Raw genomic sequence first — 69655 nt, 5'->3', positions numbered from 1 at the left:
TTTGCAATAAACTGGGTACTATGCTACCAACATAAGCTTAGCTATAAGCTAAGCTAAGCTAAGCTATACAGTTAGCATTAGCATCATCTAATATCGATAATAACATTCTAAATATCCCCTTACCTTTGATTATCTCCATCAGAAGGCGCTGCCAGCGATCCCAGGCCCAGAACAAATGTGGTTTCTTTTGACAAAGTTCATAATTTATGTCCAAATAGTTAGCGTTCAGTAGGCTCCCACAAAATGAGGTGGGCAGTGTAAAGTCACGCCGAAAAGCTAAAGAAAACCTAGTAAATAATCTATTTACGTTTGTTTAAACATGTCAAACGTTGTTTAGCATTAATCTTTTGGTCCATTTTTAACGTGAAACATCAGTAAACATCAGTAATATTTTCACACAACCTATCAAGTGTCTAGAATAAACGATTATGACAAAGACACTCTTCTCAGATTTATGCACAGGCGCAAAAAATGAAGTGATGACGTGTCAACTTGTAAGCATTCTAATTCGGTCTGTATTCATCACAGATGCGTCAAACAACTTTATAAAGATCGTTGACATCTAGTGGAAGCCTTAGGAGTTGCGAACTGAATCCTTTCTCACTATGGTATCTATAAAACAATGACACTAAATAGTACAGTCACAAAATTCAATTTTTTTTAAATCTATTTTTCACAGGTTTTTGCCTGCAATATGAGTTTTGTTATACTTACAGACACCATTCAAACTGTTTTAGAAAATTCAGAGTGTTTTCTATCCAAACCTGAACAATAATATGCATATTCTAGCTTCTGAGTTGGTGTAGGAGGCAGTTAAAAATGGGCACATATTTTTTTCCAAAATTCTCAATACTGCCCCCTAGATTAAACAGGATTAAGGAGAGTCTTGTCTTGTAAATGGTGTAAAATAGTCTTATGTTTGAAAAACTGAAGTTTTCGGATTTTCGAGGAGTTTGTATTTCGCGCCACGCCCATCATTGGATATTGGAGCAGGTGTTCCGCTAGCGGAACGTCCAGATGTAAGAGGTTTTAAGGATAAACATAACTACTGATAAACAGTAGCCGCAGGATCACAGTACACTGGAGAAAACAACATTCCCACCAAACACTTCCGGGTTGCCTGTACAAGCACCACCTGGACTGGACACAGATTGACAAAATTATGTTTTTGAGAAAATCAGGGAGTTTTCGACAAAGAGGCTATGGACATCACATGCCCTGCACCAAAGTCAAGGGCAGGACAGAAACTCTCAAAATATAGATTCCCTTGTTCATGCGTGGTTCAGACAGACCAGTCATCATCACTATCTGCAGTGCCTCTATTCAAATGACTCTCTCCTAGCACATGCCATACGTTGTTGCTACTATTATTTTTTTATCCTGCTGCTCAGCCACTTTACCCCTGATTGTATGCATATAACTACCTCATCTATCATTGATATTGTTCTTCTACATACTGTATATTATTTATATTGACACTATCTATTTCTGATATTGCTACTATGCAAGTAACCATTTGGCTGTACCGTTTACACCTTCTGTAGAGACCCATCCTCTTGGCAATATGTTGCTGGGTGTTATAAATCTTGTTATGGCTAGGGCCCTTTTTTCAGAATTTCCGCCTGACTGACATGCCCAAAGTAAACTGCCTGTTACTCAGGGCCAGAAGCCAGAAGCCAGGATATGCATATAATTGGTACCATTGGATAGAAAACACTTTGACATTTGTAGAAATGTTAGAATAATGTATGAGACTATAACACAATTGATATGGTAGGAGAAAATCCAAAGAAAAACCAACCGGAAGTTGTTTTTTTGAGATCCCATGCTCTTACAATGGAAAGCTATGGGTCCTATGCAATTCGCTCTCCCAGATTGCAATTCCTATGGCTTCCACTAGATGTCAACAGTCTTTGTTCAAGGTTTCTTCCAAAACGACGAAGAAATTTGAGTTTTGGTAAAAGGAGTCAGAGTGGGAAATCTTTCTTTCACATGACCCATCAGTTTAGACAAGTGTGTATGGGTAAGCATCATCTAACATTTATATTTTTATCTGGACACTTTCTGTTTACCTGGAATTTTTCCTTGTTGAGGCTACTACTTTTACCACTTTTAGTCTTAATCTTTACTACACTACTCACTGTTTAGCACATTACCTCACATGTGAATCCTAAAAGAGATGGGTGAGGCTGGCTTAACCTGTTTGGGCTAGGGGGCAGTATTGAGAATTTTGGAAAAAATATGTGCCCATTTTTAACTGCCTCCTACACCAACTCAGAAGCTAGAATATGCATATTATTGTTCAGGTTTGGATAGAAAACACTCTGAATTTTCTAAAACTGTTTGAATGGTGTCTGTGAGTATAACAGAACTCCTATGGCAGGCAAAAACCTGACAAGGTTTCATGCAGGAAGTACCCTGTCTGACAAGGAGTCGTGCGTCTTGCATCTGTTTATTGAAAAGTAAGGATCTTAGCTGTAACGTGACAATTCCCAGGGCTCCGATAGGCTCTCAGAACCCGGGAAATACCTGAAGGTTGACGAGGCAGCCTCAGGCTGAAACACATTATCGCCTTTGGTAAGTGGCGGATCAGAGGACCTTTGAATGAGGCGCGTGCACGATTCGCTCCTGAGGAGAAATTTAATTCGGCTGTTTAGGCTGATTGCATATTCCCGGTCGGAATATTAGCACTTTTCTACGAGATAAATGGCATAAAAATTGGTTTTAAACAGCGGTTGACATGCTTCGAAGTATGGTAATGGAATATTTAGACATTTTTTGTCACGCCAATGCGCCATGCGCAAGGCCGTGATGTAGCATTCTGATAGTGTCTAGAACTCACGAACAAAACGTAGCTGTTTGGATATAACGATGGATTATTTGGGACCAAACCAACATTTGTTATTGAAGTAGAAGTCCTGGCAGTGTATTCTGACGAAGAACAAGCAAGGTAAGAACATTTTTCTTATAGGAAATGTGATTTTGGTGGAGGCTGACCTGGGTGGGTGTCTAAATAGCTAGCCCTGTGATGCCGGGCTATGTACTTAGATTATTGCAAAATGTGCTTCATCCGAAAAGCTATTTTAAAATCGGACATATCGAGTGCATAGAGGAGTAATGTATCTATAATTCTTAAAATAATTGTTATGCTTTTTGTGAACGTTTATCGTGAGTAATTTAGCAAACTGTTAGTAAATTCCCCGGAAGTTTGCGGGGGTTATGCTTTTTCTGAACGTCACATGCTAATGTAAAAAGCTGTTTTTTGATATAAATATGAACTTGATTGAACAGACATGCATGTATTGTATAACACAATGTCCTAGGTGTGTCATCTGATGAAGATCATAAAAGGTTAGTGCTGCATTTAGCTGTGGTTTGGGTTTATGTGACATGATATGCTAGCTTGAAAAATGGGTGTCTGATTATTTCTGGCTGGGCACTCTGCTGACATAATCTAATGTTTTGCTTTCGTTGTAAAGCCTTTTTGAAATCGGACAGTGTGGTTAGATTAACGAGATTCTTGTCTTTAAATAGCTGTAAAATAGTCATATGTTTGAGAAATTGAAGTAATAGTATTTCTAACGATTAAAAAATCGCGGCACTGGATTTCAGTGGCTGTTACGTAGGTGGGACGAATTCGTCCCACATGCGCCAGAGAGGTTAAAAGGGTGTGAACAATCCTGAATGGGTGTAAACAAAGGAGAGCTCTCCAGTAGGTACCAAAACATTCAAAGGCCATTTTCTCAATGGTGAGTTTACAATTTTATCAACTTTCAAAGCAGAATTACTTTCCCATTGTTCCTCAAATGCAGTGTGTGATATACCATTTTGTAGCTCTGAGTCTCTACTTGAATCCAATCTTAAAAACAATTTCAAATTTTGCTAAATAAGACCGATTTGAGCCGGTCAGTCACAAATGTCTTGTATGCTGCTGCATAAATTATGTAATATGCCAGGGAGATATGTATACTGTAGCTATGAAAGTAATACGTGTATGTTATGTAGTAAGCTCTTAGTAGCCCATGTGCCTTACCCTAATAATTTGGTCCCTTTCCCCCTCATAACTTAGCCTACTGTTCTGACTTGGTGGTGCACATGTAGCCTGTAGCCTGTTTTAGGGAAATGACATTGAATACTGTGTTTGGTTCTGATTTCTTGACTTATGAAATATACTTATTCTTTCAACTGAGGGAGAGAGGGTCATTCATAAAATGTACATTATGTCAAGATATGTTATTGTTAGCCATCAGGGATCCTATGGGAGGAGAAAAGACACTGTCTTGTATCAGTCAACATGACAGCCATGAGTTGGGGAGGAGTGTGCACTTTGGGGCAGAGGTCAGGTCAGATGAAGTGAGGAAGAACAGGTATCACTAAGGTTCTGTCTAACAACAGAGATGCATTGGCTGTTCAGATATGTAGGAGTAGACTCAGCATAGGAGAAAGGGTTAAATATCAGTGCTTGTGTGAATATCTTTTGTGTGAATGTCTCTTGCTGTTCGATCCTTTGGGAAGAATAAACTTTGATTAACAATTGTGGTGAATCCTGTCGACAATGCCAACTGTTAGGTTCTAATTATCAGAGTAAGAACTCGGCGGACACTATGAAAGCTTAAACCAACCAGAGTCCAGATCAGTGGAACAGGAGCCGGCACAACAAATAAGGTAGGCACAGTTCCTACACTCATTTTGACATCTTGGGGAGATGAGAATCGTGGGCTGAACAGCCAGGAGGTTATCTTTGTAATAAGCTGCTCTCTAAAGATGAGAAAACCACCTTGAGTCAAGAACTACAGCATGGGAGTAACTTCAATGTAGCTGAAGTTATATTGCTGTGATGCCAAAAAGCAAAACCATTTTTTTATGTTCCCTACTCACAAAAAAACTCAGAAAGGGCATCAAAGTTGTATACACTGATGGCTAAATAGTGTTGCTTGTTTTCATGTACTATACCGAATAAAAACCTAAAGTTCAATGTGTTTCCATCGCATTCTCAACTCTACCTATAGTTTTGTCACAAAAAATGGTTGCATTAAATAGCAAATGTGCCTACTCTGGTCATGGCACATGCACTGCTGTGGTGCTGGAGATAATGAATATGATGTTGAAAACTGGCGGAATTGCCCTTTAACATCCACTGAAAAGCACCGAGCACATTGCATAAAGTGTCCTTAAAGTGACAGATGCTTAAAAAGCATCACTGAAATTGGGCACCTCCCTGCTTCGGAAAGTAAGGCCCCACTAGTTCCACTTTATCAGAGAGCCATTGTTCCTGATGTTTTTTGAGAGCCATGTCAACCTTTTTACTAGCGTATAAAAGCTGTCAACGAAGGGCCGGGTTGCGAGTAAAAAATTGCCATATGAGTTTATGATTTACTGTGCAACTGGATGAGATCTAAAGTGCTCACCGCCGGAAGACTCCCCGTCTCTCTCTCTCTCTCTCACTGTCTTCTCTCTCTCGCTGTCTACTCTCTCTCGCTGTCTACTCTCTCTCTCACACACATTGGTTAGTTTCAAACCCCCTCATTTTCTCTCTCTCTCAGCTCTGTCTGTCACTCTCCTTGGCATCTTGCCCTGTATTCCCCTGCTCTTTGAAGATGAGCCGTAGCAGCAGCTAACTAGACTTCCTGTGTCATCTCCTCTGATCAGAGGTTGTGAACTGTCATCTACAAATCTGTGTCCACGAAGGTGTACAAATGAGCATTTCTCTACACCTGCAATAACATCTGCTATAAATATGTGACCAATAACATTTGATTTGATTTGAATTTGATTTGAGTGCAAGCATTTGCTGTCTGTTAGGTTCATGGCAAGCATCAAACGGTTTGAAGTTTGTGTACTTCAACTGTACATTCAAGCGTTCAACACATGACATGCTCTGTCATATTAATGTTATAGAACTGTGGATGTAGTAACTACAGTACTTTAGTGACTGATTTTGAAGCTTTTGTAAACTTATTGGATTGTTATCTATATAGCCTAGCATAATCATATCCTGTTTGACAGTGATTATGAATGTACTTGTCACTTTGTTTTAAAAGGGATGGTAAATGACCATTTGTTTCTCATGGCACCTGGGTCGGGTTCAATAAGGCCCGTAATGGAAAAGGTTTTTCAATGGAAAACTAAAATGTATGTTTCTTATTGGAAAGATCCAGATAGTCCCTTGCTGTTTCAGTCCATTTTCTTTTGTTTGGTGCTTAATGAACACACCCTCATGTGTTGGTTTTTGACTAATTTGAAAATGTGAAGGTTGTTTATTTGCTTGTTCATATTCACTCATTCAGAATAGAGGAATTTCTGCATGATATTGTCTTGTTAAAACTGGAGTCGGAATGAATCTCAGCTGCAATTCAAAACCATTGCATGAAGAGATCATTTTCAAGTTGGTTCCAGAAAGTATGGGCTAGGACCTAGCCGCTAGGTGTTAAATGTCTTCCTAAACAAGGAGCAAGTGCAGCTCGGAATGCAATGTAGGTGCTGATATAGTGTAGGAGGTCATGCTCTCTGCAGTCTGCCTACTTAGCAGCTTCTCACCATTTTCATGCTCCATTAAATCATACATGAGGCCGTTTACAGCAGTTAATTACACACTCCAAAGTTAATATTGATGAGGCCAATGATTTACCCCAATAAGTGGGATTTTGACATGATGCCAACATGATAATAAAATGACCATAAAATTGTCTCTCAGTTAGCCTAATTATTAGGCCATCGTCAAACCATTTACTTGATTTACATTATATATACAAAAGTATGTGGACAACCCTTGAAATTAGTGGATTCGTCTATTTCAGCCACACTCGTGAAATCGAGCACACAGCCATGTAATCTCTAGAGACAAACATTGGCAGTAGAATGGCCTTACTGAAGAGCTCATTGACTTTCACTGTGGCACTGTCATAGGATGCCACCTTTTGTCAAATTTCTTCCCTGCTATAGGTGCATCAGTCAACTTTATGTGTTTTTATTGTGAAGTGGAAAAGTCTAGGAGCAACAACGGCTCAGCCGTGAAGTGGTAGGCCACATGAACTCACAGAATGGCACTGCCTTGTGTTCTTTTATTTTGGTATTTTTAATCTACCTTTATTTAATTAGGCAAATCAGCTAAGAACAAATTCTTATTTACAATGGTCTATCAGAAGGCGAAAGGCCTCCTGCGGGAACGGGTTTGGGATTAAAAATGTAAAATAAAATCTAAATATAGGACAAAACACACATCACGACAAGAGAGACACACCACAACATACAGAGAGACCTAAGACAACAATATAGCATGGTAGCAACACAACAACAACATGGTAGCAACACAACATGGCACCAGCACAACATGGTAGCAGCACAAAACATGGTGCAAACATTATTGGGCACAGACAACAGCACAAAAGGCAAGAAGGTAGAGACAACAATACATCACGCGAAGCAGCCACAACTGCCAGTAAGTGTCCATTGAGTCTTTGAATGAAGAGATGGAGATAAAACTGTCCAGTTTGAGTGTTTTTTGCAGCTCGTTCCAGTCGCTAGCTGCAGCGAACTGAAAAGATGAGCGACCCAGGGATGTGTGTGCTTTGGGGACCTTTACCAGAATGTGACTGGCAGAACAGGTGTATGTGGAGGATGAGGGCTGCAGTAGATATCTCAGATAGGGGGGAGTGAGGCCTAAGAGGGATTTATAAATAAGCATCAACAGTCTTGCGATGAGTACACAGAGCTGACCAGTTTACAGAAGAGTATAGAGTGCAGTGATGTGTCCTATAAGGAGCATTGGTGGCAAATCTGATGGTCGAATGGTAAAGAACATCTAGCTGCTCGGGAGCACCCTTACCTGTCGATCTATAAATGACGTCTCCGTAATCTAGCATGGGTAGGAATGGTCATATGAATCAGGGTTAGTTTGGCAGCTGTGGTGAAAGAGGAGCGATTACGATAGAGGAAACCAGGTCTTGTAACGGCTGTCGTAGGAGAGAGAGGACCAAGGCGCAGCGGATTGCGTGCTCATCATTATAATTTATTAAATAAACGTGAACACGGAAAACAAGAAAACAAAGAACGCCAGACCGACAGTTTCACAGGCTAAATAATAAGAGCAGTGCGAAATACAACTACCCACAATTAACAACCCCAAACACATACCTATATATAGGACTCTCAATCAGAGGAAAATAGAAACACCTGCCTCCAATTGAGAGAACACACCCAAACCTAAACATAAAAAACTAAACAGAATGTAGAAAATACAACCTAGAACATACCCAACACCCAGAACTAACAAATCACACACCCTAAACACAACCAACCACCCCGAACCAACCAAAACAAATACCCTCTGCCACGTCCTGACCAAACTACAATACAAATAATACCTAAACTGGTCAGGCCGTGACAGTACCCCCCCCCTAAAGGTGCAGACCCCGGATGCACCTCAACAAAAAATAAAAAAAAGAAACCCCTAACTAAAGGGAGGGAAGGGACGGTGGCTGCCGTCAACGACGGCACCTGTGCTACACCCCCCTCCCCAACCCACCTTTTCTGGAGGTGGCTCAGGTTCTGGCCTCCAGACTGTAGGCAGGCTTTCTTGACTCCGGACCGTAGGCAGATTCACTCGGTTCCGGGCCGTAGGCAGACTCAGTTGGTTCCGAGCTGTAGGCAGACTCACATAGTTCAAAGTTATAGTAAACTTCATTCTGATCCGGACCGCAGGCAGACTCACTCGGTTCCGAGTCGCGGGTAGACTCCCCTGGTTCCGGACAGTGGGCCGTCTCACCTGTTGCCGGACACTCTGGACGAGGCACTGTTGCCGGACACTCTGGATGAGGCACTGTTGCCGGACACTCTGGACGAGGCACTGTTGCCGGACACTCTGGACGAGGCACTGTTGCCGGACACGCTGGCCTGGTCTGACGCACTGGAAGCCTGATGCGTGGGGCTGGTAGTGGAGGTACCAGCCTGGGGACACGCACCTCAGGGCTAATGCGGGGAGCAGGAACCGGCCGAGTTGGACTGGGCTGACGTACTGGAAGCCTGATGCGTGGTGTTGGTACTGGACGTGCCAGCCTGGAGACACGCACCTCAAGGCTAGTGCGTGTAGCGGGAAACACTGGACCGTAGAGGCGCACTGGCGGTCTCGAGCGCAGGACTGGCATCACCCCTACTGGCTGGATGCCCACTTTCCCCTGGCACATGCGGGGCGCTGGTACTGCGCATACCGGCCTGAAAATACCCGGCCTCGTCACAGCACCCATCACCCCAAAGCACGGGACCTGTCCAGTCAATGGTTGTTTGGAAAAAACACGGGGATTTGGCTTGGGACTTAATCCTCGCCCAGCCAACCTACCCGTGTGCGCTCCCCCTAAAAGTTTTTTTGGGGTTGCCTCTCCGGCTTCCTCACCAGCCGTGTTCCCCAGTAGCGATTCCGGTCCTCCCCAGACTTCCTCCATGGGCCCTTTCCGGCAAGAATCTCCTCCCAAGTCCATGACTCATGATATTCCACCTGTTGTTCCCTCCTCTGCTGCTTGGTCCATTTTTGGTGGGTAGTTCTGTAACAGCTGTCGTAGGAGAGAGAGGACCAAGGTGCAGCGGATTGCGTGCTCATCATTATAATTTATTAAATAAACGTGAACACGGAAAACAAAGAACGACAGACCGACAGTTTCACAGGCTAAATAATAACAGCAGTGCAAAATACAACTACCCACAATTAACAACCCCAAACACATACCTATATATAGGACTCTCTATCAGAGGAAAATAGAAACACCTGCCTCCAATTGAGAGTCCAAACCTAAACATAGAAAAACTAAACTAGACAGAACGTAGAAAATACAACCTAGAACATACCCAACACCCAGAACTAACAAATCACACACCCTAAACACAACCAACCACCCCGAACCAACCAAAACAAATACCCTCTGCCACGTCCTGACCAAACTACAATACAAATAATACCTAAACTGGTCAGGACGTGACAGGTCTAGATTTAACCTTAGCCTGCAACTTTGATATGTGCTGAGAGAAGGACAGTGTACAGTCTAGCCATACTTCCAAGTACTTGTATGAGGTGACTACCTCAAGCTCTAAACCCTCAGAGGTAGTAATCACACCGGTGGGGAGAGGGGCATTCTTCTTACCAAACCCCATGACCTTTGTTTTGGAGGTGTTCAGAACAAGGTTAAGGGCAGAGAAAGTTTGTTGGACACTAAGAAAGCTTTGTTGTGGAGTGTTTAACACAACATCCGGGGAGGGGCCATCTGAGTGTAAGTCTGTATCATCTGCATATAAATGGATGAGAGAACTTCCTACTGCTTGAGCTATGTTGTTGATGTAAATTGAGGGGGGGTACTCCCTTGGTGACAGGCAGTGGCTGAGACAGCAGGATGTTTTGACTTTATACACTTCACTCTTTGAGAGAGGTAGTTAGCAAACCAAGCCAAAGACCCCTCAGAGAAACTAATACTCCTTAGCCGGCCCACAAGAACAGAATGGTCTACCGTATCAAAAGCTTTGGCCAAGTCATTAAAAATAGCAGGAGACCATTGCCTAGAATCAAGGGCAATGGTGACATAATTTAGGACCTTTAAGGTTGCAGTGACACATCCATAACCAGAGGAGAAACCAGATTGCATACCAGAGAGAACACTATAGACATTAAGGAAGCCAGTCAGTTGATTATTGACAAGTTTTTCCAGCACTTTTGATAAATAGGGCAAAATAGAAATCGGCCTATAAAAGGGGGAGATCAAGCTTATCCTAACTGTTAAATAAAGGATGCACGTGGCTGCCTTCCAAGCAATGGGGACCTCCCCAGAGAGGAGAGGCAGGTTAAAAAGGTCAGAGATAGGCTTGGCAATGATAGGGGCAGCAACCTTAAAGAAGAAAGGGTCTAAACCATCTGAACCAGATGTTTTTTGGGGGTCAAGTTTAAGGAGCTCCTTTAACACCTCAGACTCAGTGACCACATGCAGGGGGAAACGTTGTAGCGGGGCAGTGGAAAAAGAGGGAGGAGCATCGGGGATAGTCACATTAGAAGGGGTGGGAGAAGAGGAAATGTTGGACGGCAAGGTGGTATGGCAGAGTCAAATAGGAATCCTGACTTATTCAGAAATTCAGATGAATAACGTGCCCAAATTAAACTGCCTGCTACTCGGGCCCAGAAGGTATGATATGCATATTATTAGAAATAGGTAGAAAACACTCTGAAGTTTCTAAAACTGTTTGAATGATGGCTGTGAGTATAACAGAACTCATATGGCAGGCAAAAACCTGAGAAAAAATCCAACCAGGAAGTGACTGGTAGTTTTTCTATCTAATCCCTTTTCAAACTACAGTGTCGTGGGTTCATTTTGCACTTCCTAAGGCTTCCACTAGATGCCAACAGTCTTTAGAACCTTGTTTTATGCTTCTACTGTTACTGGGCAGAGAATAGCAGCTGACTCAAGCCTGGGACCAATGAGTTGTTTACTGCGCTAGCACACAGGCGCGCCGCTCCTTCTTTTTCCTTTGTAATGAATACGCTATTGTCCGGTTGGAATATTATTGAAGATTTATGTTAAAAAGACCCTAAGGATTGATTGTAAACATCGTTTGACATGTTTCTACGAACGGTAATGGAACTATTTGACTTTTCGTCTCGGGTTTTGCGCTTGCGCATTATGCCGTTGGATTAGTGATCTGAACGCGCAAACAAAACGGAGGTATTTGGACATAAATATGGAGTTTTTCAAACAAAAAGAACATTTCTTGTGGAAGTGGGAGTCCTGGGAGTGCATTCCGACGAAGATCAGCAAAGGTAAGTGAAGATTTATAAAACTAATTCTGAGTTTAGTTGACTCCAGAATATTGAAAAATATGCTTTCGCCGTTAAGCTATTTTAAAATCTGACACAGCGGTTGCATTAAGGAGAAATGTATCTATAATTCTTTCAATAACTGTTGTAAATTTGATCAACGTTTATTATGAGTATTTTTGTAAATTGATGTGCTCATTCACCGGAGGGTTTTGGAGGGAATACATTTTCTGAACCTCACGCGCCAATGTAAAATGGGTTTATGGATATAAATATGAACTTTATCGAACAAAACATACATGTATTTTGTAACATTGAGTCCTGGGAGTGTCATCTGATAAAGATCGTCAAAGGTTAGTGATTAATTTTAGCTGTATTTCTGGTTTTTGTGACGCCTCTCCTTGCTTGGAAAATGGCTGTGTGGTTTTTCTTGTTTAGGCGCTGTCCTAACATAATCTAATGTTATGCTTTTGCCGTAAAGACTTTTTGAAATCGGACACTGTGGTTGGATTAAGAATAATTTTATCTTTAAAATGGTGTATAATACTTGTATGTTTGAGAAATTTGAATTATGAGATTTTTGTTGTTTTGAATTTGCCGCCCTGCTATTTCACTGGCTGTTGATAGTGTGTACCACGGGTGGGAAGCTAGCTTCCCACATGTCCCAGAGAGGTTTAATGAAGTGGTGATTAAAGAGCTCAGCCATGTGCTCCTTGTCAGTAACACCCACATGTATTCTCCAGGTCTTTAATTGTTTTCCAGAACTTCTTTGGGTTAGACCCAGAGAGAGAACTGCTCCTTAAGGAAACTAACTTTGGGCACGTGCTCTACGTGCCCGGTCATATTCTGCCATGATTACTATACATTTAGATAAGGGCTAGACTAATTTAACAATCCAAAAATTGTTAGCTGACATGGCTAGTTGAGTTACTGTCAGTGACTGATTAAAGAAGGGCTCTAAGCGACAGTTTATGTCACTTATGCTTGGAGCCGGCCCTGCATGGATTTAATTTAGGTTTAAGTAGACTTATACTTTCATTGTAGGCTGTTGATGGGTGGACATTGGATAGCCTAAAACAATTAACTGAATTTGCTCCATCCCAGGGAGGACTTTGATTGGAAAATCTAGATTTCAAGGTAACACAAATACCATCGTTGTCATTGGTTTACATTTAGTAAGGAGTTGTTCCGATTGGGGTTGATTTTGGAAGAATCTTAATTATGCACTTTGCAGCAAAGTTTTGCCTTGATATTGATTTCTTCATAGTCTGGGGCGGCTGCGTCTTGTGAAGCATGTTTGATTCATGCAGCAAGTTTGGGCAGAAAATAATCTCCGTCGCAGTTAGAGCAGATTGAAATTGCCACTGTAAGTTAATTCTGACGTCCGTATACTTCGATAATAAGCTATCATTGTGAAAATCGTGGCTCTTGGAACGATATTGTTCATTGTCCCAGCGCAACAGCAGTCTCGCGAATGCAGCGCATGAATATTATCTCTAGCATTCCACTTCGGAAGTAGGTCACCGTTTTACCATGTCTCAGCTCTATTCGGTGATCGTTATATTTCTCAATTACACGTCGACACTGTTCATCATTTATAAAAAGGTGTAATTTGAAGTAAGAGTGGACTCAAATTGACCATCTATCGTGACCTAAGGTAAAATTATATAGCGCATAATGCATCATATTTAATGTATAGCCTATGTGAGATACGTTGTAATGACATGTTTATAACTGCTTTATTATGCTTGCAGTCAGATATCATGGTTATTCCTTGCCTGCATCCACCTGAACCGTTACTTTTGATATTATAGTATAGCCTTAGAATACCCCGTGTCGGGAGTCGAACTCAAGAATTTAGAACAGATTTTTGACAGTGCATTATCAATTTCATGATTTGGGTTTAACCGGATTATAATGACTGACTATAATGTTAGGCTAAATGTTCGATTAGTAGGCTAATCGCTCATCTAATTACTGAACACGCATTGAGTCATGTGTGAGTTGGCGGTCTAAACTCATAGCCTCGTTGCTCATGGTGGTAAATTAATCTGGTAAATCCAGAACCGTGATAGATATGAGAGTGGTTCAGGTTTATGTGATACGCCCTATGAGAACGGCACTGTAACGGAAGGTCGGTTTAAATTTTTTTTTATTTTTTTATTGTCACATACACCGGATAGGTGCAGTGAAATGTGTTGTTTTACAGGGTCAGTCATAGTAGAACGGAGCCCCTGGAGCAAATGAGGGTTAAGTGCCATGCTCAAGGGAACATCGACAGATTGTTCACCTTCTCGGGCTCAGGTATTCGAACCAGTGACATTTTGGTTACCGAAGCAGCAACATTTTGGTTGCTGGCCAAACGCTCCGCTAGGCTACCTGGTTCCCTCATCATATCCATGGTCTTCCACCTCTTTCTCCCATTATTATTTTAATGTAGGCTTTGTGGGTTACACTAAATATTGTACCAAGTCCAACTTAAGGTTTTATTGAAAGTTAAAAAGAATATGATATGACATATCATAAACCATATAATATTAATATTATAATTGTTTTCTTTATCCAAGTTATCCATAGCTTTTTCCTTTTTCAGTAAAACATTTCTGTAGAAAACAACGTGCTTCATTTACGCGTCATTCGTTCCATAGCCTGCTGTCTTATCTCAATGAAGCAACTTGATTTGATATCCATAGACAGAAACTCAAAGTGTCCCCTTCTGATCCCTCATTATCTCTAAATAAAAATGGTCTTTCTGATGTATTGCATTTCATGGTCCTCTGAGTCCACTGGAAATAATGTCCCTTTAAGTTGTGGGACGTTTGGAAATGCAAGGCTAAAAATGCAGTCCAGAATCAAGTCAACTGAGCATTATTCTGGTTGTCATTTAGAATAGGAAAATGCTGAAGAAGGAATAACATCATGCAGAGAGTTGGCTTATTTTTAGAAGGAAAATGACATTGCATTTTTGGGATTATTTTCTTGATACACATTTTAGTGTTGATTTGTAAATTAAATGATTATAACATATGAAAACAAGATTACCAGAACCACAGGCATCTGTTCAATTTGTTTTTTTGTCATATCTTATTCATATCTTGACTCAGTAGTGGGTGTTTGCAAAGGTTGCTCTTTGGTTGTAAAAGATTGGAGGAAACCAGTGCAATGATATTGTGAAGAAAAAAAGGACCAGACCTGGGTTCAGTTAGTATTTGTTTTCTTTCAAATACTGCACTTGATTGAGCTTGCTTGCCACAATGGACTCAATGGAATAGTCCCAAATGTGCAAACCCCACCTATCCGGCACTCAAGGCAGGCTCAATAAAAGGCATGTATTTGAGTGAACCCACATCTGTAAGAGTCTTGCATTTGGTAGCAATCATGCATATGATGCGTATAGACAAGGGGTATTCTGCATTCCAAAAGGCAATTAATGTAGCCTACATCAAACCTCTGTTCTAACTGATATGTGATGAATTTGTGTGAATAACAGAAAACTATATCCATAGAATGGCAGGCTGGGGTCCCATAAAGTGCCATACTGTTGGTGTGTATAGAGCCTACTGTTACAAAGTGGTATTTCATACAAAATCCAGCTCCTGTAGTCCTGTTATTGTTTTTAAGACCAGTTATTCATTTGTGCGTAAAAACCCCCATCTCCATTCATGTCATAAGAATTTCCCAATACCTGTACTGGGGGTGACTAGTTAGTTTAGAGTTATGTGTGTTATTCTGCATTGATTTCAGTGGGTAGGCTAATTGTTAGGAAATTGTTTGCTTAGTAGTCACACCAACATTTCAATGGTTGCCGATTTGTATGATAGAAAACATGAATTGTCATAAGAGAAAGCAGTTAAAGAATGTCCATTCAGACTAGAGGTCGACCGATTAATCGGAATGGAGATTAATTAGGGCCGATTTCAAGTTTTCATAACAATCGGTAATCGGTATTTTGGGGCACCGATTTGCCGATTTATTTTTATTTTTTTATTTTTTTTATTTTTTGTTTTACACCGTTATTTAACTAGGCAAGTCAGATTAAGAACACATTCTTATTTTCAATGACGGCCTAGGAACGGGGGTTAACTGCCTTGTTCAGGGGGGATTTGTTTTTGCAAACTTCGGTTACTAGTCCAACGCTCTAACCACCTGCCTTACATTGCAGTCCATGAGGAGCCTGCATGGCAGGCTGACTACCTGTTACGCAAGGGCAGCAAGAAGCCAAGGTAAGTTACTAGCTAGCATTAAACGTATCTTATAAAAAACTATCAATCTTAACATAATCACTAGTTAACTACACATGGTTGATGATATTACTAGTTTATCTAACGTGTCCTGCGTTGCATATAATCGATGCGGTGCATGTTAATTTCTCATTGAATCACAGCCTACTTCGACAAATGGGTGTTGATTTAACAAGCGCATTTGCGAAAAAAGCACTGTTGTTGCACCAATGTACCTAACCATAAACATCAATGCCTTTCTTTAAAATCAATACACAAGTATATATTTTTAAACCTGCATATTTAGTTAATATTGCCTGCTAACATGAAATTGTGTCACATCTCTAGCGTTCATTGCACGCAGAGTCAGGGTATATGCAACAGTTTGGGCCGCCTGGCTCGTTGCGAACTAATTTGCCAGAATTTTACGTAATTATGACATAACATTGAAGGTTGTGCAATGTAACAGGAATATTTAGACTTAGGGATACCACCAGTTAGATAAAATACGGAATGGTTCCGTATTTCACTGGAAGAAAAAAAAAATGTTTTCGAGATGATAGTTTCCTGATTCGACCATATTAATGACCTAAGGCTCGTATTTCTTATAACTTTTTATTTTTATTATTATTATTTTTTTTATTTTTTTTTTTTATAACTTTTTAGGGAAGTTAGAAACCAATACACACAGGCAGTTAGAAACGCCAAGGCTAGCTTTTTCAAACAGAAATTTGCTTCGTGCAAGTTCTGGGACATTGTAAAGTCCATGGAGAATAAGAACACCTCCTCCCAACTGCCCACTGCACTGAGGATAGGAAACTCTGTCACCACCGATAAGCCCACTATAATTGAGAATTTCAATAAGCATTTTTCTACGGCTGGCCATGCTTTCCACCTAACTACCCCTACTGCATTCAACAGCACTGCACCCCCCACAGCTACTCGCCCAAGCCTCCCCCATTTCTCCTTCTCCCAAATCCATTCAGCTGATGTTCTGAAAGAGCTGCAAAATCTGGACCCCTACAAATCAGCTGGGCTTGACAATCTGGACCCTTTCTTTCTAAAATTATCTGCCGAAATTATTGCAACCCCTATTACTAGCCTGTTCAACCTCTCTTTCGTGTCGTCTGAGATTCCCATAGATTGGAAAGCAGCTGCTGTCATCCCCCTCTTCAAAGGAGGTGACACTCTTGACCCAAGTTGCTACAGACCTATATCCATCCTACCCTGCCTTTCTAAGGTCTTCGAAAGCCAAGTCAACAAACAGATTACCGACTATTTTGAATCCCACCGCACCCTCTCCGCTATGCAATCTGGTTTCAGAGCTGGTCATGGGTGCACCTCAGCCACGCTCAAGGTCCTAAACGACATCGTAACCGCCATCGATAAGAAACATTACTGTGCTGCCGTATTCATTGACCTGGCCAAAGCTTTTGACTCTGTTAATCACCACATCCTCATCGGCAGACTTAGTAGCCTTGGTTTCTCAAACGATTGCGTCGCCTGGTTCGCCAACTACTTCTCTGACAGAGTTCAGTGTGTCAAATCGGAGGGCCTACTGTCTGGACCTCTGGCAGTCTCTATGGGGGTACCACAGGGTTCAATTCTTGGGCCAACTCTTTTCTCTGTATACATAAATGATGTCGCTCTTGCTGCTGGTGAATCTCTGATCCACCTCTACGCAGACGACACCATTCTGTATACTTCTGGCCCTTCTTTGGACACTGTGTTAACAACCCTCCAGACGAGCTTCAATGCCATTCAACTCTCCTTCCGTGGTCTCCAACTGCTCCTAAACACAAGTAAAACTAAATGCATGCTCTTCAACCGATCGCTGCCTGCACCTGCCCGCCCATCCAGCATAACTTCTCTGGACGGTTCTAACTTAGAATTTGTGGACAACTACAAATACCTAGGTGTCTGGTTAGACTGTAAACTCTCCTTCCAGACTCACATCAATCATCTCCAATCCAAAGTGAAATCTAGAATTGGCTTCCTATTTCGCAACAAAGCATCCTTCACTCATGCTGCCAAACATACCCTCGTAAAACTGACCATCCTACCAATCCTCGACTTCGGCGATGTCATTTACAAAATAGCCTCCAATACCCTACTCAACAAGCTGGATGCAGTCTATCACAGTGCCATCCGTTTTGTCACCAAAGCCCCATATACAACCCACCACTGCGACCTGTATGCTCTCGTTGGCTGGCCTTCACTTCATCATCGTCGCCAAACACATTGGCTCCAGGTCATCTACAAGACCCTGCTAGGTAAAGTCCCCCCTTATCTCCGCTCACTGGTCACCATAGCAGCACCCACCTGTAGCACGCGCTCCAGCAGGTATATCTCTCTGGTCACCCCTAAAGCCAACTCCTCCTTTGGTCGTCTCTCCTTCCAGTTCTCAGCTGCCAATGATTGGAACGAACTACAAAAATCTCTAAAACTGGAAACACTTATCTCCCTCACTAGCTTTAAGCACCAGCTGTCAGAGCAGCTCACAGATCTCTGCACCTGTACATAGCCCATCTTTAATTGAGCCCAAACTACTACCTTTTCCCCTACTGTATTTATTTATTTTATTTATTTTGCTCCTTTGCACCATATTATTTATATTTTAACTTTTAACTTTCTTCAAACTACAAATCTACCATTCCAGTGTTTTTTCTTGCCATACTTTATTTACTTTGCCACCATGGCATTTTTTTGCCTTTACCTCCATTATCTCACATCATTTGCTCACATTGTATATAGTCTTATTTTTTTCTACTGCATCATTGATTGTATGTTGTTTTACTCCATGTGTAACTCTGTGTTTTTGTATGTTGTCGAACTGCTTTGCTTTATCTTGGCCAGGTCGCAATTGTAAATGAGAACTTGTTCTCAACTTGCCTACCTGGTTAAATAAAGGTGAAATAAATAAAATAAAATAAATAAATAAATTTCTGTGTGTTTATTATATTATAATTAAGTCTATGATTTGATAGAGCAGTCTGACTGAGCGGTGGTAGGCACCAGCAGGCTCGTAAGCATTCATTCAAACAGCACTTCCGTGCATTTTGCCAGCAGCCCTTCGCTGTGCATGAAGCATTGCGCTGTTTATGACTTCTACCCGGGTGGGTATAATTTGTGGAACGTTCCAACAGGAATCTATTCCAAAAACTTAGTAAAAAACAAGGTTGCCAAAAAACAACGCATACAAAGTTGTATAGCGGCAGAATAAGATATTGGGTAGGGAGTGGTCTATTTCATTGCATTTTTCACTCATCACGTTTATTCCGAAAAATGTCTGTCCTCACTCTGGTTGCCTATGGACAAACATTAAGAATAAGCTACGTGGTGAGTTGATGCCTATTCGGCAGCTAGTTAGCTAGGTTTGTATGCTTTGCTACTTTGTATGCGTTGTTGGTTGGCAACCTTTTACTTTACGTTTTTTGGAACAGATTCCTGTTGGGATGTTCCACAAATTATACCCACCCCTTCAAGCCTATCAACTCCCAAGATGAGGCTGGTGTAACCGATGTGAAATGGCTAGCTAGTTAGCGGGGTACGCGCTAATAGCGTTTCAAACGTCACTCGCTCTGAGACTTGGAGTAGTTGTTCCCCTTCCTCTACATGGGTAACGCAGCTTCGAGGGTGGCTGTTGTCAATGTGTTCCTGGTTCGAGCCCAGGTAGGAGCGAGGAGAGGGACGGAAGCTATACTGTTACACTGGCAATACTAAAGTGCCTATAAGAACATCCAATAGTCAAAGGTATATGAAATACAAATTGTATAGAGAGATATAGTCCTATAATTCCTATAATAACTACAACCTAAAACTTCTTACCTGGGAATATTGAAGACTCATGTTAAAAGGAACCACCAGCTTTCATATGTTCCCATGTTCTGAGCAAGGCACTTAAACGTTAGCTTTCTTACATGGCACATATTGCAATTTTACTTTTTTTCTCCAACACTTTGTTTTGCATTATTTAAACCAAATTGAACATGTTTCATTATTTATTTGAGGCTAAATTGATTTTATTGATGTATTGTATTAAGTTAAAATAAGTGTTCATTCAGTATTGTTGTAATTGTCATTATTACAAATAAATAAATAATTTGTATGCAAAAAATTGGCCGATTAATTGGTATCGGCTTGTTTTGGCCCTCCAATAATCGGTATCGGCGTTGAAAAATCATAATCGGTCGACCTCTAATTCAGACAGTAACTATTTGAGTTTTTCAAGCAGACTATGGATCATATCAGCTAATAGGTTTTATCTCCATACAGCCAGTATTGGAAAAAATACTTAAATCCAGATTGTATGGCATGGATGATCTAAGATATGAGTGGCCTCTGTGGAAAGTTGTGCTTCTTTGGAGTGTGAAGGACAATTTACTCCAGTGTTCTGTGCCAGAGAGGACATACAGTGCGTTCGGAAAGTATTCAGACCCCTTGACTTTTACCACAATTTGTTACAGTACATCCTTATTATAAAATTGATTAAATAGTTCCCCCCCCATCAATCTACAGACAATACCCCATAATGACAAAGCAAAAACAGTTTTTTATAAATTTTAGCAAATTTATTAACAATAAAAAAAACGAAAAACCATATTTACATACAGTTGAAGTCGGAAGTTTACATACACTTAGGTTGGAGTCATTAAAACTCGTTTTTCAACCACTCCACAAATGTATTGTTAACAAACTATACTTTGGGCAAGTCGGTTAGGACATCTACTTAGTGCATGACACAAGTAATTTTTCCAACAATTGTTTACAGACAGAGTATTTCACTTATAATTCACGGTATCACAATTGCAGTGGGTCAGAAGTTTACATACACTAAGTTGACTGTGCCTTTAAACAGCTTGGAAAATTTCAGAAAAGGATGTCATGGCTTTAGAAGCTTCTGATAGGCTAATTGACATAATTTGAGTCAATTGGAGGTGTACCTGTGGATGTATTTCAAGGCCCACCTTCAAACTCAGTGCCTCTTTCTTGACATCATGGGAAAATCAAAAGAAATCAGCCAAGACCAAAATTGTAGACCTCCACAAGTCTGGTTCATCCTTGGGAGAAATTTCCAAATGCCTGAAGGTACCACGTTCATCTGTACAAACAATAGTACGCAAGTATAAACACCATGGGACCACGCAGCCGTCATACCGCTCAGGAAGGAGATTCTGTCTCCTAGAGATGAACATACTTTGATGCGAAAAAAGCAAATCAATCCCAGAACGACAGCAAAGGACCTTGTGAAGATGCTGGAGGAAACAGGTACAAAAGTATCTATATCCACAGTAAAACAAGTCCTATATCGACATAACCTGAAAGGCCGCTCAGCAAGGATGAAGCCACTGCTCCAAAACTGCCATAAAAAATGCCAGACTACAGTTTGCAACTGCACATGGGGACAAAGATTGTACTTTTTGGAGAAATGTCCTCTTGTCTGATGAAAATAATCTATAACTGTTTAGCCATAATGACCATCGTTAGGTTTGGAGGAAAAAGAAGGAGGCTTGCAAGCTGAAGATCACCATCCCAACCGTGAAGCACTGGGGTGGCAGCATCATGTTGTGGGGTGCTTTGCTGCAGGAGGGACTGGTGCACTTCACAAAATAGATGGCATCATAAGTTAGGAAAATTATGTGGATATATTGAAGCAACATCTCAAGGCATCAGTCAGGAAGTTAGAGCTTGGTCGCAAATGGATCTTCCAAATGGACAATGACCCCAAGCATACTTCCAAAGTTGTGGCAAAATGGCTTAAAGACAACAAAGTCAAGATATTGGAGTGGTCATCACAAAGCCCTGATCTAGATCCTATAGAACATTTGTGGTCAGAACTGAAAAAGTGTGTGCGAGCAAGGAGGCCGACAAACCTGACTCAGTTACACCAGGTCTGTCAGGAAGAATGGGCCAAAATTCACCAAACTTATTGTGGGAAGCTTGTGGAAGGCTACCCAAAACGTTTGACCCAGGTTAAATATTTTAAAGGCAATGCTACCAAATACTAATTGAGTGTATGTAAACTTGTGACTCACTGGGAATGTGTTGAAAGAAATAAAAGCTGAAATAAATAGTTCTCTCTACTATTATTCTGACATTTCACATTCTTAAAATAAAGTGGTGATTCTAACTGACCTAAAACAGGGAATTTTTAAATGTCAGGAATTGTGAAAAACTGAGTATAAATGTATTTGGCTAAGGTGTATGTAAACTTCAGACTTCAGCTGTAGACATTCAGACCCTTTGCTATGAGACTCGAAATTGAGCTCAGTGGCATCTTGTTTCCATTGATCATCCTTGAGATGTTTCTACTTGATTGTAGTCCACCTGTGGTAAATTTAATTGATTGGACATTATTTGGCAGGTGCACTCCTGTCTATATAAGGTTGACAGTGCATGTCAGAGGAAAACCAAGCCATGAGGTCAAAGGAATTGTCCGTAGAGCTCCAAGACAGGATTGTGTCGAGGCACAGATATGGGGAAGGGTACAAAAACATTTCTACAGCAATGAAGGTCCCCAAGAACACAGTGGTCTCCATCATTCTTAAAAAGGAAAATGTTTGTAACCATCAAGGCTCTTCCTAGAGCTGGCTTCCCAGCCAAACTGAGCAATCGGGGGAGAAGGGCCTTGGTCAGGGAGGTGACCAAGAACCCGATGGCCACTCTGACAGAGCGCCAGAGTTCCTCTGTGGAGGTGGGAGAACCTTCCAGAAGGACAGTCATCTCTGCAGCACAACACCAATAAGGCCTTTATGTTAGATTGGCCAGACAAGCCACTCCTCAGTAAAAGGCCCATTACAGCCCGCTTGGAGTTTACCAAAAGGCACCTAAAGGATTCTAATACCATGTGGAACAATATTCTCTAGTCTGATGTAACCAATATTGAAATCTTTGGCCTGAATGCCAAGCGTCACGTCTGGAGGAAACCTGGCACCATCCCTACGGTGAAGCATGGTGGTGGCAACATCATGCTGTGTTGCAAATGCAGGTGTGCCCAAGAATACTCAAGGCGGTATTCGCTGCCAAAGGTGCTTCAACAAAGTACTGAGTAAAGGGTCTGAATACCAACGCTACCAGTCAAAACTTTGGACACGCCGACACATTCAACTGTTTTTCTTTATTTTTATTATTTTCTATGTTGTAGAATAATAGTGAAGACATCAAAACTATGAAATAACACATATGGAATCACGTACTAACAAAAAAAGTGTTAAACAAATCAAAATATATTTGAGATTCTTCAAAGTAGCCACCCTTTGCCTTGATGACAGCTTCGCACACTCTTGGCATTCTCTCAACCAGCTACACTGGAATGCTTTTCCAACAGTCTTGAAGGAGTTCCCACATATGCTGAGCACTTGTTGGCTGCTTTTCCCTCACTCTGCGGTCTAACTCATCCATAACCATCTCAATTGGGTTGAAGTCGGCTGATTGTTCAGTCTCCTCTGAACAGTTGATATTGAAATGTGGCTGTTACTTGAACTCTGTGAAGCATTTATTTGGGCTGCAATTTCTGAGGCTGGCATATCTAATGAACTTCTCCTCTGCGGCAGAGGTAACTCTGAGTCTTCCTTTCTTCAAATCAAATCAAATTTTATTGGTCACATACAGTACACATGGTTAGCAGATGTTATGCGAGTGTAGTGAAATGCTTGTGACACTAGTTCCAACAGTGCTGCAATATCTAACAGTTCCACAGCAACTACCTAATAGAAACAAATCTAAGTAAAGGAGTGGAATAAGAATATATACATATAAATATATGAATGAGCAATGACAGACAAGGCAGGCAAGATGCAGTAGATGGTATATAAGACAGTATCTGCATATGAGATGAGTAATGCAAGATATGTAAACATTATTAAAGTGGCATTATTAGTGACTAGTGATCCATTTATTAAAGTGGCCAATGATGTCAAGTCTGTATGTAGGCAGCAGCCTCTCTGTGTTAGTGATGGCTGTTTAATGGTCTGATGGCCTTGAGATAGAATCTGTTTTTCAGTCTCTCAGTCCCAGCTTTGATGCACCTGTACTGACCTCGCCTTCTGGATGGTAGCGGGGTGAACAGTCAGTGCCTCGGCTGGTTGTTGATCTTTTTGACCTTCCTGTGGCATCGGGTGCTGTAGGTGTCCTGGAGGGCAAGTAGTTCGCCCCGGTAATGCGTTGTGCAGACCGCACCATCCTCTGGAGAGCCTTGCTGTTGTGGGTGGTGCAGTTGCCGTACCAGGCGGTGATGCAGCCCGATAGGATCATCTCAATTGTGCATCTGTAAAAGTTTGTCAGGGTTTAAGGTGACAAGCCAAATTTCTTCAGCCTCCTGAGGTTGAAAAGGCGCTGTTGCGCCTTCTTCACCACACTGTCTGTGTGGGTGGACCATTCCAGTTTGTCCGTGATGTGTACACCAAGGAACTTAAACATTTCCGCCTTCTCCACTACTGTCCCGTCGATGTGGATAGGGGGGTGCTCCCTCTGCTCTTACCTGAAGTCCAAGATCATATTATTTGTTTTTTGGATGTTGAGTGAGAGGTTGTTTTGATGGCACCACACTCTGAGTGCCCTCACCTCCTCTAGGCTGTCTCGTCATTGTTGGTAATCAATCCTACTACTGTTGTGTCGTCTGCAAACTTGATGATTGAGTTGGAGGCGTCATGGGTGAACAGGGAGTACAGGAGAGGGCTGAGCACGCACCCTTGTGGGGCCCCAGTGTTGAGGATCAGTGAAGTGGAGATGTTGTTTCCTACCTTCACCACCTGGGGGTGGCCCGTCAGGAAGTCTAGGACCCAGTTGCACAGGGCGGGGTTGAGAACCAGGGCCTCTAGCTTAATGATGAGCTTGTGGCGGTCCTCATGAGAGCAAGTTAGCGATTGATGGTTTTTACGACTGCAATTGAAGAAACTTGAAAAGTTCTTGAAATGTTCTGCATTGACTGACCTTCATGTCTTAAAGTAATGATGGACTGTCGCTGCTCTTTGCATATTTGAACTGTTCTTGCCATAAAATGGACTTGGTCTTTTACCAAATAGGACTATCCTCTGTATACTACCCCTAACTTGTCACAACACAACTGATTGGCTCAAATGAATTATGAAGGAAATTAATTCTACAAATTAACTTTTATTGAAGGCACACCTGTGAATTGAAATGCATTCCAGGTGACTACCTCATGAAGCTAGTTGAGAGAATGCCAAGAGTGTGCAAAGCTGTCATCAAGGCAAAAGGTGGCTACTTTAAAGAATCTCAAATCTAAAATATATTTTGATTTGTTTAACACTTTTTTGGTTACTACATGTTTCCATACGTGTTATTTCATAGTTGTTATGTCTTCACTATTATTCTACAATATAGAAAATTGTACAAATGAAGAAAAACCCTTGAATGAGTAAGTGTGTCCAAACTTTTGACTGGTACTGTATGTAAAAGTGACATTTCAGTCTTTTATTTGTAATAAATTTGCAATTATTTCTAAACCTGTTATTGCTTTGTTATTATGGGGTATTGTGTGTAGATTGATGAGGGGGAAAAAATAGTTTAAGTTTAAATTTTAGAATAACGGTGTAATGTAACAAAATGTGGAAAAAGTCAAGGGGTCTGAATAATTTCCGAATGCACTGTAGATGTTAAAGTAGTATCTTTGCCCTTCTAAGAGGTTGTAATAAGCATATGATTTTAATCTTTTTCCATTGAATACACAGTCCCGGTCTGTTCAGTGTTAATGTGCACCTACCTGATAATACGAAGCTTGATTGATGAATTTGACATTTTAGTCATTTAGCAGACACTCTTATCCAGAGCTACTTACATGAGCAGTTTGGGTTAAGTGCCTTGCTCATGGGCACATTCACCTAGTCAGCTCGGGGATTTGAATCAGTGACCTTTCAGTTACTGGCCCAACACTCTTTAAAAATATATATTTTCTACCCCCAATTTTGTGGTAGCCATTGGTTGTTACAGTCTTGTCCCATCGCTGCAACTCCTGTATGGGCTCGGGAGTGGCGAAGGTTGAGAGCCGTGTGTCCTCCGAAAACACAACCCAGCCAAGCCGCACTGCTTCTTGACACAATGCCCGCTTAACCCAGAAGCCAGCCGCACCAATGTGTCGGAGGAAACACACAGTACACCTGGCGACCATGTCAGCGTGCATTGCACCCGGCCTGCCACAGGAGTCACTAGTGCGCGATGGGACAAGAACATCCCAAAGAGTAGTTTATACCTCCCTTGCCTTGGATGTTCCTCTGTCAGTAACTAAAATGGTTGATACTAAATTATTTAACTTCATATGGAGGAATAAACCTAATTATTTAAGAAAATAGGTAATATGTAGCACCCAAGGTGAGGGAGGGTTGAATGCTCTGGATTTTAAAACCTCTAATATAATATTTAAGATGAAATGGATATTTATGGATATCTATTTAAGAAATAAGGATTGCATTTGGAATATCATGCCTAATTTAATATTCCAACAGATTGGTAGTCTAGAATTCTTACTCAAATGCAACTTTGATATGGGTAAAATCCCTATTAAGCTTGCAAACTTTCATAAACAAGTACTTCTAACTTGGAACCTCATGTACAAACACAATTTTTCCCCACATAGGTATACAATCTGGAATAATAAAGACATAAAATAAACAAGTCTTTGTTTCTCCAGAACTGGTTTGACAACAACATTATTTGGGTTAAACAATTATTGAATAATGATGGACAACTGTATGATTATCCAGAATTTATTAGAACACACAATGTTACATTCACTCCTGAGGAGTATCAAATTGTTGTTAGAGCTGTCCCTATTGGTCCCAAAATATAACAATATTCCAAGTGCAACTATTGAGGATTTTATAGCCTCAATACAATTAGAAGGAATTTACATTTTAAACTATAAATGTAATAACATGTATATAAGGAAACTATGTCAATATGTTACGATTCCCTCTGCTAAAATGTACTGGAATGCAGCCCTAGGACAAGTGAACTGGAACAAAGTTTCGTTGTTATCTGGTAAATATTGTATATCTAATAAGGTGAAAGAAGTATCATACAAACTCATTCATAGAATCTACCCTGTAAAGACCTTTATTATACACAGATTTAAAATAGCTATTGATAACAAATGTGTATTTTGTGGTTGTGACCAAGAGACTCTTGACCATTTATTTTGGGACTGTTCTTATGTCAGAAGATTTTGGAGTGAGTTAGAAGATTTTATTTTAAAAGAAACAACTATTAATGTTAATTTGAAAGACTCTGATATTGTGTTTTATTTTGATCCAAATGATATGGACCCTGATTTAACTTTCATTGTTAATTTGTTTATTTTTCATGGAAGATTCTTTTTCTATAAAATGAAGTGGGGAGAGAACAAACCCCTCTTCACATTATTTAAGATAGAATTGAAATATTATTTTGAAATTATCAGTAAATGTAAAAACAAAAAAGCAATACGCACCATAAAAGTATTTGACAAATTGAAAATGAATCTTGATATGTAATACCCCTGTCTTTTAGGTTTATGTACTCTTGTTTGTATATTTCAGTTTTTTTTGTATTAGTTGTGTTCATAATAAAAAAATAAAAATAAAAAAAGTAAATAAAAAAAAGAACATCCCAAACCCTCCCCTAACCCGGACGACACTGGACTCAAACCAGGATGTTGGCGGGCACACTCACTGCGCCACTCAGGAGGCATGGCCCAACACTCTTAACCGCTAAGCTACCTGCCGAATCACTTAAGCATGATTGGAACTACACAATGGCATAGGGCAAGTTTTTGCTTTCCATGACTCAATATTGTGTGTGTTGTGAGTGTGTGTGTGGTTTTCCCGGTTACTGTGTGTGTGTGTGTGTGTGTGTGTGTGTGTGTGTGTGTGTGTGTGTGTGTGTGTGTGTGTGTGTCTGTGTGTCTGTGTCTGTGTCTGTGTCTGTGTCTGTGTCTGTGTCTATGTGTGTGTGTTTCCACCTGATTGGAAATTAATCTATTGAGATGATCCTATGGAAGTCAGCAGCAGTACCCTTCTGACCTTGTGGCTTATTTAAAACCCATATCCCCTCTGTGTTGATAGCGTCGTAATGGTTTAGGCTAGAAACTAATATGACCTCACTATGGAAAGCTGAGACTCTCACGAACATGTACCATAATAAAAACTGTATTGAGACTTACTTTCTTAATGGGCGTGCATTCACTGTCATGTCGGCTAAGTTTCTGCAAAAAGCTCCCCATTAATTGATATTTCTATGTCTCCTCCCCCAGGGTCTGTATGAAGGGATGTGATGACCCATGCACGACAGAAGGACTCTCTGAGCAGATACCATCCCGCTAACTCCTGGGAGCAGGTAGGGGGGGTGCCAAATGCTCAGGCCATGGTGGGGGGAGCCTGGCCTGATCGCCCAAAACTAAAAAGAGGGAGGCCCAAGAAGATCAAGAGGGGCAGAGCGAAAGAGCGCAAGGATCTGAGAGTGGTGGAGAAGAAGGAGGAGAAGGACAGGAAGCTGTACACTCTCAGGGCCAGGACACTGGATCAATGTGAGGGGGACACCCTTGACTGTCGCGTCCTTCTCACCCGTCTGGAGGAGAGTGGTGATGAGGACAAGGCGAGCTGCTTGAAGGGTCGAATAGAGACCAAAGAGGAAGGGAGCCATAACCTGGTGTGTGGAAGGACCAAGCCCTGCAAGTCTAGACAAAAGACCTTCAAAGCTTATCGGAAATTGCCGGAATTAAACAAACAATCAAAAGTGTTATGCACATTACCTGTCGTGGAGCCTCGCAAACGGAGACTGGCCTCTCTGAATGCGGAGGCTGTGAATAGTCTGCTCTTATATAGAGAATATCCTCAAGGGACCAGACTCACAAAGAAGCTACAGTCCAATGGGAATCTGGCAAAAGATGCAGTAATTTTGGGACACAACACCCCAAGGGTTCCTAAAGTGGCAAAATCAGACATTTATGTAACTGGAAGTTCCAAACAAAACAAAAAGTCTCTGAAGATGGAAGACATGGATCTGCTGAGTCTGTACGGTCCCACCCCCCGGCGTCAGGCTAGCCTCAACGCTGCTGCTTTGCTCAAAATCACCAGCACCTCCTTCAAAGCCAAACACCAGGTGGCCAAGACCAACTGCAAGCAACTGAGTGCAGTACTGAGGACCAAACAGTCGCTGCACCCCAAGCTAAAGAAACAACAGTATCATAAACTCCAACACGGGAAATCCCAAACCCATCCACAGCTGGTTCAGAGATGCTGTAATCTCTATAAGAGGGAGTCATTCCACCCCGAACCCCAGTGGGAGGGGATTACAGGGGGGAACGGCTCCATCAGATCTGGCTTCCAGTGTCGAGCCTTGCTGGGCTACCCGATGAAGTCTGTGAAGGAGGAACAGGTCGAGGAACAGTTCGAGACGCAGTTGACTCCTTCTTTCTACTGCTGCTCCCAAGAAAGGTCAGTGGAGTATTGCCACCAACTGGCCCTGTTCCTCAACCAGAAGAGCTTCGGTGAAGACAAACTTGAGGAGCATTCGCTCTCCAATAGCTACCTCCCCTCTCCCCATTCCCTGTCCCACCCACATGCCCTAACCATAAGCCCCCACCCTTACCCGTGTTTCTCGGGCTACTACGTCCACTTTTCTCACCATGAAACCTCCTCTACCCTCATGACCTCCGTGAGCTCCATCCCCATGCCCTACCCTCCCTCCTCTGTGGCCCCAATCACGTTGTGCTCTGGTGAGGTTCAGAGCCCCAAGCTGCTGTCCCCGACAGGCTCTCAACCCTCAGGAATCGCCCACCCGGTCTACTGCTATGGAGAATCCTGCCAAATCAGTGGATATGCATATAGAGCAGTACCGACCCTAGCCAGCAGGAGGTGCTGTTATAACGCAGGCTGCTCCAGCTGCAGCCACAAGATTAAGATGGGTAAGGGGAGGCAGAAATGCCTATAGATACAGTCACCTCCAAAATTATTAGCACCCTTGATAAATATGAGCAAAAATACTGTATAAAATAAATGATACAAATACTGAGCTATTTTATATGCTTCTTTTTTTTAAATATTATTTTATACAAATACAATTGCTCAGAGAAAGAGATTTTGCTAAACAACTAAGTAAAAAAAAATAAGTTATTGGCACCTCTAAAGTTTATTATAAATAAGATGTAAGAAAATAAAATCTGCATTAACATTCTACTTTTAAAAATTAATCTCAGTTTAAGGAACTGTATTGTGGCCTTCCATGGCTTCCTATTTCACTGGGGTATAAAAATGAGGTAATACACACATATATAATCCCTTTGTCATTCATCATGTGAAAAGGCAAAGAACCCACAAAGGAAAAGAGATAAATGGTTGTTGACCTTCAAAAATCAGGCAATGGGAGAAAAAAATGGCTAAAAAAACGAATATACCACTTACCACTCTTTGGGCAACAATTAAGACGTTTAAAACCAGTGGAACAGTGGTAAACTTGCCGGTATTGGACACAAGTGTATCTTGTCCCCACGCAGAGTGAGGAAGATGGTTCTGGAGTCAAAGAAAAAACCAAGGGCCAAAGTTGGAGAATTACATTCACCATCTCCATACCAATATGCTCTTTGGAAGGGTTGCCTTTATTATTAAGAGCAACTAACAATTGTAAATGCCAGGAGTTCGCTAAACGCATTGGCACTTGGTTTGGAACCAGTGCTATGGTCAGATGACATGAAAATAGAGTTCTTTGGCCACGCACACCAGTGGTGAGTTTGGAGACAAAAGCATGATGTGTATTCAGAAAATTAACTCATACCCAGCTAGCAAATAACATTCTGAGAACCATATGTTTCTTAGAGCTTGGTGAGAGTGTGGTTAATTATTTTCTTGGTATTGTATTACTTTAACAGAAGTTTCCTAAAAGTTCAAACATGGTTGGATTTAATAAAAATTTTGATAGTGTTTTAGGAATGCTCTACAACTGGTTTGACATTGGGAATGTTCTCACATTGTTTCTTATGTTCTCGGAACAATGTTCTTCTGTGGAAATGTCAGCAACTCAGCATAACATTTCCTACAGGTTTCCTCATGGTTCTATTTAAAGTCTTGTTCTCAAATTATTCTGAGAAAGTTAAGATAACTTTCCATAAGAAAACGTTAGTAACGTTCAGAGAACGTTCAAAAAATATTATTTAAAAACATACACATTCCGTTCTCAGCATCAACAAAACTACATGTATCTCGATCCTCTATCTTGTTAAGTGTTTTCAGCTGTGGCCACTAATTGGCCACACCTGATCTTAATGAGTGCTTGTTTCCTTTGAAATGGGTTCTGTTTGAATACACTAAAATAAACAGCTTTGTATAAGTAAAAAAAAACATGGCATGCTATCTCCATCCTGGTGGTGCAGTGGACTAATTCCATTGATCAGAGAACAGAAGATCATAGGTTCAAATCACACTGACATAGTGCCACAATAAAAAAGAAATGTGTTTCCATGATTAATGCCTAAGCAAATGAATTTCCATGTGTGCTTGGAGTTCAAAACAGTTAGCCAAAGCTAGCAGTGTTATTAAAAGTCTTATTGAAACATATTCTCAGAACGTAATTAACTTCAATAACCTATACTTTCTGTTCTCAGATCGTTAATAAAGCCTCCCAGGGAACCATAGTAAAACGTTATCAGAATCTACCTGCAACCTAAGAATTAATGTTGACAGAACAGGCAAAAATCAGTTTTACCAGTCAGGAAACTTATGGCTTTGTTCCCAGAACTAGTGAGAAACCTAAAACGTATGTTCCCACAGCTTCCAAGGAACCAAATCTGCTAGCTGGGTACCTACTTTAAAATATGGTGGTGGATCTTTGATGTTATGGGGCTGTTTTGTTCCACTGGTCCTGGGAACCTTGTTAAGGTCAACGGCATCAATAACTCTACTATGTACCAGGACATTTTAGCCAACAAACCTGGTTGCCTCTGCCAGGAGGTTCAACTTGGCTACAAGTGGCTCTTCCAGCAAGACAACAACCCCAAGCACACATCAATATCTACAAAGAAAGGATTAATTGACCACAAAATCTAAATTTTGGCAATGGTCATCTCTGTCTTCGGACTACAACCCCATTGAAAAACTTTGGTTTGAATGAATTGAAGAGGGCAGTCCATAAGCGCAGACCAAAGGATATCAAGGATCTGGAAATATTCTGTATGGAGGATCCCTCCCAATGTGTCTCCAATCTCCAAAAAACATTTTAGAAAATGGCTCAGTGCTGTTATCCTCGCAAGGGAAGGCTGCCGGAGTATTAAAAACAGGGGTGCCAATAATTTTTTGATTTATTTATATCACTTGTTAAACAAAATCTCTTTCTTTGAGCAATTGTATTAGTCTAAAATAATGTATTTTTTTTGTTTACAATATAGCTCAGTATTTGTCAAATTTACAGTCTTTTTTGCTCCTCTTTATCAAGGATGCTAATCATTTTGGAGGTGGCTGTATACAGTGATAATGATGTGAACGGGCCATGATTGTTGCAGGGTGTGAACCACATGTTTGAGATGGCTCAGTGTCCTTTAAGTCGATCAGTCAAACCAGCAACAATCTGTGGAGAATACTCATGTTTTGACCTTTAGAATACTCCTCACAGAAATGGCAGTTAAAGGAAAATGTTACAGAGAATCAGAAATGTCACATAGGAGGCAAGATTTCAGAATTTTACAAGAAATTTGTTCAGTCATGTTCTCCGGATTCATTCAGTGGGGTCTAAAAGCCTGGTAGGGTTTAACATCCACAGTCCTGAGCTGAACTTTGTTTCTTTATCCCTGCCCCCCACTCAACGTACATGGTCAGTGGAGTGCCTTAACTACTGTATCTAGCCACTAGTTGTATGAGTAATCATCACAGATGGTTTAGATAGAATGTACTGTATTTACTACTGAAGCTGAGTAGTATTCATGCAGAGATGCCAAGCTGTGGCATTTGATCAACTGAAGACCAGTTACTCCGAAATCCCAATTGCTCCCAGTGGTCCTCTATATAGGGTCTGTTAATCTTTGTAGCAGAGCTTGGTACTGTACACACAAGATGAAGGAAAAAGGAAACCGCACACTGCTCTTGATAGTATCACTGATCTTTAATAAGCTTTACGTATTGGCCTCACGGCCTTCGTCAGAGCTTTTGTGAGTTTTTAAAAAGAATTAGCACCCTTATGTAGACCTAGCCCCACCCACATCCGTTCCACACATCGAAAGGGGTTGGAGGCCAAGGAAAAACAAATATGTGTTACCAAATATAACAATATGCATTTCATAAATATTTGAATAAAGTGTGTAAATAAGACGTTTTAAACACGTCTGTAAAACCACAATGAGGACATTGACCTACCGAGCAAGTTTTCATTAATCATTGGGTACATCGTACGAAAAAACATCAGAGTAATCTGATATAGGGGCTTAATTCATGTTCAAATTCACAACATAACATGCATAGGTATTTCATCATTAAGACCATTAGGAAATAATGTCTGGAGGGTGAAAATCCAAAAACATTCTCTTTTGCTCAGAGTATTATTAATATCACCTCCCCTGTCTGATATCTTAACTTTCTCTATGCCACAAAATCTAAAAGGTAGAAATGTCATGCTTTAGGTCATTAAAATGTACTGCGACTGGATAATCCCTGTTATTTATCCTGATTGAACTTTTATGTTCACTGATTCTCTGTTTGAGAGAACGAGAGGTTTTACCTACATAGCACAGCCCACATGGACATGTAATAATGTAAATAACATGGGGGGTGGAACACGTAATAATGTCATTTATTTGGAACCATTTTCCTGTATGTGGGTGGCAGAAATATTCACACTTCATCATATTGTTGCACTGTGCGCATCCTCTGCATTTATAGCTACCATTTGGAAGAGGGCGTAAAAGAGCCTGGCTGATTTTCTTTTGTGGCTGGCAGTTGTCATGAACCAATTTATCACGTAAATTGTGACCTGTCCTATACACAATAAGTGGTGGATTTTTTTATTCAGCCGGCAAAGCTGGGTCCGATGATAAAATATTCCAGTGTTTCTTGACCGCATCTCCCACTTTTCGCGAGTTCAAAGTATATGTGGTGGTGAACATTACGGAGTGTTCTTTAGCTTTAGCGGGTCTTTTTTTGTAGCAGTTCATCTTGTGTTTTTCCCAATGCCAAATTAAGAACTTCATCCACAGAGGATGCGCATAGTGCAACAATATGATGAAGTGTGAATATTTCTGCCACCCACATACAGGAAAACGGTTCCAAATAAATGACATTATTACGTGTTCCACCCCCATGTTATTTACATTATTACATGTCCATGTGGGCTGTGCTATGTAGGTAAAACCTCTCGTTCTCTCAAACAGAGAATCAGTAAACATAAAAGTTCAATCAGGATAAACAACAGGGATTATCCAGTCGCAGTACATTTTAATGACCTTAAGCATGCCATTTCTACCTTTAGATTTTGTGGCATAGAGAAAGTTAAGATATCAGACAGGGGAGGTGATATTAATAATACTCTGAGCAAAAGAGAATGTTTTTGGATTTTCACCCTCCAGACATTATTTCCTAATGGTCTTAATGATGAAATACCTATGCATGTTATGTTGTGAATTTGAACATGAATTAAGCCCCTATATCAGATTACTCTAATGTTTTTCGTACGATGTACCCAATGATTAATGAAAACTTGCTCGGTAGGTCAATGTCCTCCTTGTGGTTTTACAGACGTGTTTAAAACGTCTTATTTACACACTTTATTCGAATATTTGTGAAATGCATATTGTTATATTTGGTAACACTTATTTGTTTTTCCTTTGCCTCCAACCCCTTTCGATGTGTGGAACGGATGTGGGTGGGGCTAGGTCTACATAAGGGTGCTAATTTTTTTTTAAACTCACAAAAGCTCTGACGAAGGCCGTGAGGCCGATACGTAAAGCTTATTAAAGATCAGTGATACTATCAAGAGCAGTATGCGGTTTCCTTTTTCCTTCATCTTGCTCAACTTTTACCATGCACCTGGAACAAAGATTGCTCAGATGTGCGAGTGCCTTTTGCATTTTGAATTACTGTACACACAAGACAGGCCGACATGATTCCACATGTTGTTACTATCAACCAGGAGTCCCAAAGTATCATAGCCCCTTTACGGTTCTTTAGTCACTGCCTCAGGAGGACAGCAGAACCACTGTTACTGAGGGTATTTGTTCTCAGATGGTCTGTGGTCAGGTCTTAATTGTCAGGGACCACAGCAGCATTCACATCCTCATTAAGTAGGCTGATTACAGATCAAGATGGCATATCATTGGCATTGCACAGTCAGAGGCGCTATTAGCTGAAGTAAATTGGTATTTGGTAGTGTCTTGTTGCCTCTGTTGAGCCGCCTGCTTTGAAGTGACACAGAAATGGACCCTTTTCCCCAAAGAAGTGATCAAGACATCTTTTTTCTTTTCAGCTACAACAAGATTGAGATGATTTATTATAATGTGACATTTATTGTATCCTCTCTCATCCTAGCTGGCCTTAATGGTCAGGTGAAGCTGCCCCACAGCTTGGTTGATTCCTATGTTTTTATTAAAGACTCTACATTACATTAGAGTACAATACAGCATCTCCACTACCTTTGTGCACAGATCCAATCATGCATCAGATTATGTAATAATATACTTCCAGAAATAAACAGAAGTGGTAAATGAGTGCCGATTGAGATGAGAGTCAAGGAGCATAAATGTTATAATACAACAAAAAAACACATTTAGCGTAATAGGTGACTAAACACTATTCACAAAAAAAGGTGCATAAAAGGCTTTGACCTCAACTGACTGCATCACTTTGTATATTACAGTATCATATCAACTTTAACCAGTTCTCTGATTCCACACTGCCGGTCTGTGGTCCATCAGACCACAATAAATGGACATCTCTGTCATTCTGATATGCATTTGGGGCCCGCTGTTGCAGCCTTGTGCCTCACAGCTACAATTAATACAGGCGATACAGATAGGCAGTGTTCTAATCTCTACTGCATGCAGCGTCGCTGTTTCTATATCAGTGGTGCTGAAACAGAGTGGGCTCACCATGACAGGAAAGGAGAGGATGAGTCTGGAGTTTTTGTGAGGGTCTATGTGAGGGTGTGTGTGGGTACATGTGTGTGTGTTTAATAAGAGACTGATCACTCCAGTGTCTGACAGCTCCAATTTTCCCCACAGAAGACTACTCCTCGTCTCTGGAGGACCACAGCTCCTCCTCTGTCCCAGCCTCCCCCGCACCCCGGCCCCTCTCCGGCTGCCCCGCCAGCCCCAGCACTCCCCCAGCTGCCCAATCAGTGTCCTGCTTTCAGACCTCTCTATCAGACCCCAGCCAACTGCAGGTCCCGCTGCAGGTGGTCCGGGAGTGCCCTCAGAGTGCCAAGCCACCGAGCGGCTCTCTGTCTGGGGTGAGCAGCGGCTCGTGGTCCGTCTGCCCCCACATTCAAGACAAGCAGCAGCTGGGGCCCGCCGGCCTCGCAGCCTGCAGAGCTGCCAAGCAGCAGAGGATCACCCGTCGCCGGGCAACCAATGGTTGGCTGCCCGTGGGCGTGCCCTTCGAGGGGGAGGTTTTCACTGTGGTATGTATTGCTGTGTTAAAGGGATAATCCACCCCCAGAAATAAAAATCATGAAACTCTTGTCAATTTGGTGAAAGCCTATGTTTAATCAGTAGGTAAAGTAATAATATTCCAGTGATTTAACTTCTAAGTGGTCCGTCTGTGAAATCAGGAAATTGTGTAGGAACGCATCATAGCTACTGTACATGGTTCTTGTCACTGGAGATAGGGGATCACACTATCACATTCAATAACGCTTTTAAAACAATTACCTGCACTCCAGATCGCCAAATCAGCCAATAGATGGTATGGGCATACTTGTCTAGAACAGCGATTCTCAACTGGTGGGAGGATTTGAATGGGTTGCGGTTGTCATTTTTTTAAATAAATAATAATAATAATAATAATGATTTTATGAAACAATACTCCAGTCTGAACTTGAGTGACTTAAACCAGGTAGAAAGTTTGTAGAAATTATAATGAATTTACATTTTTAAATAATTTTCTCTGAACAATCTTTCTTTAATAACTGTATTTTTTAATATAGAGCTATTAGCAGTGCCATTTTGGTTGATTTTGTGGTATCAAACTATGAGTTTATTAACATTCTTCATCAACAATATGGGCAAAATGTAATTATTGACAATAAAAGTGGTGGGAATGTTGTTCCCTTGTCATGTAATTGCTACATTTAATATCAATATAGCATTTAAAATATAATGAAAAAATGTATAAACACAACATGTAAAGTTTTGTTCCCATGTTTCATGAGCTGAGATAAAAGTCCCAGAAATATTCCATATTCACTAAAAGCTTATTTCTCTCAAATGTTGTGCACAAATGTGTTTACATTGCTGTTAGTGAGCATTTCTCAATTTGCCAAGATAATCCATCTACCTGACAGGTGTGGCATATCAAGAAGCTGATTAAACAGCATGATTATTACACAGGTGCACCTTGTGCTGGGAATAATAAAAGGCCACTCTAAAATGTGCAGTTTTGAGGGAGTGTGCAATTGGCATGCTGACTGCAGGAATTTCCACCAAAGTTGTTGACAGATAATTGCATGTTAATTTCTCTACCATAAGCTTCCAACTTCGTTTTACAGAATTTGGCAGTACGTTCAACCGGCCTCAAAACCGTAGACAACGTGTAATCACGCCAGCCCAGGACCTCCACATCCATCTTCTTCACCTGCGGGATCGTCTGAGGGGGTGCTGAGGAGTATTATGTCTATAATAATGCCCTTTTGTAGAGAAAAACTAATTCTGATTGGCTGGACCTGGCTCCCCAGTGGGTGGGCCTATGCCTTCCCAGGCTGACTCATGGCTGCGCCCTTGCCCAGTCCTGTGAAATCAATAGATTATGGCCTAATTTATTTATTTTAATTGACTGATTTACTTACATGAACTGTCAAATCTTTGAAATTGTTGCATGTTGCGTCTATATTTTTTATCAGTATAGGTTTCCAGATTGTGTTTTGGCGCTAATTTCTTTGCAAATATTGGGTCATGACTGAGACAACCTGGTTCAATTTGGGTCCCGAGGCAAAACCAGTTGAGAACCACTGGTCTAGAACACATCCAACCGTTTATATCGTTACAACAAAGTATATTTCGATTAGATGTGCTCAATCTAAACAGTGCACCAAATGTTCTATTCAGTTTCTCCTTCAAGTACCATCTCGCAATGCGCCCTGTTTGCCTGTGGGAAATGTGGGAAAGGGCCGTTGTTCCCATAGCAAAGTACTCTGCACTCGCTCTGGGCAGAGAGGAACTGCAAGTTGAACTCAGTGAGATAGACTTCTAAATGGATAGAGCAGTTTGTTTAGGTCATTTTCCAGCCAGCTAGCTACTTTACATGCTGATATTTACTTTGGTATTATTGTGCGTAGCTACATTTGCTAGCTAGCTACCTAGCTAGCTAGCAATCCCTACCCCTATTTTAATTTTTTTGCAATTTGAAAATTGTTGTGGAAATCTGTTGTAGCTCAAGTCGACTACAAAACCAACATTGCAATGCTCTCTCTCTGGGCTAGCTACAATGTTGGTTTTGTAGTCGACTTGAGCTGCAACAGATTTCCACAACGATTTTCACGTTGCAAAAAATATACACTGCTCAAAAAAATAAAGGGAACACTTAAACAACACAATGTAACTCCAAGTCAATCACACTTCTGTGAAATCAAACTGTCCACTTAGGAAGCAACACTGATTGACAATACATTTCACATGCTGTTGTGCAAATGGAATAGACAACAGGTGGAAATTATAGGCAATTAGCAAGACACCCCCAATAAAGGAGTGGTTCTGCAGGTGGGACCACAGACCACTTCTCAGTTCCTATGCTTCCTGGCTAATGTTTTGGTCACTTTTGAATGCTGGCGGTGCTTTCATTCTAGTGGTAGCATGAGACGGAATCTACAACCCACACAAGTGGCTCAGGTAGTGCAGCTCATCCAGGATGGCACATCAATGCGAGCTGTGGCAAGAAGGTTTGCTGTGTCTGTCAGTGTAGTGTCCAGAGCATGGAGGCGCTACCAGGAGACAGGCCAGTACATCAGGAGACGTGGAGGAGGCCGTAGGAGGGCAACAACCCAGCAGCAGGACCGCTACCTCCACCTTTGTGCAAGGAGGAGCAGGAGAAGCATTGCCAGAGCCCTGCAAAATGACCTCCAGCAGGCCACAAATGTGCATGTGTCTGCTCAAATGGTCAGAAACAGACTCCATGAGGGTGGTATGAGGGCCCGACGTCCACAGGTGGGGGTTGTGCTTACAGCCCAACACTGTGCAGGACGTTTGGCATTTGCCAGAGAACACCAAGATTGGCAAATTCGCCACTGGCGCCCTGTGCTCTTCACAGATGAAAGCAGGTTCACACTGAGCACGTGACAGACGTGACAGAGTCTGGAGATGCCGTGGAGAACGTTCTGCTGTCTGCAACATCCTCCAGCATGACCGGTTTGGCGGTGGGTCAGTCATGGTGTGGGGTGGCATTTCTTTGGGGGTCGCACAGCCCTCCATGTGCTTGCCAGAGGTAGCCTGACTGCCATTAGGTACCGAGATGAGATCCTCAGACCCCTTGTGAGACCATATGCTGGTGCGGTTGGCCCTGGGTTCCTCCTAATGCAAGACAATGCTAGACCTCATGTGGCTGGAGTGTGTCAGCAGTTCCTGCAAGAGGGAGGCATTGATGCTATGGACTGGCCCGCCCGTTCCCCAGACCTGAATCCAATTGAGCACATCTGGGACATCATGTCTCGCTCCATCCACCAATGCCACGTTGCACCACAGACTGTCCAGGAGTTGGCGGATGCTTTAGTCCAGGTCTGGGAGGAGATCCCTCAGGAGACCATCCGCCACCTCATCAGGAGCATGCCCAGGCGTTGTAGGGAGGTCATACAGGCACGTGGAGGCCACACACACTACTGAGCCTCATTTTGACTTGTTTTAAGGACATTACATCAAAGTTGGATCAGCCTGTAGTGTGGTTTTCCACTTTAATTTTGAGTGTGACTCCAAATCCAGACCTCCATGGGTTGATAAATTGGATTTCCATTGATTATTTTTGTGTGATTTTGTTGTCAGCACATTCAACTATGTAAAGAAAAAGTATTTAATAAGATTATTTCTTTCATTCAGATCTAGGATGTGTTGTTTAAGTGTTCCCTTTATTTTTTTGAGCAGTATATATATATTTCATATGTTGCTACCAACCTTTGTTATAACAACAAAATGAAACATTTCTTCACCCAAAAATATTGTTTTCACATTTTAGTGTTATTTAACACTGTTCAACACTGGAATTAGTGGTTTGGGGTGGATTATTCCTTTAAGAGATATTGATTGTACCTTGTAAGGTAACTAGCTGAGGCTACAGAATATTATGTTTAGTACTGTAAAGACAAACTTTGTCTGTATGCATGTATGATATTATTACACATCATGTGCTTAGCATGTGCTTGCATGTACTAATAACATTGCTAATAGTATGTGGCAACAATGGTGACATATTGACTATGTTTCCAGGGGGAAGAGACAACAGTGTTGCGCAAATGTTTTGAAGGGGTCAAGCGGGATGGGGAGATCATTTGGGTTCGAGACACAGTCCTGTTGCGCTCTGGCCCCAGGAAGAAGTCTCTGCCCTACATAGCCAAAATCTCAGCCCTATGGGAGGACTCAGAATCCGGTGAGGCACCGCCTTTTTTACACAAAACTAAACTATAGCCATGTTTAAAACCATAGACCCACAGGTTCAAATACTATTGATTTTGTTTGAAATACTTCAGATTGAGCTTGCCTTGCACAATGGAACTAATGGAATAGCCCCAAAAGTACAAAACCTGCCCATCTTTTGTTCCAGGCAGGAATCAAATGCTCAAAACATTAGAATGAAAACAAATACCATTTGAACCAAGGTCTGTTAAACAGACCATTGTTTGCTGCATAATCATTTAGAGAATGTGACAAAACGTGAAATATTATGAATAGGATCCCTACCCATCACCGGATGGAATCCCTTCCTATCATAATTCGATACAACTTCAGTTATCCTCCTATCACCCTGAAAATTGCACTGTCTGTGTGTATCCTCAGGAGAGATGATGATGAGTCTGTTTTGGTACTACCGCCCAGAACACACACAGGGAGGCCGCAATCCCAGCACACACTGTGAGGTGAGTTCGCAGAAAGCTGAGTTCACACTGTGTGGCTGCAATCCACAATGTTTGTCCAGCCCCAGCCTGGTTCTCCATAGGGAATGAGATGGCAAACACATTGCTTCTGTTGAATTATGTATTTCCTGGAGAAATAGGCTACAGGCTTCCCGTTGTCAATATCCCTCAGGAACAAACAGACTTTGTTCACCCAGGCTAGAAATAATAAACAGCAGCCTTATTCACAACCCACTGGGCACAGATGTCAATTCAACGTTTATTCCACGTTAGTTCAACGTAATTTCATTGAAATGACGTGGAAACAACGTTGATTCAATCAATGTGTGCCCAGTGGAAATTATCTGCGAGAGAGCTAGGTTGTGCGGGAGAGCTAGTAGGGAGAAAAACGTTTTGAAACAGGGAGGCACTAACTGAACTTGTCCAATGAAAACACAGATTTTCATGACCTGTTGTAAAACATTTTGCTGCAGTGTGCCCTACTTAATACCCTAGGCTTTGAGAAGACCAAAGCGAGTGCTTTGCTCTACTAAAGCCTCTGTAAGGATAACTATCTAGGATTAAAACAAGACACACTTTTTTGATCTCCCATGACTGTGTGATTTCCTGATGGTAAGTGGGTCTTGGTGATGATGTCAGATACACATAGTTACGAGATTCCTCTTCATATTAAAGGGATAGTTCAGTTATAACATATTTTGATACATGTACATATGTAAAATTGCTGAAATATCCCTTTAAGCAAGGTATTTGTTTTGGTTCATAAGTGAAGATTCATGCATCATGTTCTAACGCTTTGTCACCTGACTTTGTTTCCAGAATGAGATTTTTGCATCTCGGCATCAGGACCAGAACAGTGTGGCCTGCATTGAAGACAAGTGCTACGTTTTGACGTTAGCACAGTACTGTAGGTAAGGTGTCTGTTTTTTGCTGATGGGAGCTGGGGCGTGAGAATCAATAGGATGTGGGAGCCACATGATGTTGAGTGGATTGTATTACATTATATCTGTTGCATTGTATTTGTTCACTTATTTTTCTCTGTGAGCTATTCTAAGATGTTAAAGGGCAATTCCGCCACTTTTCAACCTCATATTCATTATCTCCAGCACCATACTCGGCACGATATTCATTATCTCCAGCACCATAACATACAGTGTTGCGCAAATGTTTTGAAGGGGTCAAGCGGGATGGGGAGGTCATTTGGGTTCGAGACACAGTCCTGCTGCGCTCTGGCCCCAGGAAGAAGTCTTTGCCCTCTAGATATGTAAAAACGATGTGTTTCTATGATCTGTGGTTAAAAAGACAAGAAAAAAATGCTTCTCTGTGTCATCACAGGGTAGTATTAAAAGTACGAAAAACAGTGATTTTCAAAACCATCAACGAGTTCCTAGCCAGAGGGAGGGTATTTTCTTGCTCTCCATGTCACTGCGAAACTCCGTTTTTGAAAATCACTGTTTTCACAAATGTTTAACTTCTGATGAGGTCATCGGGAGGAACATTTTAAATGTTATATACACTGCTCAAAAAAATAAAGGGAACACTTAAACAACACAATGTAACTCCAAGTCAATCACACTTCTGTGAAATCAAACTGTCCACTTAGGAATCAACACTGATTGACAATAAATTTCACATGCTGTTGTGCAAATGGAATAGACAACAGGTGGAAATTATAGGCAATTAGCAAGACACCCCCAATAAAAGAGTGATCTGCAGGTGGGGACCACAGACCACTTCTCAGTTCCTATGCTTCCTGGCTGATGTTTTGGTCACTTTCGAATGCTGGCTGTGCTTTCACTCTAGTGGTAGCATGAGATTGAGTCTACAACCCACACAAGTGGCTCAGGTAGTGCAGCTCATCCAGGATGGCACATCAATGCGAGCTGTGGCAAGAAGGTTTGCTGTGTCTGTCAGCGCAGTGTCCAGAGCATGGAGGCGCTACCAGGAGACAGGCCAGTACATCAGGAGACGTGGAGGAGGCTGTAGGAGGGCAACAACCCAGCAGCAGGACCGCTACCTCCGCCTTTGTGCAAGGAGGAGCAGGAGAAGCACTGCCAGAGCACTGCAAAATGACCTCCAGCAGGCCACAAATGTGCATGTGTCTGCTCAAACGGTCAGAAACAGACTCCATGAGGGTGGTATGAGGGCCCGACGTCCACAGGTGGGGGTTGTGCTTACAGCCCAACACCGTGCAGGACATTTGGCATTTGCCAGAGAACACCAAGATTGGCAAATTCGGCACTGGCGCCCTGTGCTCTTCACAGATGAAAGCAGGTTCACACTGAGCACGTGACAGACGTGACAGAGTCTGGAGACGCCATGGAGAACGTTCTTCTGCCTGCAACATCCTCCAGCATGACCGGTTTGGCGGTGGGTCAGTCATGGTGTGGGGTGGCATTTCTTTGGGGGGCCGCACAGCCCTCCATGTGCTCGCCAGAGGTAGCCTGACTGCCATTAGGTACCGAGATGAGATCCTCAGACCCCTTGTGAGACCATATGCTGGTGCGGTTGGCCCTGGGTTCCTCCTAATGCAAGACAATGCTAGACCTCATGTGGCTGGAGTGTGTCAGCAGTTCCTGCAAGAGGAAGGCATTGATGCTATGGACTGGTCCGCCCGTTCCCCAGACCTGAATCCAATTGAGCACATCTGGGACATCATGTCTCGCTCCATCCACCAACGCCACGTTGCACCACAGACTGTCCAGAAGTTGGCGGATGCTTTAGTCCAGGTCTGGGAGGAGATCCCTCAGGAGACCATCCGCCACCTCATCAGGAGCATGCCCAGGCGTTGTAGGGAGGTCATACAGGCACGTGGAGGCCACACACACTACTGAGCCTCATTTTTACTTGTTTTAAGGACATTACATCAAAGTTGGATCAGCCTGTAGTGTGGTTTTCCACTTTAATTTTGAGTGTGACTCCAAATCCAGACCTCCATGGGTTGATAAATTGGATTTCCATTGATTATTTTTGTGTGATTTTGTTGTCAGCACATTCAACTATGTAAAGAAAAAATTAGAGCGTCTGCTAAATGACTTAAATGTAAATGTAAAATTTCTTTCATTCAGATCTAGGATGTGTTGTTTAAGTGTTCGCTTTATTTTTTTGAGCAGTATATTTTTCTACAAAACATAGAAATGTGCCGTTTTCACATATGTAGACACTGGTATTTTGCTGGAGATAATGAAAATGAGGTTGAAAAACAGTGGAATTTCCATTTAAGCATTTGGGTGGTCTTCTTGACATGGTATTTCAGATTTTGTGCCTTCGTGAAATGTCGCGGGGAGGGTCTCCCTGAAAGTGCCACCAGAATGGTACCGCCTTGTGTTGAATACAGCACCTCTGCGCACCGCTGTGTGCCCACGGACATCGACCCCAACCTGGTGTTCGTCTGTCGCCACGTCTACGACTTCCGCTACGGGCGCATCCTGAAGAACCTGCAGTAGCACTTGTGAGGACAGTGGTAGAAGGAAGGAATATTAAACAGTGAAAGAAGAGGTTAAAAAGACACTATTTAGTTTTTTTCCTCAGAATCCTCACCAAAAGCGCCAGTTGAGACAGACCAAGCCACTCTGTTTTGAGAGGGGCGTGAGATGTCAACAGTTTTAGGCTGAGTAAGTCTCGATGTCTGGAAGTGTTTTTGCTCAATGTCTCTCTTTCTCTCTCTCTCGCAAATCCTGTGGGTCACACTTGGTCAATGAGGAAATGTTTTTTATCATCCCAAGCACAAATCCCCTTTTTTGCTTTTACTACTTGCCAAATTATGATTTTATTTTTGCATCATCCCATTCCTTTGCCTATATATATGTGGGTTATATGTATATATGTGAGTTAAGACTTGTTTTGGATTTAACGGGATGACTCATAAATTAAATGATGGCTTAACACTTTTATCTGTAATGATTTAGTCCTGAATTTAAAGTTTAATTGGCTTAGAGAAATATGTATTTATATCTAATTTATTTTTTAAGTAATTTAAGAGTGAATTATTTTCACTTTTCAAAGCGAGAAATTATCCAGGCGTTTGCCAACACTGACTCACTGTCTGCACTGTCTTAGAGGTGAAGTACCTGTGAATCCCAAACCAGCCCCTCGCCCCTACCAACTCACTCAGAGGTGCCCTTCGTTGTCACGTCCTCCGTTGTCACGTGCTGCTCAAGAAATTCCTAGGGGGACTTCTAGAGTGGAGAGGTGATCAAATAAACCCATCAACTTTGGTACACACTTGTGACTTGAATCGTGCAATTCATGTTCCACATTTAAATAATAATTTAAATAATTATATAAACAGGAAATTCTAATTAACAAATTCACCTTGTCGTCTTAGAAGATATAAACCTCAGTAACAGTTAACAGATTACATTTAATTTGTGAGGTAATTTATTTGGTATTTGCTCAAAATCAGACACATATGAATGCATATTGCGCAAACTCCAAACATATTGCGCTGTGTGTTGGGATAGCACTTCGCTCTGGAGCCGGCAGCCTTGCTGGCTCGGTCAAAGTGGCTATCACTTTGATCATTTTAACTCCCTCAGTTTTTGGACATTTGTGCATATGGCGGAGGCGTGCATGAATGTGCAAATGGAGGGCAAAAAGGAAGGGACTGTTTTTTTTAGATTCAGCATATGAATGACCTGTGACTCTTAACTGGAAGGGCCACCACCAAGATAATGTTTTTTCCCTACTACCCTGCCTTGAATTGACCAATGAACAAGTGTTTGAACCCAACACCCACCCTGCCATTACCCAGAACTTGCCTTACAACCCGCAGGTTCACATTTGGGATGCAAGCCCCAATACATTCACAGTTCACACTGCACCAAATGCCCTGCCTTCTGTCTAACCCAAAGGTTGTCAGTCTGTGGAGCTACAGTTCAGTACAAGCCCCTCCTACCCTTCACTCAGGCCCTTCCCATGTTACTTTGCACTAATCCATGTTCCATTATGAGATTGACTGTGTCCTTAGGCTGAAACTGCAACTAATTCGTCATCATGGAAGTCACACTGTGTATTAATCTACATGTGTGTTTGCTTAGATCAGAGGGAATCAAAGTTTGGTATCTCTTACACTCTCGATTCCTTTATGTCCAATCAAGATGTGACAGATTTGTCTTACATGGCCTGCAGGTAGCCAAGCAGTTGAAGAGCGTTGGGCTAGTAACCGAAAGATTGTTGGTTCAAATCCCCTAGCTGGCAAAAACTCTGCCGTTCTGCCCTTGAGCAAGGTAGTTAAGGTAAATTCTGTTAATTGATAACAAATGGATTTACCAAAAAGGGAATAGGAGTGTAAATTGTCACATTCAACTCATTCCCCGGTGTAGAATACTCTGAATTTCAATTTTCTTATGTGTATATGTTACAAATTTTAGCATGGAGTTTCTGTGAATTCTTGGAAAGGATATTCATAGCACAGAGTGTTTGTATCATTTATCATGGACCTGTGTAATATAAAACAATATTTAAATGGAATAAATAATATATGATTTTGAATCCAAGAGTTTAATTTGATGAGATTGCAAAGTCAGTCTGACTCATCTTTGCATGTGCATGACATTGTGTCAAGTTCTTACAAATCAACATCAGTAACTGACTCTTATCTAGGTCCTGAACGGAGTTGACTTTCTAATAAAAATCTTTTCAACCTCATTTTCATTATCTCCAGCACCATACCAGTGTCAACATATGTAAATAAAAAAAAGTTTTCGCATTTAAAAACTGGATGAAAGGTGGTTACAGAGACAGCATTTGTTAGGACCTTTCTTATTATCTTTTTAACCACAGATCATAGATACTGGTTTGGTGCTGGAGATTATGAATATGAGGTTGGAAAGTGGTGGAATTGCTCTTTAACTTTCTCCTGGTTCAGTGAGATGAGCTGTTGCTAGGAACAACCTGAGAAGCGTACTAAGACCAACCCACCACCTGCTAGTTCTGCTTTCAGTGTTTCATTCAACATAATTTTGTCTTCTGACAAATACAATAATGGATGTCTCCATAGGCCATATGTATCAAGCGTCTCAGAGTAGGAGTAGTTTAAGGATAAGTTTTGGCTTTTAGATTACAGTGAATAAGGTTACATGGACGGGGCAAGCTGATCCAAGATCAGCACTTCTTCTTTGAGACGACTGATATATACGGACACAGAAGTTTACATTAAATTCATTAATATTGATCCTCAAATCCGAAAAAATATTGGAACGATAAAAGGTACTCTTTTATCATATGTTGACCTTTCACAGTTTCCTCATGACACCTTTTTGAGTGTCACAAAAAGGTAATGCCCCGTGCTTACAACAGCCCTTTGATGTCTTATGCCACTTTAATGTGTAATCCACCTTTCCTTGTGAATTAATGGTGGCCATTAATATATTCTTATTGAGTGGATCAGGAGGGTTCAAGGACTCTTGGAGATACAATGTAGTAATTAACAACCCAGTATCACAGATTATTGTGAAATAGACACAAGTTGGAACTTCGTGACAAGCACACAAAGATGTTATTTTTTTTGTGTGTGCATTACACAATTTTGTATACAGTTAATTTCAATCACAGATAAAGAGAGTAGGTTACTTAAGACATAAACAATAAGAAGAAGGTTGGTTGGGCTTATAACGCGAATGTCTAGCAACGCAAATGTTTTTCTCTCATTACGGACAACTTTAGCTTATTAGCAACTTGGCAGCTACTTAGCATGCTAGCTAACCCTTCCCCTAACCTTAACCCTTTAACCTAACTCCATTTGCATGTCTAACAGCCTCCATGTTTGATAAAAGCTTATTAAGGGTAAACTTCTTACAGTTTAATCCCCTTGTACTGTATTGATCTATTACCTTGGGGTTGTTTGTGTGTATGTCTGTGTGCATGTTCCCTCACTTGTGTATGTGTCCATGTGTGTTCATTCCCCTCATACCTCGCAAGCTACTGCAGTGAAATACTTTTACAAGTGAAAATTGACTTCAGTCAGTCTGTTTCCGTGCACAGATGTTGTACACAGTTTAAGTGAATGACAGTAGAACTCTATCTACACTTGAGATAGAGTACACCTGCAAGAAAATGGAGTACACCTGCAAGGTCACTCATCCCATTTTCAGCTGTCCCTAAGATCTTCAATTTGGAGTGGCTGTCTTCACTTTCTTTAGAAAAAACATGGTCCATCGATTCAATCGTTTGCGACTTAGAGTGCATTTTATTTCCGGATGCTCTTGAGGCTATTTCAAGGTCTCGGTGTAATATTGTTTTCCGTATTTCGAGAAATGTAATTTGCTACCACTTCACTTGTTATGTCAATTTGGTCGGTAAACAAAGGCTGGTGGCCTGGTTTCCTTCCGAACCCATCAAAAAAGTACCATAGAGCAGATTGCTCAGTTCTTAAGGCTTGCACACATAGCACCGATTGTGGATCTAGCATTTGTGTCTGACTGCCACATTTCTTCACGTGATTGTACATGTAAAATCGGTGTGCACTCGGTTCAGACTTGGGGGGAGTGAAGGAGGGTACAGACATAATTAGGCATTTAAGATATTTAAATATTTTCTTTCTCGATGTGGCCGATTAATTTGTCATAGTCACGGAAAGTAAGTAAATTATGTGATCTGTAGCAATTGATTTCTCCATCCTAGGGCATGTGGTATAGGCTACCAGACATTAAATGTGTCTGATAATGATAGCTTTCTGAACTATAATGGAAGGGTTGGCGTAGGATAGAAATCCGTATAGCTCAGACACACTGGTAGGATTGTCAAATGTTTGCCTGCCGACAGTACTTAGGACCTCCGTACAGAGTGTCAGCAGTCAATATTTATTGTGTTCACACAGCAAAACCTTGAAGTAGTCAGCCACTCGGCCTTGTTAAAATACTCCAAACCAGAAGGTGCCAGTAGCGTTGTTTGGCAATGCATGTCTGTGTGTGTTGCTTAGTTCATGGTCTAGATGACAATGTTATCAAGCTGGCTACAGTAGCTGTGCTAATGTTGCTATTTTGTAGAAAGCCCTTGTTGATACTAGCGAGATGGCCACAGCTCGATAACTACCTAGCAAGATGACAAATACAGTGTTTAATTCACTCTGCATAATCCACTACCAACAGTGCCAGACCATAGACAAATGTTTAGGTAGCTAGTGAACATTAGCATATTCGCTAGCTAGCACAACATAGCTAACTAGCTAGCCAATGTTTTTAATGGAAACGAATCCATTGTGATTGAATTATAATGAATTGTAGGAAGTATTTAGTGTTGTGTCGTTGTGTGTTGTTTAGTGTCCTTTAGTGTATTTAGTGTTGTTTAGTATCCTTTTTGTTGTCACTTCTGTTGGCTCCCACTGAGGGTTGGGTAGGTTACTTTTTAAATGTAATCCGTTACTAATTACCTGTCTAAAATTGTAATCGGTAACGTAACTTTCTGATTACCTAAACTCAGTAACGTAATCTGATCCTTTTATTCAGATTACAGCTGCTCACTTTTGGTTGTTTGAAAAGGAAATAATCGCCAAAATATCGTTATTTTTTAAACAAGCCTTATAAAGTTGTTTGCAATTTCAGTTTAATCCACCTGAAAAGACAGAACAAATAATACAACAAATATTGTGCTTAAACTGAAATATACTAATTGATTAAAAAAACATATTTTTCGAAGATATGTATAGAAAAGGTATAATTTTAGTGAATGATATCATAAATAGGACTGGTGGAGTTGTCACACATGCAGCTAACACAGACATATGGAAATGTCTGCTCTACCCAAAATTACAACCAACGAATTGCAGCATTACCACAAAAATGGAAGAGTCAAGTAAAAGGGGAAAAAAGTAAGGAACATGTCGGCTCTGTGTTAAAGAACATAAATGGTTAAAGAAAAGTGTGATAAATAAAAACATATACCAATTTCATTTAAGGACTAAAAACTGACAGCTGTGCCGTATAAATTGCAAAATAGTTGGGAAGAGATTTTCGATGTACCCATTCCATGGCACATGGTTTATGAATCGATACGCAAAACAACGCCTGATTCAAAACTTCGAATTTTTCAATTTAAATTACTATACAAAATTCTTTCAATCAATAGAATGTGATATATATGGGGGATACAATCTTTCCAGCTGTGCAGATTTTTCTGTGAGGAGGCAGAGTCATTAGATAATTTATTTTGGCATTGTCCATATGTAGCTCGTTTTTGGTCACAGGTCCAGGAATGGCTGAAGAATTGCAACATGTGCCTAGAACGAACGCTGCAGATAGCAATACTGGGTGATTTGAAAAGCCATAGTCAATCAATCAATAATATAATAATTATTTTAGCAAAAATGTTTATTTTTAATTTGCAGTCTGTAGAAGCTATGAGAATAGAAAGGTTCAGTACTTTTGTGAAGCATCACAGCACAGTTGAAAAATATATGGCAAATAGAAATCTAAAATGGATGGTGTTGAGAGATAGATGGGAGGGGTTGAATGGGGCTGAAGGGTGGGACTAATAACAAGATAACCAATGTAAAACATACGGGGTCTGTAAAATGTATATAGGTTCATAAATTCTGTGAAATAGCACATTTACAAATAGAAATCAAACTGGATGGACATCAGAAATAGAGGAAGGACTAAAAACAAACCAAATATAACTATTGTAAAATAGATTGTGTCTGTAAAATGTGTATAAGATGTATAAACTGAAGGTAGAAGCCTAAGTGTTATTGTTTATTAGTTTACTCCAATTGGGGGAAGGGTGGTAGGGTTTGCGGGGAATAATAAAGGTATATTCTAAAAAAAGTATGTATATCTATATAGGTATGTTTATGTATATATGTGTATATGTATGCATATGTGTATGTATATGGATATTTATTTTTTAAAAAGATATGGGGGATTGGAAATTATGCAGACAATTACATTGATGGAAGCAACAATCTTTCCGCAATATTAAGCTTTAAAAAAACAAAACATAATGTGATTACATTCCGGTACTTTTGGATACACATAATAAAAATTATTATTACCAATTTAACAACATTTATTGCAGAATGTTTGAGCCACACATTGAATAATAGAGGCATTTATTTGGGTTGAAAAACAATTGAACAGCAGGAAAATTGCAGTGTGGCTTTATTGATTTGGGAAGCATGTTACTCTGAAACCATAGCAACCCTGACAGTGAGCATATAGTTATGTTGGGCTACAGAGTGCAACTAGCTTTCAAAACGTTTTTATTTTTACTTTTGATGTAGCTAGCTAGCTATACTATGTAGCGAAGTGAATGTCACCCAATTGTCTACAACTGATTTATCTTACTTAAAATAGATTTAATTAGCAAAATTGTGAACTAATTAGCATAATAGCATACTTGCAATAATATCTTGCTGACTACAGTTTCTAGCAACCAACAGAGCAACCTTAAGTGAGCAGCATACCACATAGTGTAGGAAAGTTGGCAAGCAAATTAGCAAACTAAACAGGTTAGCTAGCTAGAAATATGATTAACTAGCTAGCTAGAACTCTCTGAAATCAGTCAAAAGTTTGGACACACTGTCACGTCCTGACCAGTAAAGGGGTTATTTGTTATTGTAGTTTGGTCAGGACGTGGCAGGGGGTGTTTGTTTTATGTGTTTTTTTTTTTTTTGGTTAATGTTCTATGTTTGTATATTTCTATGTTCGTTCTAGTTTTCTATTTCTATGTTTAGTTTATTGGGTTGACCTTCAATTGGAGGCAGCTGTTCCTCGTTGCTTCTAATTGAAGGTCCTATTTAGTAGGGGTGTTTTTTCATGGGTTTTTGTGGGTAGTTGTTCCAAGTGTAGCTGTGTGCCTCACAGGACTGTTTCTAGTCGTTGTTAAGTGTTTATTTTGGTTTTCTTCATAATAAAGAAGATGAGCATACACATTCCCGCTGCCCCTTGGTCCCATCTTTACGATGAGCGTGACACACACATACTCATTCAAGGGTTTTTCTTTATTTTTGCTCTTTTCTACATTGTAGAAGAATAGTTAAGACATCAAAACTCTGAAATAACAAATACAAGTGTTAAACAAATCAACATATATTTTATATCTGAGGTTCTTCAAAGTAGCCACCCTTTGCCTTGATGACAGCTTTGCACACTCTTGGGATTCTCTCAACCAGCTTCATGAGGTAGTCACATTTAAATTAAAAAGTGTGCCTCATTAAAAGTTAATTTGTGGAATTTATTTTCTTCTTAATGTGTTTGAGCCAATCAGTTGGGTGGTGACAAGGGAGAGGTGGTATACAGAAGACAGCTCCATTTGGTAAAAGACCAAGTCCATATTATGGCAAGAACAGCTCAAATAAGCAAAGAGAAATGACAGCCCATCATTACATTAATGGAGAGATAACATATTATGTCGTGGAGTAACAATATAACCCTTCTCTGCAAAAGCCTACTTTTACCTGGGGGCATGCTGTGTAGACCATTCAAATACGTTCTGATACCTGGTCCCCTGAAAAAACCCACATGCTATGATAGCTTAGAAACAGTAGTAGGCAAATGAAGGGAAAAATGTACAATAATATGATGATGGTGTAACATTTCTAGTGTCTATTTGCTGGTAATTGGAAACATGTGACATTCGAATTGCATCCCCCATTCTTAAACACATCCATCCTATAGTGTAGGTTTTGAAGGTTCATAATCTATACTTGTAGTCATCAGAAGAAGATTGAGGAATGGTTGATGGATCCAAGAAGTACAAGCCCCCACACCATTCTCCAACCTCTGAAATCGTGTCTTTGGTGTGTGCATTTTTAGTACCCTTTAACATTTTGACTCTGTCTGACTGGTAGAGTAGTGGTTATGGTGGTTCATCTTCAAATGAGGGTTTGAGAGTTCAAATCCCAGAGGAGCAAAAATTTTCTTGTTGCCTTTGCGGGCCTGAAAGAACAAACTTGAGGTGTGTAGGGGGACAGGGGCTAGTTCCCATCAAATAGCATGAATGAAGTGACACCTTGTATAGAATTTTAAGACATGAAGGTCAGTCAATGTGGAAAATTTCAAGAACTTTGTAAGTTTCTTCAAGTGCAGTCACAAAAACCATCAAGCGCTATGATGAAACTGGCTCTCATGAGGACCGCCACAGGAAAGGAAGACCCAGAGTTACCTCTGCCGCAGAGGATAAGTTTATTAGAGTTACCAGCCTCAGGAATTGAAGCCAAAATAAATGCTTCACAGAGTTCAAGTAACAGCCACATCTCAACATCAACTGTTCAGAGGAGACTGTGTGAGTCAGGCCTTCATGGTCGAATTGCTGCAAAGAAACCACTACTAAAGGACACCAATAAGAAGAAGAGACTTGCATGGGCCAAGAAACACTAGCAATGGACATTGGACCGGTGGAAATCTGTCCTTTGGTCTGATGAGTCCAAATTTGATATTTTTGGTTCTAACCGCCGTTTCTTTGTGAGAGTAGGTGAACGGATGATCTCTGCATGTGTGGTTCCCACCGTGAAGCATGGAGGAGGAGGTATGATGGTGTGGGGGTGCTTTGCTGGTGACGCTGTTGGTGATTGATTTTGAATTCAAGGCACACTTAACCAGCATGGCTACCAAAGCATTCTGCAGCGATACGCCATCCCATCTGGTTTGCTCTTAGTGGGACTATAATTTGTTTTTCAACAGGACAATGACCCAAAACACACATCCAGGCTATGTAAGAGCTATTTAACCAAGAAGGAGAGTGATGGAGTGCTGCATCAGATGACCTGGCCTCCACAATCACCCGACCCAAACCCAATTGAGATGGTTATGGTTGAGTTAGACCGCAGAGTCAAGGAAAAGCAGCCAACAAGTCCTCAGCATATGTGGGAACTCCTTCAAGATTGTTGGAAAAGCATTCCAGGAGAAGCTGGTTAAGAGAATGCCAAGAGTGTGCAAAGATGTGTGTGTCCCAAATAGCAGCCTTTCCCCGTATGGGCTCTGTAAAAAAGAAGTGCACTACATAGGGAATATTGTGCTATTTGGGATGCTGCTGTCTTTATGCAGAGCCTAATTGGCTACTTTGAAGAATCTATAATCTAAAATACATTATGATTTGTTGAACACTTTTTTGGTTACTATATGATTCCATATTTGTTATGTCATGGTTTTGATGTCTTCACTATTATTCTACAATATAGAAAATAGTAAAAATAAAGAAAAACCATTGAATGAGTAGGTGTGTCCAAACCTTTGACTGGTACTGTATGCTGGAACATTGGTAACATTGTAAAGACAATCTGTCTGTCTCTAGAGACTAGCTAGCTAAGCAAGCTAGCATGCCACATCTGCCAATGATCATCCTTATCTCCAAGTGTTTCTTCAGGTTCGAAGTCGAGTCTCTGTATGTCGAAAGCAGCTTTACCGTGGGCAAACATAGTTTGCATTCCTTCCCTTTTCTTCTATGAACACAATTTTTTATTTGAAACGCTATCCAAAATATTCACTGTCTTGGCGCACCATACCTTTTTCTTTTGTGACCGTGTATGTTGCTCAGGCGGAAAGATCAAAGTAGCACTCGGTTAAGGCAGTGTTTCTCAAACGCAGTCCTCGTTTTGATTGCTTGTGAAGAGAGACTCAATCTGAAATGGTATGAATGGTTCCTGTAAACACACTATGAATCTCACTGCCGATAGACTGCTGATAGGTACTTATCACAGTGGGAGGTCGTTCCTTCTCTTGCTAGAACAAAAGCGGTACCTGCTGTGAGCCGACCCGGTAGCAACGTTCCTGACGTTTCTACTTGTAAAATCGCAATGCTCGACAGTGGCCAACAACTTGACTTTGAGCTAATCAGAGAGCACAAACCCCTGCATCGGGAGCAGGGTTGGGGAGTAACGGATTACATGTAAAAACCTGTAACTGTAATCTGTTACGTTACCAGCAAAAATATTTGTAACCGGATTACCAATACTTTTGAAAAAGTTGCTAATTCTTCTGGGATTACTTTCAAATTTAGAAGGGATGTTGGCAGAAAAAAAATGTCCATGAAACAATTGCCTGTTTTCTTAATTACCTTTCATAATAACATCAGTCATTAATCCATAATGCCATAACTTTCTCATATGGTCCTGAGAATGCTGCCTCTTTGTTATTTGTCTTCTCAGCCTCTACCGATAAGAGGTTAACCACCAACTGTAAAAAAAGAATGGCGCTGCAATGGATAGCTTCTGTTTTACAGGCTCGAAGACCAATTCTGCATATTTTTTTTCTTCCGCTGATCGTAACTTTTTTTGCGCATAATGTTTCCCCCATCGTGTCCTATGACCGAAAAGAGGTTCTGGACATCGGAACAGCGATCACTAACCTTGATTTGGATGAAGATTTCTACTTCAACGAGTTGGAGGTGCAGGACATACTGCTCACCCTGGACCATGCCCTAATTGCCAAAACTGAAAAAGGTGAAGTAAGAGAGGTTGACATTTGGGCTCCCTGACAAAACTGCCCTTACCCGCCGTACTATTGGCGAACGTAGAATCAACGGAGACAAACTGGACTAGCTCTGTTCGAGACTGTCCTGTCACTAAAGGAGGAGTGTGTGTCTTAGGGCTAGGCGTCCCTTCAGTGGGACACCTGTCGACAATTTCCGGTGAAATTGGAGGGCACGCAATTCAAAGAAATAATCGTAAGAATTATGGATATTAAACATCTAGGTACATACAACTGTCTTATATCGGTTAAAAGCTTAAATTCTTGTTAATCTAACTGCATTGTCCGATTTACAATAGGCTTTACAGTGAAAGCATGCCATGCGATTGTTTGAGGACGGCGCACCACATCAACATTTTTCAACCAACACAGGCTTCATAAAATCACAAATTGCGATTAAATAATCACTTACTTTTTGAAAATCTTCCTCTGATTTGCAATCCAAAGGTTCCCAGCTACAACATTCATGGTTGTTTTGTTAGATAAATCCTTCTTTATATCCCCAAAAGTCTGTTTAGTTGTTGCCATCGATTTGAGTTCAACATGCAGACAAAGGAACCCAAAAAGCTACCGCTAAACTTTGTTAAAACAAGTCAAACTACGTTTCTATTAAATCCTCAGGTACCCTAAAATGTAATTAAACTATGATATTTCATACGGAAAGAAGTATGTTCAATAGAAAAGTAAAATTAGCAACTGCGCCTCCTCCTCGTCGCACGCCCACAGACTGATTTCCAAATGACTCCCTGTACCAAAACTCAAAATTCTTCCTCATTTTGGAAGAAACAAGCCTGAAACCTTGAACAAAGACTGTCAACATCTATTGGAAGCCATAGGAATTGCAATCTGGGAGATGGAATAGCATAGGACCCATAACTTTCCATTGTAAGAGCATGGGATCTCAAAAACAAAACTTCTGGTTGGTTTGTCTTTGGATTTTCTCCTACCTTATCAATTTTGTTATAGTCTCATACATTATTGTAACATTTATACAAACATCAAAGTGTTTTCTATACAATGGTACCAATTATATGCATATCCTGGCTTCTGGGCCTGAGGAACAGGCAGTTGACTTTGGGCACATCAGTTAGGCGGAAATTCTGAAAAAAAGTACCCTAGCCCTAACAAGTTTTAACAACAGCTGGTGCGCAATCTGTAATATTAAGGAAGTCTCGAGGTTCTGCTCGCTTGAGTTAGAATACTACATGATAAGCTGTAGACTATAATATTTATCAAGAGTGTTCATCTATATTTTTCGTAGCTGTCTATTTACCATCACAAACTGATACTGGTACTAGGACCGCACTCAATGAGCTGTATAGGGCCATAAGCAAACAAGAAAATGCTCATCCAGAGGTGGCACGCCTAGTGGCCAGTGAATTTATTGAATGAAAGCTGAAATTCGTTTTATGTCATTTCTACCAGCATGTCACCTGTGCAACTAGAGGAGAAAAAACTCTAGATTACCTTGACGCTTCGAACACACCGACAGCGTCATTGCATTTTGGTACACCAGAATTACATTCATTTCCAATGAAACGCTGCGTTTGCCTTGCAGCATTGCATTGCAGAAACAGTTGCAGTGCGTTCGGTGTGGTGCATGCGTTGAATTTATCGAACATATGCATCAAACTGTATGCATAGACGGCTTGACAGAAATGGTAGCAGAAGGTGAATGTTGAACTTTTGTTGCATACATATCCAGATGATGCTGCATACTATTTTGCGCAATGACGCTATCGGTGTGTTCTAAGCATTACTCCACGCACAGAAATGCATACAAAGCTCTCCCTCGCCCTCCATTTGGCAAATCTGACCATAACTCTGTCCTCCTAATAAGCAAAAACTCAAACAGGAAGTACCAGTGATGCACTCAATACGGAAGTTGTCCGATGAAGCTGATGCTAAGGTACAGGACTGTTTCATTAGCACAGACTGGAAGATGTTCCAGGATTCATACAATGGCATTGTAGGGTTTACCACAGTCACCAGCTTCATTGGTAAGTGTATCGACGATTTCGTCCTCACAGTGACCGTACGTACTGTCATGACGTTGGCCTGTGGGTAAGGTTTATGACCCCCCCATAAATACCTTTCTCCCTTCCCCTCTCTTACTGACCCTACTGAAGGACTGCTGTCCTGTTAAATATAGAGAGTCTGGGAACATCAAACAAATAGGGAAAGGAACCATATTTTGGTAATAAAACCAGTTGGAAATATGCTTGATAACGTAATGAGTATGTAGGTCAGTTCAGTTGTCATCTGAGACATTATGACTGATGACAGGACGACATAAACTGTACCTGGGAAAGTATCCACCCTCTAGTTATCAGAGTCACATGGAATTGTTATGCAATTGAAATGTTTGATATTGAAATTGTTTGTTAGGAGATTAAATGAAATTTTAGCTTCCAAATGAGAGATTTGGGTTTTCATAAGGAAAGTGCCCTGCTTGATCAGTGGCCCACCCCTGTGAAGAGGAGGGGTTATAAACGATGAAACACATCCTTCCCCCCTCTCCACTATATAAGCCTTTGACGAAAAGATAACCAGGTGGTTCCAGTACTGGAGGTCTGCAGCCTCTACGTTAGAAGGACACACATGTCAAGGACAGAACTAAGCCAACCTCGGCGTGAGCTTTGATGGCGAATGGTATGAACTTTGAGCTTATTCACTACAGAAGTGATACTTCCTAGCCGTTGAGTTAGCAGCGGCCACTGTAGACGTGGGCTAGGAAACGACGGACGACGGATCCAGTCTAACAGACGGACGAAGATACCACCACGTATCCAATTTACCACCAGAGACATTCTCAGTTTACAGGAAGATCTGTTGGCCAACCCGGCCAGCATCTACGACCAATCTACCGAAGCGCAGCTCAGAATAAATATTTATTGCATTTTCCTTTTCCAAATGGGCGGTAATTTAGAATGCATAAGATAATGTATTTATGATAGCATAGCTGCTGTTTGTTTGTTCCTAAGTCTTCCCGCTCTTTCATTCAAGCCCAACCCCATTTCCTTTGTGTAACCAGCCGTCATATCTGTTCCGTCCACCAGGACGTTTCTGTATGACATCATTTGTATTCTGTGTATTTGTAATTCTGTGTGATTAGTTTAGGTATTTAGTAAATAAATAATTAAACCGAATTTTGTATTGCTGATTCAACTTGTTAGCCAGGGTTCGTGAAGATAGACAAGAATTTACAACTTTCATTATGAGACTGAAAATAAGATAAGGGTTAATATTGACTGCTATCGATGTAAAATATTACTAAGTATTTTAAGAGTTTATTCGGAAGATAACAGCTCTATAAACGTTCTTCCGTGGTGCCCCGACTTTGTAGTTAATTACATTTACATGATTAGCTTAATCAGGTAATATTAATTACAGAGAAATAATTGTATAGGTTAGCATGTCATATCAATTAATCCGGCATAGCCAAAGACACGACAGTACATATCCCAACCAGAAGCCATGGATTACAGGCAACATCCGCACTGAGCTAAAGGCTAGAGCTGCTGCTTTCAAGGAGCAGGACATTAATCCGGACCCTTATAAGAAATCCTGCTATGGGTCATGTTTCAGAGGGCGCTTGACTCGACCTTCGCTTCTCCCGAACCTGTTGGGGAGTTGCAGCGATGAGACAAGATCGGAATTGTATTTCACAAAAGTGGGGAGAGAAAAAAATGGGGTAAAATACACAACAACAAAAAATAAATAAATAAATAATAATCCCGCTACGACCTCCGACAAACCATCAAACAGGCAAATCGTCAATAAAGGATGAAGATCAAATCCTACTCCACCAGCTCTGATGCTTATCGGATGTTGCAGGGCGTGCAAACTATTACAGATTACAAAAGGAAACCCAGCCGCAAACTGCCCAGTGACCCGAGTTTACCAGACAAGCTAAATTCTTTCTATGCTCGTTTAGAGGCAAGCAACACTGAACCATACAGGAGAGCACCAGCTGTTCTAGACGAATGTGTGATCACGCTCTCCGTAGCCAATGTGAGTAAAACCTTTAAAACCGGTTAACATTCACAAGGCCGCCGGGCCAGATGGATAACCAGGACCCATACTCAGAGCATGTGCTGACCTGCTGGCAAGTGTCTTCACTGACATTTTCAACTTCTTCCTGAGCCAGTCTGTAATATCTACACCATAGTCCCTGTGTTCAAGAATGCCAAGGTAACCTGTCTAGATGACTATTGCCCCGTAGCACTCACATTGGTTGCCGTTAAATGCTTTGAAAGGCTGGTCATGGCTCACATCAACACCATCATCCCAGACACCATGGACCCACTCCAATTCACATACCGCCCCAATAGATTCACAGATGATGCAATCTCTATTAACCTCTACGGGCTAGGGGGCAGCATTGAGAATTTTGGAAAAAATATGTGCCCATTTTTAACTGCCTCCTACACCAACTCAGAAGCTAGAATATGCATACTATTGTTCAGGTTTGGATAGAAAACACCCTAAAGTTTCTAAAACTGTTTGAATGGTGTCTGTGAGTATAACAGAACTCCTATGGCAGGCAAAAACCTGAGAAGGTTTCATGCAGGAAGTGGCCTGTCTGACAAGGAGTCGTTCTTCTTGTCTCTGTTTATTGAAGAGTGGGGATCTTAGCTGTAATGTGACAATTCCTAGGGCTCCAATAGGCTCTCAGAACCCGGGAAAAACCTGAACGATGACGAGGCAGCCTCAGGCTGAAACACAGAATCCCCTTTTCCAAGTGTCGCATCAGAGGACAATAGAATTAGGCGCGTGCGCGATTTGACCCCGTGGAGTATTTTCCTTCGGCTGTTTAGCTCATTGCAGATTCCCGGTCGGAATATTATCGCTTTTCTACAAGATAAATTGCATAAAAATTGATTTTAAACAGCGGTTGACATGCTTCGAAGTACGGTAATGGAATATTTAGAATTTTTTTGTCACGTTCTGCGCCATGCGCACGACCGTGATTTAGCATTCTGATAGTGTCTAGAACGCACAAACAAAACGCCGCTGTTTGGATATAACGATGGATTATTTGGGACCAAACCTACATTTGTTGTTGAAGTAGAAGTCCTGGGAGTGCATTCTGACGAAGAACAGGAAAGGTAAGACCATTTTTCTTATAGGAAATGTGATTTTGGTGAAGGCTAAACTTGCCGGGTGTCTAAATAGCTAGCCCGTGATGGCTGGGCTATGTACTTAGAATATTGCAAAATGTGCTTAATCCGAAAAGCTATTTTAAAATCGGACATATCGAGTGCATAGAGAAGTAATGTATCTATAATTCTTAAAATAATTGTTATGCTTTTTGTGAACGTTTATCGTGAGTAATTTAGCAAATTGTAATTTAGCAAATTGTAATTTAGCAAATTGTAAATTCCCCGGAAGTTTGCGGGGGGTATGCTTTTTCTGAACGTCACATGCTAATGTAAAAAGCTGTTTTTTGATATAAATATGAACTTGATTGAACAGACATGCATGTATTGTATAACATAATGTCCTAGGTGTGTCATCTGATGAAGATCATAAAAGGTTAGTGCTGCATTTAGCTGTGGTTTGGGTTTTTGTGACATTATATGCTAGCTTGAAAAATGGGTGTCTGATTATTTCTGGCTGGGCACTCTCCTGACATAATCTAATGTTTTGCTTTCGTTGTAAAGCCTTTTTGAAATCGGACAGTGTGGTTAGATTAACGAGAGTCTTGTCTTTAAATAGCTGTAAAATAGTCATATGCTTAAGAAATTGAAGTAATAGTATTTCAAACGTTTTAAAAATTGCGCCACTGGATTCAACTGGCTGTTACGTAGGTGGGACGAATTCGTCCCGCCGGTCCCATAGAGGTTAAACTCCACATTGCCCTTTCCAACCTGGACAAGAGGAACACCTACTTGAGAATGCTGTTCATTGACTACGGCTCAGCGTTCAACACCATAGTGCCCTCCAAGCTCATTACTAAGCTAAGGGACTGAACACCTCCCTCTGCAACTGGATCCTGGACTTCCTGATGGGCCACCCCTAGCTGGTAAGGGTAGGCAACAACACATCCGCCTCACTGACCCTCAACACAGGGGCCCCTCAGGGGTGCATACTTAGTCCCGTCCTGTACTCCCTGTTCACCCACGACTGCGTGGCCTCGCACGACTCCAACACTATCATTAAGCTTGCTGACGACAGGACTGTGGTAGGCATGACCAACGATGATGATGAGATGGCCTATAAGGAGGAGGTCAGAGACCTGGCATTGTGGTGACAGGACAACAACCTATTCCTCAACGTCAGGAGCTGATTATGAACTATAGGAAACAGAGGGCATGCCCCCATTCGGCTGTAGTGGAGCAGGTCCAGAGCTTTAAATTCCTCGGTGTCTACATCCCTAAGGATCTATCAGGGACCACACACACCAACACAGTCATGAAAAGGGCACAACAACAAACGCCTGATCCTGTCAGGAGGCTGAAAAGATTTGGCATGGGCCCTCAGATCCTCAAAAACCTCTACAGCTATACCATTTAGAGCATCTTGACTGGCTTCTTGGTATGGAAAGTGCTTGACATACGATCGCAAGACGTTACAGAGTGTCATGACGTTGGCCTCTTTGGGTACAGGGAGGACAGTTGACCCCCTCCCCTTTGTACCATCCCCAACCTACCTTCCCCAACCACCCAGGCCCTGTGTGAAAGGGTTGTAAAAACTCTAAGAGGAGAATCTCCTACCACATGTTTCATAGAGAGACAAAGGAAATTCTTCCAACTCATAGAATTGGAGAACCGAGCGACATTTGTGTTCTGGAGAAGGTATGGAAGATTGGTGAAGAATCCAGCTACGAACTGGCGCACCCTATCAATAGCAGGTGCATTTCAAGAGCGGCAAATTTGAAACCAAATAAATGTCAAAATTCAAATTTCTCAAACATACAACTAACTTACAGCCTTTGAAAGATAAACATCTTCTTAATCTAACCACGTTTACCGATTTCAAAAAGGTTTTACGGGGAAAGCATAAAGTTAGGTTATGTTAGGAGAGTACATTGACAATAGCTGTGTGTAGTGTATTGTCGATTCAAAGACAGGCGTCACCAAAACCATAAAATCAGCTAAAATTATGCACTAACCTTTTACAATCTCCATCAGATGACACTCCTAGGACATTATGTTAGACAATGCATGCATTTTTAGTTCTATCAAGTTCATATTTATATCTAAAAACAGCGTTTTACTATGGCGTTGATGTTGGAAATCGTTTCCCTCCAATACCGGCAGTCAAGTCATGACAACAAAATAATTAATTAATATTAGAAAACATTGGTAAAATATTATATTGTCATTCAAAGAATTATAGATTTACATCTCTTGAACGCAATGGACTTGCCAGATTTAAAATTAACCTTACTGGGCAATCACACTTTGCAATAATCTGAGCACTGCGCCAGAAAAATACGCATTGCGATACAGACTAACCGCCATGTTGGAGAGATCTAAAATCGAAAATACTATGTAAATAATCCATTACCTTTGATTCTCTTCATCAGATGTCACTTCCAAAGAATCCCAGGTCCATAACGAATGTAGTTTTGTTCAAAAAAGCTCATCATTTATGTCCAAAAACCTCCGTGTTGTAGCACATGATCTAAGCCAGCCGGACTTCACTTCACTTCAAGAACGGAAAAAATATATTTTCGTTCGTTCAAACATGTCAAACGTTGTATCGCATAAATCATTAGGGCCTTTTTTAACCAGAACATGAATAAAATTCAAGGCGGACCATTGGGTTCTCTTTTAAAACGTTTCAGAATGAGAGTACCCACCATCAAATCACGCGCCAGGTGTCTAATGGGCCATCGCCGTTCCAACGCTCTTCTTCAGTCAGATCTCACTGTAGAAGACTCAAAACACTTTGTAAAGGCTGGGGACATCTTGTGGAAGCAATAGGAAGTGCCAAAATATTCCTCCTTCCCTTTGTTTTTCAATGGTATAGGCTTAAAGTCAATTCAACACATCAGGTATCCACTTCCTGTCAGAATCTGTCTCAGGGTTTTGCCTGCCAAATGAGTTCTGTTATTCTCACAGACACCATTCAAACAGTTTTTGAAACTTTAGGGTGTTTTCTATCCATGTATAATAAGTATATGCATATTGTAGTTACTGGGTAGGATTAGTAACCAGATTAAATCGGGTACATTTTTTTATCCAGCCGTGAAAATACTGCCCCCTATACCCTAACAGGTTAACTCAGTCATCGGCACGCCCCCCAGGGACACAGACAGGACCAGGCGTCATTTGACAAGCCTGTTCTAGGGTCACCTATAAAACCCCCCACCCTGATTTACTTTCTTTAGACCAGGCCTCCACTCCATTAGTGAGTTGGCCAATAGGTTTTACCATCCAATTCCTCTACTGAAAGTGAACTACACCACGTGGTTAACTTTTAGACTATCGAGACCGACAGAATAAGAACAAGTCTTTGATATTAATTATTAGTCTGCAGCTAAGTAAAATATATCATCGAACGCGAAGACCAACGAAACATCCATTCTATAACGACATTAATGAATGTCGCTTTGAAAGATCCATTCTAACCGAGAGAGAGAGAGAGAGAGAGAGAGAGAGAGAGAACTCTCCAACAGAACGACTCTTCAACAAGGATCCCAACGACACACTGAGCGTAAATATATATTGATTGCAATTGTTCCCGAATGAGTGAGCGTTCATGTGCAAAGGATTAGCATATCAATTGTTAATATTAATGAACTCTGTAGGTGTGCATCCTCAGCTGACTTTTTATGACCCATTGTTCTACAAGACACCAGCCAGGCCTGTTTAGACCATTAGGGCACATTACTCTACCAATCCTTTGTGACGATAATTACTGTTTGTATGTTTTCTCTTAATTACTTAGTGTAGTAAATAAATGATTTTAAGACAATTGATGTATGGATGATTTTAGTAAAGACTGGGTTCGTGCAGATACAACAATTTACGACGTTTGGAATGAGACTGGACGCGAGGTAAAATACACCATTTAAACCAGAAGGTAATCGGCCTATACTATAATATATAATGTTATAATATAGGAAAGTTATATTAGGAAAATTATAACTTTGTAATCTGAATATTTTCCTTGGTGCCCCGATCTCCTAGTTAATTACAATTAAACGATTAATCAGTTTAATCGCGTGATAATAATTACAGGGAGTTAATTGATAAACATGTCTTCAGTTTAATGGTACCCAAAGACACGACAAGAGGGTAGTGCATACGGCCCAGTATATCACTGAGGCCGAGCTCCCTGCCATCCAGGACCTCTATACCAGGCGGTGTCAGAGGAAGGCCCTAAAAATTGTCAAAGACTACAGCCACCCAAGTCATAGACTGTTCTCTCTGCTACTGCACTGCAAGCGGTACTGATGTACCAAGTCTGGAACCAACAGAACCCTGTACTGCTTCTCCTCCTGAGCCACAAGACTGCTAAATAGTTAGTTAAATAGTTAACTAAATAGCTACTTGGACTTTCTGCATTAACCCCTTTTTTCACAAACTTTTTTGACTCATCACATACGCTGCTGCTACTGTTTATTTTTCTGTCCTGTTTACTAGTCACTTTATTCCTAATTATATGTACATATCTACTTAAATTACCTCGTACCCCTGCACATCGACTTGGTTCTGGTACCCCCGTGTTAGTCTACACCTGTTGATTACGAAGCATGTGACAAATACAATTTTATTTGATTTGTGCCCCCTTGTGAAAGCCAGACAAAAGCTGTAAATATCATCATATTCTGTCAGGTATATTGCCGCTGTGTGTCCGACACAGTTCAAATGGAATGACTGAAAATGTATTCCCTGTGAGCTCTTTGTGTAACACAGGAGGCTGCTGAGGGGAGGACGGCTCATAATAATGGCTGGAATGGCGCAAATGGAATGGCATCAAACACATGGAAACCATGCATTTAACGTATTTGATACCATTCCACTCATTCCGCTCGAACCATTACCATGAGCCCATCCTCCCAAGTGAAGGTGTCACCAACCTCCTGTGTGACTATTACAAATGGGTATGGATTTATTTTCCATGTGCTCTGTGTCCAAGTCCCTTCTACCCCAGTCAGCTTTCACTAGTTCTCTCATTATAACAGACTCCTGCTTCCATGGAAGAGAAGGAACAGGTATTAGTCATGGCCACTCAATGGCAACCGACAGGGCTGCATTTCCATTCTCATGTGTAATTCTAAAGCCCTAAAATGGAGTCCCAGACACTGGCAGCCAGCAGGGCCATAACTACACATGAGGACACAGAGGTACAGAGTTCAATTCTTTTTTTTTTTATGTAATAATAAATATGTATATATTTTGTATACAGAAAATCAATTATGGGTCAAAATCTACAGTAAATATTGATCCCAGCTGCTGCAATAACATTAAAGGGCTCTGGCTAGTATTACTTAGCCAGCTAGAAGGATGAAGTAAGAAGCTAAAGTTAAATGGAGCCTACACCAGCAGGATCAAACAATATGATACTAAGTTATCATAAAAACTGTGCTTAACAGAGAGTAAGCTACTGAGACAGACAGTGATGTGGTGATCAGTGGTGATGCTGAGGCAGGTTGCAATACATGCAGGAGGAAGCAGAGGAGACAGCGAGAGAGAGGAAGCAAGCAGAGAGAGACGTTAGCATAGTGGTTCCCAAACTTGGGGTTGGGGGCCCCATGTAGGGTCCTCTGAGAAAATCTATTCTTATCTTATCAAACAAGTTAGGAACTTTCAAAAATGAAGATATGTTTCAATATGAACATCTCCACATGGCCCATCTTCCCTATAGGCCTACATTAAAATGCAATCAAAATACAGTTCTAGAAATGTCATATGTTCGTTTATATCGGTGGTTGTTCATCTTATCTCGATCGCCTACTGGAGATATAGTTTGGCCATTACCCACCTTTTTCACCACTACATCACTGATATTAATAAAGAATCATAAGTAATATTCTAATAATTCATGTGAAAGAGGTTGGTGGCACCTTAATTGGGGAGGACGGGATGGTGGTAATGGCTGGAGCGGAATTGGTGGAAGGGTATCAAATACAACAAACACATAGTTTCCATGTGTTTGATGCCATTCCATTCGCTCTGTTCCAGCCATTATTGTGAACCGTCATCCCATCAGCAGCCTCCACTGATGTGAATGTGATAATATGATCATCTGTGTGCTCCAATGATGTCTGTTTGTGCGGAGCTTGATTAGTAATGCCTAGGAATACAAATGTGAACGGCAGTTGATGAGTTGACGATTTTATGCAATTCATCATTACAACTGACTGAACAGTCGCTGACGCTACATGTCACCATTAATCATTTCTCATATTTCCCGCCTTTCAGGGGTATAACATTACAATTGTATAGCTAATAGGCTATGTGTTTGTAGATCGACTGAGGTGAATAATGGCTGTGGTCATTTTGTAGTTTTTTCTGTTCTCCAAAAAGCATTTTAAGTTTATTTTAATTAATAGAAATGCTTTAAATGAGCTTCAACTTTCAAAAATAATCCTGAGGGGAGACTGTGCTCTGCGGCACAACCCCAATACACAACAAATCTTCCCCTTCTACATGAACTGTTGGGAGAGCTTGTTCTACAAGTCCAAGCATCTTGGTGCCTGCCTATCTCTCGTAGGGTAACGGCGGTCAACCTGACTCTCAACAACAATGTCTTTAGACTGTGGCGTTGACACAGGCGTAGGCATGTGAGTAGCCTGTGTCACAGTCTCGTCACACACTTGTGTGGGTGCGGCTGAGTCAGTGTCCTGAGAACGTGACTTATGAGCCCTTAGGTGACGACTGCTGGGTTAGGATGTCACCCAGCCTTTTCCAAATGACATCTTCTGCAGTCTGGACAGTGTAGGACAGGACCAGTCAGGGCCTCGTTTTCCAGTTGCGATCAAACTTAAGCATTCCAATGATCGTACAAGATGCATTTTTATTTACAGGCCAACTTTTTAAGCGTTTCCCAAAAAAGCCTGTCGAAAAAACATTTTCTTACTTCGTTGTTAGACCATGTGTCAATAATGATAGGATTGAAAGAAAAGCAGCGCTGCTCTCAGATCAGCTTTTACATTCAAATCTTACCTTAACATTATAATTATTCCACAATACAGACGACGGATCAGCTCCTAGAGAGATATTACGACCTATGGCTGCAAATAGGCTATTGAGGCAGCTAATTATGCTTACCCAATAATAATGCACTAAATCACAGATTGGGCACATCATTGCGCACGTTGCCACACATCATGAAACACATTGAGGCAAAAACTACAGACAGTAGCCTAGTCGCAAAATATAACTAAATTGAATATGAATTTGATTTCAATATTTTGAAATAGGCTACATGGGCCAATATTTGCTATGTACTTTTCAATGAAGTCATCTCAGTTTTCATTTGAAGCATCATTGTATCCTTCACTTGTTTGTAACACTTTCAAATACTTTGGCAACTTTGTATTTGTAGTCAACTTCATTCTGAAGTTATCAGCAGTCACAGTCAGATAGATAGCCTAAACGACTTCATTCTATGTTTAGCGGAGATCTTCTGTAAATAATGTGACATGGAAGGGCAAAAAAAGCATCTTACGATGCACTTTGGCAGCTCTACAAGTGGTCTGGATCACTCGTAGATGTGTGAAGGTTTTTAAGAGCCACTTTACCAATGAAGGCTTGGGAAAACACTTCATTGGCTACTAAAGATACATTGTAAGGTTTTAACTGTGATCTTAATGGAAAACTCCACCCAATGGCTTTATCGAACAAGGACAACCATATGTACATGCACAAAAAAGTATAGGGCGATCAGTATAGCATAGAGCCTTCGCGAAATGACTCAAAACAGGACTACATTTATTTTCAGATCTCAATCCCCCCCAACACACCCCGCTCAGCTTTAGGATCTTAGTGAAACATTCAGTATTGGTTTCAGATGTGTTAGGCCAAGGACAGAGTGACAAGCAACAGTACAGCTGTCACGATTACCAGGATCAGTAGAGAGGCAGAGTCAGGTGCAGGAGACAGAGGTCCGGAGTAATAGTGGGTTTTAATAGAAAATCCGGGAACAACACAAGAAGCCGAAAGGCACAGGGCGCACATAAATTCAACTCGGGAAAACACGTTCCCAAAACAAAAGACGCACGGGGCGCAGCCCGGTAAATATAATTAGCAACGAGCGCAACACTCACTCACAACTGTCCAGAGTTGACATAAAACAATCCCGCACGAAATCCTGAAATGAATAGACACACTAAATAACCTAACTAACGACAGACAAGAAACAGGTGCGGGTCAGACAGACAAAACCAAAAGACACAGAAACATAGATCGGTGGCAGCTAGTAGGCCGGCGACGACGACCGCCGAGCACCGCCCGACCGAGGAGGGGCGCCACCTTCTGTGGATACTGTGACAGTACCCCTGGGGCCGCGCGCCGACGCCGGCCTCGGGGACGACCTGCAGGGCGAGGCGCCGGTCAATCCGGGCGGATACGGTGGAATTCCTGCAGCACAGCTGGATCCAGAACGTCCACCGCCGGAACCCAGCACCTCTCCTCCGGACCGTACCCCTCCCAGTCCACGAGGTACTGCAGGCCCCCTACCTGACGTCGGGAGTCCAGGATGGCCCGGACTGTGTACGCCGGGGCCCCCCCGATGTCCAGGGGGGGCGGGGGGACCTCCCGCACCTCAGCGTCCTGCAGCGGACCAGCTACCACCGGCCTGAGGAGAGACACATGAAACGAGGGGTTAATGCGGTAATATGTAGGAAGTTGTAACCTATAACACACCTCGTTTATTCTCCTCAGGACATTGAACCGCCCCACAAATCGCGGACCCAGCTTCCGGCAGGGCAGGCGGAGGGGCAGGTTCCAGGTCGAGAGCCAGACTCTGTCCCCCAGGTTAAACACGGGGGCCTCACTGCGGTGGCGGTCAGCGCTCTCCTTGTGTCGTTCTCCAGCCCTCTTTAGACA

At 41.3% G+C, this 69655-nt stretch overlaps 2 protein-coding genes across 2 annotated transcripts; both read left to right on the top strand.

The window, feature by feature from the left end:
- Nucleotides 1-13168: 13168 nt before the first annotated feature.
- LOC115162689 (uncharacterized) lies at nucleotides 13169-29900 on the top strand. The gene is made up of 3 exons (XM_029714172.1): nucleotides 13169-13442; nucleotides 28253-29832; nucleotides 29889-29900. The coding sequence occupies exons 2-3, from the start codon at nucleotides 28273-28275 to the stop codon at nucleotides 29898-29900; spliced, it is 1572 nt and encodes a 523-aa protein (XP_029570032.1). The 5' UTR covers nucleotides 13169-13442; nucleotides 28253-28272.
- LOC115162638 (bromo adjacent homology domain-containing 1 protein-like) lies at nucleotides 29831-45128 on the top strand. The gene is made up of 6 exons (XM_029714118.1): nucleotides 29831-29905; nucleotides 36194-36591; nucleotides 40598-40757; nucleotides 41165-41244; nucleotides 42061-42152; nucleotides 44498-45128. Exons 1-6 carry the CDS (start codon nucleotides 29902-29904, stop codon nucleotides 44685-44687), a joined length of 924 nt encoding a protein of 307 aa, XP_029569978.1. The 5' UTR covers nucleotides 29831-29901; the 3' UTR covers nucleotides 44688-45128.
- Nucleotides 45129-69655: the final 24527 nt, after the last annotated feature.

Source organism: Salmo trutta, chromosome 25 (genome assembly GCF_901001165.1).
Source record: "Salmo trutta chromosome 25, fSalTru1.1, whole genome shotgun sequence".
Classification (NCBI taxonomy): Eukaryota; Metazoa; Chordata; class Actinopteri; order Salmoniformes; family Salmonidae; genus Salmo; species Salmo trutta.
Note: the sequence above shows the minus strand (reverse complement) of the source record. Positions and strands in the feature narration are given on the sequence as shown.

Excerpts from the sequence above, each read along its gene's own strand:
- LOC115162689 (XM_029714172.1), top strand. The coding sequence starts at position 28,273 with ATGACCCATGCACGACAGAAGGACTCTCTGAGCAGATACCATCCCGCT.
- LOC115162638 (XM_029714118.1), top strand. Across the intron at positions 36,592-40,597 it reads AGGGGGAGGTTTTCACTGTG|GGGGAAGAGACAACAGTGTT; the intron begins GTATGTATTGCT and ends CTATGTTTCCAG. Across the intron at positions 40,758-41,164 it reads ATGGGAGGACTCAGAATCCG|GAGAGATGATGATGAGTCTG; the intron begins GTGAGGCACCGC and ends GTGTATCCTCAG.